Source organism: Liolophura sinensis, chromosome 1, assembly GCF_032854445.1.
Source record: "Liolophura sinensis isolate JHLJ2023 chromosome 1, CUHK_Ljap_v2, whole genome shotgun sequence".
In the NCBI taxonomy this organism is placed as follows: domain Eukaryota; kingdom Metazoa; phylum Mollusca; class Polyplacophora; order Chitonida; family Chitonidae; genus Liolophura; species Liolophura sinensis.
The window spans coordinates 32,869,056-32,934,853 of record NC_088295.1 but is presented as its reverse complement, the minus strand read 5'-3'; the positions used below and the strand labels follow the sequence as shown (position 1 = coordinate 32,934,853).

The window sequence follows — 65,798 nt, the reverse complement described above, 5'->3', positions numbered from 1 at the left end:
ACATGACCTGTACATACCAGCACATGTGTCACGTGTATGTCTCACATGACCTGTACATACCAGTACATGTCTCACATGACTTGTACATACCAGCACGTCTCACATGTATGTCTCACATGACCTGCACATACCAGTACATCTCACATGTATATCTCACATTACCTGTACATACCAGCGCGTCTCACATGTATGTCTCACATGACCTCTACATACCAGCACATGTGTCACATGTATGTCTTACATGACCTATACATACCAGCACATGTCTCGCATGTATGTCTGACATGACCTGTACATACCAGCACGTCTCACATGTATGTCTGACATGACCTGTACATACCAGCACATGTCTCACATGTATGTCTCACATGACCTGTACATACCAGCACGTCTCACATGACCTGTACATAACAGCACGTCTCACTTGTATGTCTCACATGACCTGTACATAACAGTGCATGTCTCACATGTATATCTCACTTGACCTGTACATACCAGCATGTCTCACATGTATGTCTCACATGACCTGTAGATACCAGCATATGTCTCACATGAGCAGTACATACCAGTATATGTCTCACATGTGTGTCTCATATGATCACCTCTTGGTATATATTGTCCCGCGTGGCTATGATATAAATCTAATGTATCACATGTTAATAAATATATTTGCATTGGAGTTCTGAATCTTTTCTCCTGAAACAAAATTCGAGAAAAAAAAGTACCAGTTTTAGGCCAAATAAGTTTGCACGCTCTTGTATCTGAATGTTTGTAATCATTTTTATGTCTTTTCTCCACAGATAGATTAATTGCCTAGCACCAGCACGACATACCTCTTTATGTTGTACTGAAATGTTTTTCGCTTATATGACGGCGCCCCCCCCCCCCCCCCCCATTTAAATAAATACACGATCAAAATGAAGACTCAGTCGAAACAGGTTGAAAGGTGAAGTCAACCACGCATTGTCAACAAATAAAAGTTTATCTCACTGTAGATAGCGAAGCTATGTATTGTATGAACTCCAGACCATGTATTGCATCTGAATTACAAAAAATGGCTATGATAAATGACCAAACGATATTGAAAGGTAAGCTGTCAGGGTTTGTTTTTAATGAGCGTGCGTTGTTTTGACTCTAAAAGATTAGAGGCTAAGTATGGCGAAACAATATATTTTGCAGAAGGCATTCATATGCATTTAAATAATATCAGTTATTTTATCAATCTGATTGCTCCATATACATGTACCAAAGTAAACTTCACTGACTTTCCTGGTTTTCAGATATCCCTAAATGGATTTGTGCACAATATGGCACCAGCACCAAGTAAGACTAAAATATTTTTTCTGCCTAATCCTGTTATCTGTGACGTTGAACTTATGCTTCATATGTCTATATGATACAACATTCTTTGCCAGTTAACGATAATCAGTAGCAAATCTACAGTGCCAGACCTGACCCCTCCCTTACCACCTCACACCACCTTCTGGGGATTAGGTCATAATTTGAAATTAATGTCAGTGCGTTTTTAGCGTAATTCTGCTTAACACTTGGTACATGGCAGTGAAATTTGCTACTATTTAAGCATATACATGAACAGTTAAAATTAAAGTTTAAATTGACCAGAGGCCGGATTTCATCGGTTACATATCGCCATTTGTCAGCTAACACCCTGTCGTCGCTCCATGCCACAGTCTTTTACATAAAATAGTCCCCTACTCTCATAACATTTGGCAAGATCCGACCTGATTATAACATGTATGTAAATTAGCTTTGGAAGGAGTTATAACAGATTTGACTGACACCAGAGCTTGAGCCCATAATTTATTTATTTGAGAGCATTTGATTGGGGTTTTACTCCGTACTCAAGAATATGTCACGCACGACGGCGGCCAGCATTATAGTGGGAGGGAACCGGGCAGAGCACGAGGAACACCCACGTGCTCATCTCCAGGTTGCTGGCAGAACTTGGCCCATGATAATCAGTGACCAAAAAAATGACATAAATACATGTACGTGTGGATGTACACGTATTTCTTTGGTTTTGTTAATTGTTAGTACATAATACAGAGGGTTTCATTTTTGCCCATTTCCACATGCATGCATACACTCTGTTACCTTATAATTCATCTTCATGTTTCGTAAAGCGTATAAACACCCTTGGTTCGTTACCATGGTAAGCCAAGCTCACATGGTACTAGTATCCCCTAGCAACCGCTTTCCTGAGGGAAAATGACATAAGCAACGTTTAACAACAAATGCCTCTGCTGTCTGGGACACATTTACATGTGCATATATCTCCTCGACCTGTTAGCTTTGTAATTTTTTTCCTTTCTTTCTCCACGTGGCCGTAAAATTTGTATCACTACTTTCGCCAGCAAAACGTAGCACGACAGCTATACACATCGTTGTGTTGAGGACTTCCAAATCATTGCAAAGGCAATGCAGGTACAATTCTTTAAATCCATATGTGCGCGACTTGCGCCAACATGACAGTCCAACAGCATCCGTAGTCTCCCAAAACACTTGATGCTGGGGCTTGTACAAAGTGGCTAAACCGAATGTACGATTGCCCTGAATGTTCATCTCCCGACTTGTAGTGTCCTGAAGTTACCCAGAGAAGGATTTGTATTGTCTTCTTTCCCCACCACCATTCCTAATAGGCTATGGACGTGATCCTCAGTGTGAAATCAGAATTGTAACTTGTCAGGATTCTCATATTTCTTGTCACGTTGCATGTCTACTGGTGGAAAACTACCTGTACCCCTTGTGGTGATTATGCCTGTAATACTCACATGTACACTGGTTCGGGTTCCATAGGTATTTAAACAGGTATCGGATAGCCGGATACACGTTGAATCCCAGTTGAAACCAGGCCTCCATAAAGGATAAGGTATATGAGCGTTAGGTATAAGAGGCAGACCTATCTGATTGAAATCAGGAAGGATCTTAAGAGTCATACAGGTCTCCGCACAGCATCAGGGGCCCAATGAACGCTTTTCATGGTCTACATCTTTTGAGCACATAAGTTGCATACTTGTCCCAACGATTGCCCACTCCCCAGATTGCCTTAATTTTTCTGCTTTACATCCAGTGGAGTAACCTCATGTGGAAAAGTTCTACTAGTATCATGGATCTATGGATAGTGCTGTTGTTTGATTGACCTTCAACATATACGCTTTCTTGTCATATGAGGTGCAAAATGAAGCAAACTGCATGTCTTAATTAGCTTGTCAGATGTGAGAGTGGAGAAAGTTTGGTGTCATCGTCAATGTCGCAGTTAAGGTTTGCTGTTAACATGTAGCTCTTGTATAGTATGCCTGGTTCTCATACTCCCGGTGTATAAATGCGGAAGAGCCGGCAGTTCGAGTGATCTGAGGACGATGTTCACCAGCATATGTGCCGATGGCGATCAGTTGTTGGCGGTGGCCGTGTTCTCGAACAGTTAACGGGGACCGCCAACCCTGAGATACAGGGTTTAGAGATAGCATATAGGATAAATGTTAAAGTTTTTTCTGTTCAGCTCTGGTTAAGCTTTTCTGTATATGTAAATGTATGGGGATAGTTTACTGTATTTAATCTTTTCTGTACAGCTCTTACATATGAGGGAGAGCTTACATACATAATGCAAAGAAAGAGCTTTTATCAATTTACCTCTTACATGTACATATATCTGTTCGGCATAGTTTGTATATGGTAAAATACCGATTAGGTTTTTCTATTCAGCTCCTAAGGATAAGTGATTGCTTTATGCAGATGGCAAAGGTTTATTGAGCTTTTCTGCATAATCACCACGTTACAGTTTTACGACCCTTCAAACAAGCCAACTACTGTGAATTGTTCTGCAAGGAGTTGTACCCGTGGTTATGCTTAATCAGGAAGGATAGATGCTGGTTGTAGCATGTGTGTGCAACTTGCTGGCTTGCCAACATGTCTGTCCAAGACCATCCAGAGTCGACCTTAATTGTTTGACCTTACAGGCCTTTCTGTGGGTTGGGCTGACAGTCATGTTTGTGAAGTCTAAGATAAACCCTAAATACTGAATTGATTGGGAAAGTGTCAGAACAGGTTTGTCTGGGTGAATAATAAGCCAAACAGAATCAAACAACATCACCGTAGCTATGGCATTGTTTACACATTCTTTATATATATAGGCATCAACAGCTTAGTGAATTTCCGAGGACAGCAGGCCAGCACGTTAGAAAGCATGTGTACTGAAATAGTTGACCTCTCCAGAAGAACTTAAAAGTACTTGTTATGGCTGCTAGCTGTGGGAACGGAGTAGTAGGTGTCTTTGAGATCCACTGAAGACATGAAGCAATCCGGTGTCATAAGATTAATAGCAGTCCACACAGTTTCCATTTTAAAATGATGGTAAACAATGAATGTGTACAACTGTTTAAGGTTTAAAATGAGCCTAAATGACCCTTCACTCTTGAGCCGAATGAATATTTGGATATAAACTGTCCATCTTTATATATACTTGCCTCAATTCATCTCACTCTCCATGTCTTCACCAAATAAGAGTCTTGTTATTTGTATCTGTGCAGAGCATAGGGCAGCATATTTATTTATTTAGAGTAGACTTCATTGCTTCACGGTGACAATAAGAAGTTTTTATCCAAATATGCCCAAGTAAAGCGATAACATCAGTGTTCAGCTGCACTAGCTGACCTACGTCAACTTGCTTTTACTCAGCACGAGCTTGCACTTTTATATCAGTTGCCTGAGTGACAGCCATGTCTGTTTTCACCAGTGTGGTATGTATGGTCGATAGCTTTAAATCTTATCCCCTGGGCCTGTTTGTTCAAAACTGGTTGAAGACTTTTGAACTGGTTTAACACTTAATACCAGATTTAACTTGAAACCAATTCTTCAATTTTGTACTTTAACAGAAAAAAATTGTGTAACACTAGTATATTAAAAATGATCTAAAACTGTTCCTGTTATACTTTGACTTTAGAGAACTGCATTGTCTGCTGAGTTTGACTAAAATTTAAATATAAAATATGACTCAATACCAGTATTAGCTGATACACTTTCGAACAACTGGGCGGAGGATGAGCTGCGATATTTGACCACGCTTAACCCATTTCATTAATCGAACAGGATGCAGCCAGCCTGCATGTTTTTGTTCAGATTTAAACAGGAGAACCAACATTAATTGACTTGTGATTGAGTTGGTCGTAATCCTGGGTAGAGAGAGTTTATCTTCAGCTTCAACACTGAAGACGAAATAAAAGTTTACAATTTGACGCACTGGTAAAATAAGACAAATCAACTGGAAATGGCTGTATTTTAGCAGGCTGAGTCAGCCAGCATCCTCACGCTCTGTGTAATCTTAGTGTACTGAGTGCTCAGTAAGCTTACGTCATCTCATAAGGATCTGTAGTGACGGCCGTATGACATAGTAGAATCATTTGTTTCTATTACATGGATCTCACCTTACATGTCTTGGATTTTTCCAGTATTACAATGCCTCCTTCAGGACTACCCCGATCATTTTTAACTTGTTTGTGATCTATAATAAACTTGTCAGTATTCTCGACTTCATGTCAAGTTGTAGGCCTATCTCCAGTAATCGTATGACCACCTGTAATGAGTATATCAGAAAGGATGCTTTTATAGTACATGGATCCCACCTTAATTGTCTTCGATTATTCCAGTACGCGTTACAGTGTCTTCTTGAAGACTACCCTGATAGTGTCGTTACCAATTTTTTTGTGACTGACTTTTCTACTAGATAGTCTTTTGATTTGTGTTTGTTGTGTGATTAAGGGTGCATGAGATTATCCGTGGGCAGTTAGTGACTACAGTTTGCTGAAGATCACTTTTACCTTACACGAGTGTAATGAATTCTTGAGTCTTGACATTAAACAACCATAATTCCGAGTACAATCAATAGCATTAGAAAGCTCCTCCCAGTTCAGTGCTGCCAATTTAAATCCGCCTTTCTCTCATGACAAACTTATGTTCACAGATCCAGTCTCACACTTATGTTTATGGATCCAGAGTCTCACACTTATGTTCACAGATCCAGAGCTCTACATTATGTTCATAGATCCAGAGTTCCACTCTTATGTTAACAGATCCAGAGTTTCACTTAAATATGTTCACGGATCCAGAGTCCCACACCTCTGCTCACTCTATGTTGAGAGATCCAGAGTTCCGCACTGGTCACAGCACCAAAATGTAATGAGAGCAAACAAAGTACTCCTTGTTATTTTAGCCTCGTTCTGTTTGTACGTATCTCCTTCAGTAATTCGGCTGCCACATGATCAATGTCTGGGCTCTGGCTTTTTGAGATTTATTTCACATGGCAAGTCACTGTGATAAAAGTACCGTGAAACTGTAACGGTACTATTTATTGTCATGTCTGGTGTCTTAATTTGGCGTGATATTTTAGTTTTGGTAGCATTCTGGCAGCATATACGGGCCCTACCACTAGAAGAGACATTATATGAACACCTCTGATTAATCCTCATCGTCAAATGACTGAAAAATTTGTAAGGAATATTGTAAAATCCCAAGCATAATATATACCTCTAACATGAGCTCTATAACCTATATACGCTCTAAGAGATAACACCTTTACTCTTTTCAATGAACGCTACATTACAACTGTGTGAGTGCTGTTCATGAGCAGTCACTGATTACAGTTTATACCTTTTAGCACGCACCTTTAAATCTAGTTGATCCACTGAACAGCTTGGCATAATAATAAAAAATAACTTCAAAGAAATTCATTTTGATGATCAATATTTTGAATTTCATAGAGTCATCCTCAGAAAACTTGTGCAAAGTGAGGCTATATATACATGTATACAGTAGATTCCCAGAAAAGCGTAATTAACAAACATGTCAAATAAGATAAACCTGGCAATAAACATTTATGAATTGGTTTTAGTGTCAGTGGGACAGATTCGACAGTGTATACAACGATGAATGGATTGCTGTGTAGTATATAATGTGACATAACAGGCGGCATCATTTATCATTTAATTGTCAATTAAGTGGAAATATAAATATTGAAGAGGTGAATAATATGTTAAGAGTAGATTACAGTTTTGTTACAGTAAGATAATGCACGTGATGACATATACATGCAATTTATTAGTTATAAATATATGCATCTTTATAAATATGAAACACTTTGTGAAGGCATTTACAAAACAAGTTCTAAACAAGGAAGATTAAAAGGCACAGGCAGTCTACACTTGAAGTTCTTCGGAGGCTATAATCTCATGATTTAGTTTGGGCCGTTTGCATCTCATTGATAAGGCTTTCTCAAACAATTGTTCCAGTTGAGGTATCAATGATCTGTGTTACTCAACAATAGGGTGTACATTTAGAGGCAGTAGCATATCACTGAGTTTGTTTTGGAGGTCTGTTGAGTCCTTAGTATGTTGGAAATGTTCAGGTTTCATTATGTGATGGTATTATTCCATTATTCTTTTGCAGTGCTCAAGAATTCTTTTGAGGAGGCAGCGTTGTTTTGCCTATGTACACGTAAGGGAGGCAACACACGAAATGACACAAACCCATCAATAACATGCAACGGGCCTATCTTTAAGCAGTACAAAACGTACAGAAACAGTGACTGGCCAGTCTCGCAGGATGGCCGCCTGTAAAATAATACAAAGAAAATTATAGCAGTTAATTTAAAATAAAGTGCAATTACACTTCAATTGCAAGTATGTTTTGTATTATGTTGATTGTAACAATGAAACATGGATACAAGAAAAAGTACAAAAGGGAGGTAATGTCTGGAGTATCTCGAGCAGGGTTACACTGTGCTAAGGTTCACAGATACTGTATATTGCAGAAATAGGTGGATGATATCCTATACTTATCAAAAAGGATATGTCAAGCATACAACCAATTAACTAAAAGTAATGGACATGTAATATTCGTAATGACGTACATATGTACTATGGCAGACGCCATTCGAAAACACCTGTTATACGGCAGTTACAACCAGCTCAGCAGTGGTTACCAGACTCCCCTTATATTACCATCATCACCAGGGACATGTTGGCAATATTAAACTTATTACATGTCAATATCACATACGTCTCTTCGTATGATACGTATAATTTACCCACAGTTAAGTGTGGCAAACCCTTTTTCATGTTTGTAATATGTTGCAAATCCTGTAATTTGCTACGTGCCAGACCATGTGCGCTAGAACAAATGGGGCTTATGAAACAGGCTACGCCTCCTATGCCTTCACCATGGACAGCCGGTTTACACCGAAATAAACGGAAATATAAGCTCACAAGTTATCTCAAATAGTTAAGAATTATAATGAAGTCTTCATTAAACAGCTTACAGGGTCGGAGGTGTAAGGTCCCGATAGAGAGTTCACCAAAGGGCGACTACTATGGCGTACCAGAGTAAACATAAAGTTTCTTGAGAGTGCTCTCCCTTGTTTACCCAAAACGCTGATAAGTGGAAAAACATTTTGTGACACGAGGGCTTTCATTACACAGAAATATGAAAAACAATCAACTTATTTACAGTTGTCTGGTCACATCCACCCCTCCTTTTGTTTGCATCGTCCTCTAGCAAACTAATGACAAACTGCTGACTTCGGGAATCGGTTAGGATTGGAGTGTTGTCCAGCGATAGCTCTTCTGGAGCGTCGTAATGGATCACCTGGGGCCAATTTCATAAAGCTGCGTACGCAAAATTTACGGTCTAAATTTTGCGTACGGAAAAATTTACACCAGCGTCCGTTTTCATAAAAATTCTTACGTATCCACTATGCGTAAATTTCCGTGTAAAACTACTTCACCTTCTGGGCTTCTACAGAGAAAAGTACGGAGAAATTTACGCTAATTTTTACGGAGAGGTTTATGAAATTGGCGTTGACTTGGCAAATGCACTTGCGTAAATTTTCCGTACGGTAATTTTATTCCGTATATGTACGCAGCTTTATGAAATTGGCCCCTGGTATCTGTGAGCCACTGACCGTTCGAGTTGAGGTTTCCTGAGATACTCGTTGACGGTACGGTTGTAACATTTTGTAAACCGTCTCTTCTTCGTCCGAAGATTCATGACACGGATGCTGGAGATCCGGGTTAATTGTGGGTGAACTGCTCTGACGGTGCCTTTGTACTAGAGAATTATGCCTTCTTGGAGGGCAGGGACGAATCCCAGGACCATTCACTGTCTTTGTCTCCCCAAAGCCATCCGCTGGTTCTCCCAAGTACACATCATTGGTTCTCTGTCTGTCTGTGATTTTAAATACTCTCTCGCCCATCTGTACCCCGTCCTGTATCTTATTCCGCCCGCGAACCCGATGGTTTCTCACCCGAGTACCCAGAGCTAAGGGTAAGTCAAGCTTTCTTGTCGTAGGACCTTTTACGGTTATCTGCAGAAGCTGTAGATCTCTATATCCAACTTACAAGCCTCTCTGAGTCGGCCACCCAGTCGTCGGGTCCACCATCATCCTTGGAAAAGGATATCCACTGGTAGCTTAGGATTCTGCCAGAACAGGAAGGGAGAAGGGAGTGAAACCTGTTGTCGAATGTGGAGTCACATTATAGGAGTAAACTACCTCTGCAAGATGTTCATGCCAGCGCTTCTTCTTCTTGGGTAGGAGAGTCTTCAACAGGTCGTGCAAGGTTCTGTTGAAGCGCTCGCATAGGCTACGCTCGCATAGGCTATTGCCTTGCGGGTGGTATGGAGTTGTGTGTGACTTGCTGAAGAGGTTGGAGATGATCACCAAATCGAAACTACGACCTTGGTCGCTGTGAATCCGTTTCGGTACTCCATATATGACGAAGAATCGAGAGGCCTACACCGTGAGGCTGAAAGCAGAGTCCAAGGGTACCCAGTCTTCTAGTTCTTTACCAGTGATGATCAAACTTGGTAAGCACCTGTGCATATACATGTAAATGTGAGTGTCCAATAAGCATTTTTAAGTTAATATAGTCTATTCCTTTAAAGAGAGTCGCCTACATTCAGCTGTGTGTAAAATCAGTTATACTGGCTAGCCAAATTGCCTTTAGTCAGTAACACGTAACAACACCAGCTTTACACACTGATATGTTTGATGTTCGCATTATTGCAATCAAAATCAAAAAAGTTAGAACACTTAAAGTGACGGCTCACCTCTATGAAGTAAGATGCATTGTGAGAGGTATATAAAGTATATTGTTAGAGGGAGGAAAAGTGCAGGTGCTGATATCCAGTTAAACTTTTGTTTTTTTTGCTCTTGTATAATGGACTCTTTACATGGATTAAAGGTTAAGCTTTTTCTTTTAGCCCCCTGTACATGTATAATGGGCATTAATTGAGGGTTAAACTTTTTTGTTTAGCTCAATCGTGTAAGGTATGGTGTGTAACTACACATACTCAGATGGAAGGTTGAGCCTTCTTTATAGCTCTTCTATATTGGGGTATCATACATGGGTTGGAGGTTAGGCTTTTTTTCACTGCCTAGCCTAAGGTATAGTGTGTAAATGCACATTCTTATATGTCAGGTTAAGATTCTTTTCTACCTCTTGTATATTTGGCTATCACTCATTGATTGAAGGTTAGATTTTTCTTTCTTGCTCTTAACATTAACTTGTGGTGTGTAAGTGCACATTCTCAGATGGCAGGTTAAGCTTTTTTAGCTCCTGTATGATGACAATCATACGTTGATCTCCAATATACAGCGATAGAAAGTTATGTTTTGGTTGTGTTTTTTTGTATATATATTTCTTTTCGCCTGTGTACATCTACAAGGGCCTATGTAAGGTTGAACTGTTTTATTGATTTTATTTTTATGGGCTTTGTGAATTGTTTTTTCATAATTTTAATGGAATGTGGATTGAATTTTTCAGTTTACCAGTTATGTAATCTTCAATTTGTTTCAGTAATAAACACGTTCTCTAGAAATTAAGCCTCTATACAGGGCAATAATTTCTTGTACACAGAGTTCTTGTGACTTTATTGCTTATCAGATTTATGAACAGATTTACTATTTAAGAGTTTAACAGCATTATACACAATACTACAACTGTAACCCTAAAACACAGATTCTGACACGTCTGCCAAATGCGTACTGCAGAGAGAATAGAGACGTCCACTGCATATCGGACTGTACATGCGGTGATTTTTTTCTCGGGACCCAACACTGTTGTTGAGGAGTAACGTCATAGCGTTCGGCAGGGTTGTTCCAACCGCAGAGAGGATAGGTTGGTACCGCATACAGTTTAAGCGTATGAAGACGAACTATATGAAATCATCAACGTGAAGCCCAGCAATCTATACATGTTTACATGTCAACATGTTTAACTTTAGGGCGGATTACTTACACTCGCTGACAGATCATTGTACACTTAGCAACTACGAAGTATAAACCACAAAAAGCAACAGCAAAATTCTATGTACACATGTTAATTTAATTATTTTAATTTTCCATCAAAATTTTGATGATCGTGTTCAGTCAAAAATGTCTAGTCTATCAAATAATGTGGAAAATAAAATGTCTTTTCCACATACAGCACATTCGTCTTCACACCATGAATGTAAGTCCTAAAAATCTAACAATGGCATTATATCTTAATGGTCCAGTCAAAAAACATCTAGTCTTTATCATTTTATGTGGCAAATAAAAAGTCTTTTCAAGCATCCACATAAAAACCCTACCCCTTTTTCCGATGTTTGTGTGTCACATAAGGCATTCAAATATCTGGTGACACGGGCAAGTAAGTGTTGGAAATATTCAAGTCTGCAGGCCATCATCGTTCATCATTGCCGTCTATCAATCTCTTCTTAGTGTTATCTATTTTTTGTACATCTCAAATCTCCCGACTGAAATGTTTGCACGAAGGCCTACTTTAGGAATCTCTGAAACTCACCCAACAACCAGCGTGGACATATCACATGCAAAATACGGTATTCCCATTGGGTCTTGACATGTGAACCCTGTAGTTCTGTAAAGTTGACTCTTCCATGGAGCGATCGACAGAAAAGAAGTGTAATCAAAGTAATAAGTATCAGTTTGAAAACCCAAAGGGAGTAGAAACTGAAAATTAGTGTCGAATAGATGTAAACTGGTGATGTGTTAGAACAGAAACAGTGGTCTCATTCAATGGGTGTACGCTGTGATAACTGCAGTCAAAAAGGATGTGTCCATTGTTTTAGGGCTCTGCTGCATCGTATTTCTTCAATAATACTTTGAAGTTATGCTGAAGATATGTGTATGTGATTATGTGTACATGTGCCCAACAGTACAGAGAAAACTGTACATGTCCACTGCAATCAGTATGCCTGGTTTTGTAATTTATCCCATTTTTACTAATGCAGTCTTTCTTTAAGCATAAGATTAAGCATTAAGATATGCAGCTTGAAAACATATTCCATATTTTGAGATAAACAGTAAAAGTTAACGGTTTATAATTGATGTGATTTCTTTGTATGTTAAATTATACAGTGATTCATGTTCTTCTATAAAATATGCCATTCACTATAAATATATAATATTGTATTGCACAGTATTGTAAGCCAATATATCCCCCACAAATTGACTCTCAGCTGCTTGCACACAAATTACAGATTCATTTGGTGACCATGGTACAATGAGCTGCCGATGGTACTCGATGGGTTTGTCAAACAGGCCAAATCTTGTCAGTATTGTACTAAGCAATTAAGTTTGCCAAATATCAGTGGTTTACCCCAGCCTTTCGTTTCCTGCATCCATGTTAAAACGTCAACACCATGGAGGAGCATTGTGGTGTTAAACAAGAATCAAATAAATAGCAAACACAAAGACAGTTGTTGGCTACACATTAACATTTGTAACAAGGTGGGAAAAATCACTAGGAAAAACATCAATAACATTACCAGTATTGTAATTTTGACATAGAGACACCTCTTTACATGCATTAATTCATTAGCCATCTTAATTGCTATTAAAGACTATGTTACTTCACTGAGTGTCAGATGGTTTAAACATTAACACCCATGCTTCTCATAAAAGTTTTAGATTAAAATTAGGCTCTCCCTGCACAACAGTGGCTGGCTGATCCTTGTATTTACGCATGGCCGTGATCAGAAATAAAAGCGTTACGACTATCCAGGCTAAACACAGCGTCCTGATGATCTTTCTCAGTATCTGGTTTGAAAAAAATATAGACAAAAAATGGAATTAAAGTGTTGAAAGTCATGTAAGATTACACTGCAGATAAATGACTTACATGTCGGCTTTAATGAAAATAATGATGTAAATATTGCATAAAAGTTGCCAAATTTACTGCACCACCAACATGACACCTCTCCCTAATGCTAAAGCGAGAGAAATAAGGCAGGCACTAAAATTGTGCCAGAGAAACCCAGACTAAATAATAGCTTAGGCCAACATGTATTTTTGAAACCAGATTGTAAATTGTACGTCATTAGATTTATTAATTTATTTATTTGATTGGTGTTTTACCCCGTACTCAAAGTATTTCACTTGTACATCATTAGAAAAATTGCTCTAGTTTCTAGATGTATAGATTTATTTCCCCTATGTTCAATTTTAGAAAGGCTTGCCTTTCATTGAGATTATATTTCCTTGCGCATAATTCACGTGAGTGTTGTTTTCATTATCAGCTCCATCTGTACCTACCCTAAATAGTGCTGCTGAAGTCTCTGGTGGCATCCACATCAGGTGGACAGCAGGTCCAGGTCAGCTTGACAAGATCGTTGTGACCTTCCAGGCTTCAGGAGGTGCTATAGTCGCTAAGGAGGTGACAGTATCTGGTAACCAGCAACAGAGTGCCATAGTTCCTGCATCAGGTCTTGTCAAAGGACAGGCCTACACTGTGAGGCTGAAAGCAAAGTCCAAGGGTACCCAGTCTTCTAGTTCTTTACCAGTGATGATCAAACTTGGTAAGCACCTGTGCATATACATGTAAATGTGAGTGTCCAATAAGCAGTTTTAAGTTAATATAGTCTATTCCTTTAAAAGAGAGTCGCCTATATTCAGCTGTGTGTAAAATCAGTTATACTGGCTAGCAAAATTGCCTTTAGTCAGTGACACGTAACAACACCAGCTTTACACACTGATATGTTTGATGTTCGCATTATTGCAATCAAAATAAAATTGGAACACTGAAAGTTATGGCTCGCCTGTATGAAGTAAGATGTATTGTGAGAGGTATATAAAGTATATTGTGAGGGGGGAGGGGAGGGGGGGGGGAAGTACCAGTGTTGGTATCCGGTTAAACTTTTTTTAGCTCTTGTATATTGGACTCTTTACATGGATTAAAGGTTAAGCTTTTTCTTTTAGCTCCTGTACATGTATAATGGGCTCTCATTCATTGATTGAGGGTTAAACTTTTTTTGTTTAGCTCAGTCGTGTTAGGTATGGTGTGTAACTGCGCATACTCAGATGGAAGGTTGAGCCTTCTTTTTAGCTCTTCTATATTGGAGTATCATACATGGATTGAAGGTTAGGCTTTCGTTTCACTGGCTGGCCTAAGGTATTGTGTGTAAATGCACATTCTTGGATGTCAGGTTAAGCTTTTTTTTACCTCTTGTATATTTGAATATAACACATAGATTGAAGGTTGGGCTTTCTTTTTTGCTCTCAAGATTAACTTGTGGTGTGTAAGTGCACATTCTCATATGGCAGGTTAAGGTTTTTTTAGCTCCTTTTAAAATGGCAATTCTACGTGGATCTCCAACATACAGCGTTGGAAAAAATATTTTCTTTGTGTTTTTTAAATATATATTTCTTTTCGCCTATGTACATCTACAAGGGCCTACTGATGGAAGGTTGAACCGTTTTATTGGTTTTATTCTTATAGGCTTTGTGAATTGTTTTTTCATAATTTTAATTGAATGTGGATTTAATTTTTCGGTTTTTCAGTTATGTAATCTTCAGTTTGTTTTTAGTAGTAAACACGTTCTCTAGAAATTAAGCCTCTATACAGGGCAAGAATTTCTTGTATACAGGGTTCCTGTGACTTTATTGCTTATCAGATTTATGAACAGATTTACTATTTAAGAGTTTAACAGCATTATACACAATACTACAACTGTAACCCTAAAACACAGATTCTGACACGTCTGCCAAATGCGTACTGCAGAGAGAATAGAGACGTCCACTGCATATCGGACTGTACATGCGGTGATTTTTTTCTCGGGACCCAACACTGTTGTTGAGGAGTAACGTCATAGCGTTCGGCAGGGTTGTTCCAACCGCAGTGAGGATAGGTTGGTACCGCATACAGTTTAAGCGTATGAAGACAAACTATATGAAATCATCAACGTGAAGCCCAGCAATCTATACATGTTTACATGTCAACATGTTTAACTTTAGGGCGGATTACTTACACTCGCTGACAGATCTGTGTACACTTAGCAACTACGAAGTATAAACCACAAAAAGCAACAGCAAAATTCTATGTACACATGTTAATTTAATTATTTTAATTTTCAATCAAAATTTTGATGATCATGTCCAGTCAAAAATGTCTAGTCTTTATCAATTAATGTGGCAAATAAAATGTCTTTTCCAGCGCCTACATACAGCACATTCGACTTCACACCATGAATGTAGGTCGTAAAAATCTAACAATGGCATTATATCTTTGTGTCAAAAAACGAGAAATAATTTAGATACAAATAAGCCTAAGACATTTACTGCCGGGCAGTGTTGTTGTGAACAACACTCACTATGTGGGCATGCTGTGAGCTGGACTGTCTTCAGGCTAACATTCACAGTCGGCTGACTCGCTTGTTGAGCCAGATAGGGACTCGTACCTTGGTCTGTAGCGCAAAAATTCCCGTGCTTGATTTGGGTTTTAAGCAGAGCTGTACTGTACGTGATGAGACACACACAAAAGCACAGAGATGTACTGGTTTGTCTATCATGGAAACAATAATTTCTTGCGTGATGCATATACACAATTTAGTGACTTTAAAATAATTTATTTATTATAATTTTCCATCGAAATTTTGACGATCACGTCAAGTTAAAAAAACATCTAGTCTTTATCATTTTATGTGGCAAATAAAAAGTCTTTTCCAGTGTCCACATAACAACCGTGCCTCTTTCTCTGAGGTTTGTGTGTCACATAAGGCATTCAAATATCTGGTGACACGGGCAAGTAAGTGTTGGAAATATCCAAGCCTGCAGGCCTTCATCGTTCATCATTGCCGTCTATCAATCTCTTCTTAGTGTTATCTATTTTTTGTTCATATCAACTCTCCCGACTGAAATGTTTGCACGAAGGCTTACTTTAGGAATGTCTGAAACTCACCCAACAACCAGCGTGGACATATCACATGAGAAATGCGGTATTCTCATTGGTTCTTGACATGTGAACCCTGTAGTTCTGTAAAGTTGACTCTTCCATGGAGCGATCGACAGCACGGAAGTGTAATCAAAGTAATAAGTATCAGTTTGAAAACCCAAAGGGAGTAGAAACTGAAAATTAGTGTCGAATAGATGTAAACTGGTGATGTGTTAGAACAGAAACAGTGGTCTCATTCACTGGGTTTGTATGCCTGGTTTTGTAATTTATCCCATTTTTAGTAACGAAGTCTTTCTGGAAGCATAAGATTAAGCATTAAGATATGCAGCTTGAAAACATATTCCATATTTTGAGATAAACAGTAAAAGTTAACGGTTTTTGATTGATGTGATTTCTTTGTATGTTGAATTATACAGTGATTCATGTTCTTCTATAAAATATGCCGATCACCATATATATATAATATTGTATTGCACAGTATTGTGAACCAATATATCTCCCTAAAATTGACTCTCAGCTGCTTGCACACAAATTACAGATTCATTTGGTGACCATGGTACATTGAGCTGCCGATGGTACTCGATGGGTTTGTCAAACAGGCCAAATCTTGTCAGTATTGTACTAACCAGTTAAGTTTGCCAAATATCAGTGGTTTACCCCAGCCTTTTGTTTCCTGCATCCATGTTAAAACGTCAACACCATGCAGGAGCATTGTGGTGTTAAACAAGAATCAAAAAAATAGCAAATACAAAGACAGTTGTTGACTGCACATTAACATTTATATCAAGATGTCTTGGTATATCACCAGGAAAAACATCAATAACATTACCAGTAATGTAATTTTGACATAGAGACACCTCTTTACATGCAATTATTGATTCATGAGGCGTCATAATTGCTATTAAAGACTATGTTACTTCACTGAGTGTCAGATGGTTTAAACAGTAACACCCATGCTTCTCATAAAAGTTTTAGATTAAAATTAGGCTCTCCCTGCACAACAGTGGCTGGCTGATCCTTGTATTTACGCATGGCCATGATCAGAAATAAAAGCGTTACGACTATCCAGGCTGAACACGGCGTTCTAATGATCTTTTTCAGTATCAGGTTTGAAAAGAATATAGCCAAAATATGGGATTAAAGTGTTAAAAGTCATGTAAGATTACACTGCAGATAAGGATCTTCCGTGTCGGCCTTAATGAAAATAATGATGTAAATATTGCCTAAAAGTTGCCAAATTTGCTGCACCACCAACATGACACCTCTTCTAATGCTAAAGCGAGAGATATAAGGCAGGCACTAAAGTTGTGCCAGAGAAACCCAGACTAAATAATAGCTTAGGCCAACATGTATTTTTGAAGCCAGATTGTAAATTGTACGTCATTAGATTTATTAATTGATTTATTTGATTGGTGTTTTACCCCGTACTCAAAGTATTTCACTTGTACATCATTAGAAAAATTGCTCTAGTTTCTAGATGTATAGATTTATTTCCCCTATGTTCAATTTTAGAAAGGCTTGCCTTTCATTGAGATTATATTTCCTTGTGCATAATTCATGTGAGTGTTGTTTTCATTATCAGCTCCATCTGTACCTACCCTAAATAGTGCTGCTGAAGTCTCTGGTGGCATCCAGGTCAGGTGGACAGCAGGTCCAGGTCAGCTTGACAAGATCATTGTGACCTTCCAGACTTCAGGAGGTGCTATAGTCGCTAAGGAGGTGACAGTATCTGGTAACCAGCAACAGAGGTCCATAGTTCCTGCATCAGGTCTTGTGAAAGGACAGGCCTACACTGTGAGGCTGAAAGCAGAGTCCAAGGGTACCCAGTCTTCTAGTTCTTTACCAGTGATGATCAAACTTGGTAAGCACCTGTGCATATACATGTAAATGTGAGTGTCCAATAAGCACTTTTAAGTTAATATAGTCTATTCCTTTAAAAGAGAGTCGCCTATATTCAGCTGTGTGTAAAATCAGTTATACTGGCTAGCAAAATTGCCTTTAGTCAGTGACACGTAACAACATCAGCTTTACACACTGATATGTTTGATGTTCGCATTATTGCAATCAAAATAAAGTTGGAACACTTAAAGTTATGGCTCGCCTGTATGAAGTAAGATGTATTGTGAGAGGTATATAAAGTATATTGTGAGGGGGAGGGGGGGGAGTACCGGTGTTGGCATTCGGTTAAAGTTTTTTTTTTAGCTCTTGTATAATGGACTCTCCACATGGATTAAAGGTTAAGCTTTTTCTTTTAGCTCCTGTACATGTATAATGGGCTCTCATTCATTGATTGAGGGTTAAACTTTTTTGTTTAGCTCAATCGTGTAAGGTGTGGTGTGTAACTGCGCATACTCAGATGGAAGGTTGAGCCTTCTTTTTAGCTCTTCTATATTGGGGTATCATACATGGATTGAAGGTTAGGCTTTCGTTTCACTGCCTGACCCAAGGTATTGTGTGTAAATGCACATTCTTGGATGTCAGGTTAAGCTTTTTTTTTCACCTCTTGTATATTTGAATATAACACATAGATTGAAGATTGGGCTTTCTTTTTTGCTCTGAAGAATAACTTGTGGTGTGTAAGTGCACATTCTCATATGGCAGGTTAAGGTTTTTTAGCTCCTTTTAAAATGGCAATTATACGTGGATCTCCAACATACAGGGCTGGAAAAAATATTTTGTTTGTGTTTTTTAAATATATATTTCTTTTCGCCTATGTACATCTACAAGGGCCTACTGATGGAAGGTTGAACTGTTTTATTGGTTTTATTCTTATAGGCTTTGTGAATAGTTTTTTTCATAATTTTAATTGAATGTGGATTTAATTTTTCGGTTTATTAGTTATGTAATCTTCAGTTTGTTTTCAGTAGTAAACACGTTCTCTAGAAATTAAGCCTCTATACAGGGCAAGAATTTCTTGTATACAGGGTTCCTGTGACTTTATTGCTTATCAGATTTATGAACAGATTTACTATTTAAGAGTTTAACAGCATTATACACAATACTACAACTGTAACCCTAAAACACAGATTCTGACACGTCTGCAGAGAGAATAGAGACGTCCACTGCATATCAGACTGTACATGCGGTGAATTTTTTCTCGGGACCCAACACTGTTGTCGAGGAGTAACGTCATAGCGTTCGGCAGGGTTGTTCCAACCGCAGAGAGGATAGGTTGGTACCGCATACACTTTAAGCATATGAATACGAACTATATGAAATCATCAACGTGAAGCCCAGCAATCTATACGCAGGTCAGCATGTTTAACTTTAGGGCGGATTACTTACATTCGCTAACAAATCTGTGTACACTTAGCAACTACGAAGTATAAACCACAAAAAGCAACAGCAAAATTCTATGTACACGTGTTAATTTCATTATTTTAGTTTTCCATCAAAATTTTGATGATCATGTCCAGTCAAAAATGTCTAGTCTTTATCAATTAATGTGGCAAATAAAATGTCTTTTCCAGCGCCCACATACAGCACATTCGTCTTTACACCATGAATGTAGGTCGTAAAAATCTAACAATGGCATTATATCTTTGTGTCAAAAAACGAGAAATAATTTAGATACAAATAAGCCTAAGACATTTACTGCCGGGCAGTGTTGTTGTGAACAACACTCGCTATGTGGGCATGCTGTGAGCTGGACTGTCTTCAGGCTAACATTCACAGTCGGCTGACTCGCTTGTTGAGCCAGATAGGGACTCGTACCTTGGGCTGTAGCGCAAAAATTACATTACCAGTAATGTAATTTTGACATAGAGACACCTCTTTACATGCATTAATTGATTAGGCGTCTTAATTGCTATTAAAGACTATGTTACTTCACTGAGTGTCAGATGGTTTAAACATTAACACCCATGCTTCTCATAAAAGTTTTGGATTAAAATTAGGCTCTCCCTGCGCAACAGTGGCTGGCTGATCCTTGTATTTACGCATGGCCGTGATCAGAAATAAAAGCGTTACGACTATCCAGGCTGAACACAGCGTCCTAATGATCTTTTTCAGTACCTGGTTTGAAAAGAATATAGCCACAAAATGGAATTAAAGTGTTAAAAGTCATGTGAGATTACACTGCAGATAAATATCTTTCACGTCGGCTTTAATGAAAATAATGATGTAAATATTGCCTAAAAGTTACCAAATTTGCTGCACCACCCACATGACACCTCTTCTAATGCTAAAGCAAGAGATATAAGGCAGGCACTAAAATTGTGCCAGAGAAACCCAGACTAAATAATAGCTTAGGCCAACATGTATTTTTGAAGCCAGATTGTAAATTGCACGTCATTAGATTTATTAATTTATTCATTTGGTTGGTGTTTTACCCCGTACTCAAAGTATTTCACTTGTACGTCATTAGAAAAATTGCTCTAGTTTCTAGATGTGTAGATTTATTTCCCCTACGTTCAATTTTAGAAAGGCTTGCCTTTATTTGAGATTATATTTCCTTGCGCATAACTCACATGAGTGTTGTTTTCATTGTCAGCTCCGTCAATACCTACCCTAAATAGTGCTGCTGAAGTCTCTGGTGGTATCCAGGTCAGGTGGACAGCAGGTCCAGGTCAGCTTGACAAGATCATTGTGACCTTCCAGACTTCAGGAGGTACTGCTGTCGCTGAGAATGTGACAGTATCTGGTAACCAACAACAGAGTGCCATAGTTCCTGCATCCAATCTTGTCAAAGGACAGTCTTACACTGTGAGGCTGAAAGCAGAGTCCAAGGGTACCCTGTCTTCCAGTTCTTCACCGAAGACGATCACACTGGGTAAGCACCTTTGCATACACATGTACATGTAAGTGTTGTTACGGTATTGAAAACGGGAACAGAAAGCAGACTCAGTGACTCAATATTACAATGTAAACAATGGCTTTATAAATAAAATGAGACGTACAGTTTTACAGACAGTTCAACAACAACAACATAAAAAACATACACATCAGTATTACCGGTCTTTAAAAGTTTCCAGTTCACCTTTGCATCCCAAGGAATGTATTTCAGGAAATCCAACGTAAAGACCATGGGATAAACACACAATTCACACAAGTCACAAATTGTCCTAGACAGGTACTTCGCCAGGTTAGCGAACACGAACACAGTACACACAGAACTGGAACAGTCAAGCCTTTGAATGACGTCACACCCGCAGAGTACAAAACAGGGTAAATACAGGTATGGAGGTATAATCCACTTCAGATCAGTCACAGCTCCCGCAGAAGCTCACAAACGAGCCGTTCAGAGACGTAGAGTAATGTCACCTTGTGGCAGAACGAACGTCCTTTGCAAAACTGAAAACTTCAGTTTAGAGTCCTTGACGACCTTGTCGGTCAGGTGAGGTCAGCGTGTTAAACAAATTACACAGTCCACACTGTATAATCATAATAAAGATCCGAACACCAATAAACATGACTTCCGCAGAAATTCACATAAACCAGACATCAGTACTACTGTGGTACACAAACGGTGACGGCATAAAAATCTGTCCTCCCAAATGAAACTGGCATCACCAGCTCATATCAAAATAATGGACTCGATACGAGAGCGTCTCACACTCTCCTGGCTCCCAGTGAATGCAGCAAAAATACCTCCACTCTGCACAGAAAACACGGCTTATATACGGTCCAGGTGGATTCAACTATTCTTAGACACAGAATTAACAGCCAATGAACAGCCAGTTAAATAAACAGAGCATTGAACAAGGTGCTTTCGGCCAGGTCCGCGCTGTACATATATAACAGGGCCTGTTATGCTTATAACATATAACACAAAGGTCCGCAGACTAACAGTACATGAAAACGTTAAATAGTCATACATAACACCCCCACCCTTCAGGGAAAGAAAGTTTTGCATAAAACTTTCTTTAACATATTCATAATCATGAATAATAATAACGTTTACCACAGTCTATAAAAACAAAGCTGCAGAAAACCAACTAGACACGTGACAAACAATCAGCAATCACATTATCTTTCCCTTTTATGTGTCTAATCTCTAGATTAAATTCTTGCAAAAGCAAACTCCACCGTAACAATCTTCGGTTTTTACCTTTTAGTTTGTGCAAGAAGGTCAAGGGATTGTGATCTGTATACACAACAATGGGGTAACTTGACGAAGTCACATATACTTCAAAATGCTGTAATGCTAGAATCAAGGACAGACACTCCTTTTCTATTGTCGAATAATTTCTCTGGCACTTGTCAAATTTGCGAGAGAAAAAACATACAGGGTGATCAACGTGATCTGTTTCATTTTCTTGTAACAAAACTGCCCCAGCAGATATATCACTAGCATCAACAGCTAGCTTAAATGGTAAATTAAAATCAAGTGCTACAAGTATGGGGCCGCTGCTTAGCATGGCCTTTAATCTATCAAAAGATCTCCGACACTCAATGGACCACAAGAATTTAGCACCTTTCTTTAACAGCTGATTTAGTTTTCACTTGTTTTTCATTTGTTTTCACTAACAAATGAAAAGTTCCTACAGAACTTACGATAATAACCTGCCATGCCCAAGAAACGCTTTAATTCTCTCTTACAACTTGGCACTGGAAAATAAGAGATAGCAACTCCACTAGGATGTACAACATTGAGATCAGTGCTATCTCTGTCTACATAAGGCTTTAACATGTTAATGTGACAAAGTTGTCTAGATTTGCGCCGATCAGGAGTGAAAATAATATAATTAAGATCACTTAGCCTCTTGTCTACTACATAAGGTCCAAAATAACGAGCCTCAAGTGGCTTACCACTAACTGGAAGTAAGGCCAGTACCTTCTGACCAACTTCAAATCTGCGTCTTACTGTCTCTTTGTCATACTTAGTTTTCATACTCTTCTGAGAAGCTGTAAGATTCTCTCTGGCTAACTCACATACTCTGTTGAGCTTAGTACGAAAACTTGACACATACTGTAATAGGTTAACATTGTCACTATCACCAGACACAAACTTTTCCTTGAACAACTGTAGTGGACCACGCACAGTGTGGCCAAACACAAGCTCAAATGGACTAAATCTAAGTGACTCTTGTACAGACTCTCTTACAGCAAACATTAACAAAGGTACACCCTCGTCCCAATCTTTCCCTGTCTCAAAGCAGTAAGTTCTTATCATACTTTTCAGTGTCTGATGGAATCTCTCTAGTGCTCCTTGACTTTGTGGGTGATAAGCTGAGGATTTATTCTGGCTAATACCTAGCTTATGCATAACTTGTTGGAACACACCAGACATGAAATTTGAACCCTGGTCAGACTGTACTGACTTAGGCAGACCAAACATGGTGAAGAACTTAACTAAAGTCTTAATTACAGTCTTGGCAGTAATATTCCTTAGTGGAATTGCCTCAGGGAAACGAGTTGAAGTATACATTATGGTTAACATATACTGATTTCCAGACTCTGTCTTAGGTAGCGGACCAACACAATCTATTAAGATTCTACTGAATGGCTCACCAATTGCAGGAATAGGCCTCAAGGCTGCCTTGGGGATTGTCTGGTTAGGTTTCCCCACTAACTGACATGCATGACAAGACTTGCAAAATTCAGTAACATCTTTCCTTATTCCTGGTCAATAAAAATGACTGAGAATCTTATGATAGGTCTTATTAACACCTAAATGACCTGCTAACGGCGTTTCATGCGCTATGGTCAGTATGTCTTTACGATAAGACTTGGGCACAACTACCTGATGCTTAATTGCCCATTCATCCTCCAACGAAACATCGGGAGGCCTCCACTGCCGCATCAATATGCCAGACTTGACATAGTAGTAGCATGGGTCAGGTAAAGATTCACCATCTTTAGCTGCATCATTAAACAAGCAAGAAATACTTGGATCACTGTGTTGTCCAGCAATCAGTCCTCAGTCCTACAAAATGGCTGATCATCACTAACAGAATTAGTATCTACTTCCTGCTGGCTGTCTAATTTGGAAGAATCTCCATCCAACATGTTGTTGAGAAAAGTCTCGCTCAAATCAACAGTACTACCCTGGTCTGTACTGACTTTTCTAGACATAGCTCTTGTAACAACACAGGACGGATATAAACCTGCTATCTCGCTTTCAACTGGCTCTGTGACTGAATTTAGAGAAGGCTTATCAATCATTAAGGGATCAACAGTAACTTTATCATGTGCTAAGTCATTTCCCAACAACAAATGAATACCCTCAAAAGGTAATGAAGGCTTAATGCCTACCCTGACAGGTCCAGATATCAAATCTGATGACAAATAAATATCATGAAGGGGAACACTGACAAAGTCACTAGACTCTACACCTCTAATAAGGGCACGAACTCCAGAGTATGACTCTTCAGAAAAGGGCAGAGTATTCATCAACAACAGAGACTGAGATGCCCCAGTATCCCTTAATATCTTTATAGGGGTAGCACCAGACATGTCGCTTCTAAGCGACACTGAACCAGAATTGATAAACGGAGCGAAGCTATCCATAGAGCATTTGGGAATCTTATCCAATCCCATATCAGCTAACTCAGATCTGCTTTTAACTGCTGATGTAACTTCCGACAATGTTTTGTGCATTGCAACACAAAGACCTGTGGGCTTAGACTCATTCTGAGCTTCCCGTATCCTTTTCAACTTGTAACATTCACTAATCACGTGACCTACCCGCTTGCAAAAATTACAAGTGACCCTATTTCGAGGACTACCATTCCAATCTGAACTACGTGAACCATGAGCTGTAGAACCATTGGAGCCTGGTGTAGAACTCTTCTGTGTAGAGCTACCTCTACCTGTTGCATGTGACTGGGTATTTCTACGTGTACATGAATTAAATGGCTTACCCGTGTATGTAACCTTATGTGTCAAGGAATAATCATCAGCTAAACTGGCTGCCTCTTCAAGTCTACTCGCCTTCTGCACATGAACGAACACCTTTACATCATTATGAATACAACGCTTGAACTCTTCTACCAGCACAAGCTGACGCAAACTTTCAAAATCCTTGCCTATTTTCTTGGCTATACACCAGCGATCAAACAACTGCTCCTTAGCTCGACCAAACTCAACGTATGTCTGATCTCTACCTTTTTCACAGTTACGAAATTTCTGGCGGTAAGCTTCAGGCACCAATTCATAACCCTTCAAAATTACCTCTTTCACATAGTCATAATTGGAAGCATTCTCTACACTTAACTGAGTGTAAATTTCCCTAGCCTTTCCAATTAGCACACTCTGTAATAACATAGTCCAGAACTCTTTAGGCCACTTCAAGCTATTTGCAATTTTCTCAAAATGCAGAAAATACTTATCCACCTCTTTTTCCTGAAAGGATGGAACTAACCGAATGTATTTGGTCACATCAAACCCTGAATCCTGCCTACCGGAAGGGCCCGGTTTCTCACCTCTCTCAGCCTCTAACTTTTTCATTTGGAACTCCAATTCTCTTTCCCTCTATCTTTCTTGCCTCTCTCTCTCCTCTTTCTGCACTTCCCTCTCTCTTTCCTCTCTCTTTCTCTGCATTTTCAACTTTTCTAACTCTATCTCATGTTCCCTCTCTTTCTCTCTCTCTCTTTCCTCTTTCTCCAATCTCAACTTTTCTAACTCAAACTGCTTAAACTTAAGCTCGGCATCAGACTGACCCTCGAACTCATAATCAGATAATGCAGAACTATCAAACTTGCCTATCTCCACTAAATGTTTCAACAAAGTATACTGCACATCTCTTTTCCTCCATGAAGACTTTACGGACAAACCTAAAAATGTCCCTAACTTAACCAAGTCTTCCTTCTTTAAACTCTCAAAAACATCCTGATCGGGCGCATTAACAAACTGTTTAGGATCAAAATCTCCCATTGTAAATATTTAGCCACTGAATCATTCACCGTTAAAATTAAGCAATCGCTTCTCACTTGTTTTTAACTTCAAATATTCGGCGCAAAACAAAAGGGAAACAATCAGATCCCGGACAGGCCCCCAATTTCTGTTACGGTATTGAAAACGGCAACAGAAAACAGACTCAGTGACTCAATATTACAATGTAAACAATGGCTTTACATATAAAATGAGAAAACAGACTCCGCAGACTAACAGTACATGAAAACGTTAAATAGTCATACATAACAGTGTGAATGTCCAATGAGCTAACAGTTTCAAGTTAATGTAGTCTATTCCTTTGAAAGAGAGTCGCCTATATTCAGGTGTGTGTAAAATCAGGTATACTGGCTAGCAAAATTGCCTTTAGCCATTGACACATAACAACATAAGCTATACACATTGATATGTTTGATGTTTGCATTATTGTAATCAAAATAAATTTAGAACACTTAAAGTTATGGCTCGCCTGTATGAAGTAAGATGTATTGTGAGAGGTATATAAAGTATATTGTGAGGGGGAGGGGGGAGTACCGGTGTTGGCATTCGGTTAAAGTTTTTATTTTTAGCTCTTGTATAATGGACTCTCCACATGGATTAAAGGTTAAGCTTTTTCTTTTAGCTCCTGTACATGTATAATGGGCTCTCATTCATTGATTGAGGGTTAAACTTTTTTGTTTAGCTCTCTCGTGTAAGGTGTGGTGTGTAACTGTGCATACTCAGATGGAAGGTTGAGCCTTCTTTTTAGCTCTTGTATATTGGGGTATCATACATGGATTGAAGGTTAGGCTTTCTTTTCACTGCCTGGCCTAAGGTATTGTGTGTAAATGCACATTCTTGGATGTCAGGCTAAGCTCTCTTTTTTACCTCCTGTATATTTGGCTATAACACATAGATTGAAGATTGGGCTTTCTTTTTTGCTCTGAAGAATAACTTGTGGTGTGTAAGTGCACATTCTCATATGGCAGGTTAAGGTTTATTTTAGCGTGGACCAGCGTGGACATATCACATGCGAACTGCGGTATTCTCATTGGTTCTTGACATGTGAACCCTGTAGTTCTGTAAAGTGGAATCTTCCATGGAGCGATCGACAGAAATGAAGTGTAATCAAAATGATAGGCATCATTATGAAAACCCAAAGGGAGTAGAAACTGAAAATTAGTGTCGAATAGATGTAAACTGGTGATGTGTTCGAACAGCAATAGTGGTCTCATTCACTGGGTGTATGCTGTGATAACTGCAGTAAAAAAGGAATTGTCCATTGTTTTAGGACTTTGCTGCCTCATATTTCTTAAATAATACTTTGAAGTTATGCTGAAGATATGTGTATGTGATCATGTGTACATGTACCCAACAGTACAGAGGAAACTGTGTACATGTCCATTGCAATCAGTATGCCTGGTTTTGTAATTTATCCTATTTTTAGTAATGAAATCTTTCTGTAAGCATAAGATTAAGCATTAAGATATGCAAATTGAAAACATATTCCATATTTTGAGATAAACAGTAAAACTTAACGGTTTTTAATTGATGTGATTTCTTAGTATGTTGAATTATACAGTGATTCATGTTCTTCTATAAAATATGCCATTCACTATATATATATATGTATAATATTGTATTGCACAGTATTGTAAACCAATGTATCCCCCCAAAATTGACTCTCAGCTGCTTGCGCACAAATTACAGATTCATTTGGTGACCATGGTACAATGAGCTGCCGATGGTACTCGATGGGTTTGTCAAACAGGCCAAATCTTGTCAGTATTGTACTAACCAGTTAAGTTTGCCAAATATCAGTGGTTTACACCAGCCTTTTGTTTCCTGCATCCATGTTAAAACGTCAACACCATGCAGGAGCATTGTGGTGTTAAACAAGAATCAAATAAATAGCAAACACAAAGACAGTTGTTGGCTACACATTAACATTTGCATCAAGATGTCTTGGTATATCACCAGGAAAAACATCAATAACATTACCAGTAATGTAATTTTGACATAGAGACACCTCTTTACAAGCATTAATTGATTAGGCGTCTTAATTGCTATTAAAGACTATGTTACTTCACTGAGTGTCAGATGGTTTAAACATTAACACCCATGCTTCTCATAAAAGTTTTGGATTAAAATTAGGCTCTCCCTGCGCAACAGTGGCTGGCTGATCCTTGTATTTACGCATGGCCGTGATCAGAAATAAAAGCGTTACGACTATCCAGGCTGAACACAGCATCCTCATGATCTTTTTCAGTACCTGGTTTGAAAAGAATATAGCCACAAAATGGAATTAAAGTGTTAAAAGTCATGTGAGATTACACTGCAGATAAATATCTTTCACGTCGGCTTTAATGAAAATAATGATGTAAATATTGCCTAAAAGTTACCAAATTTGCTGCACCACCAACATGACACCTCTTCTAATGCTAAAGCAAGAGATATAAGGCAGGCACTAAAATTGTGCCAGAGAAACCCAGACTAAATAATAGCTTAGGCCAACATGTATTTTTGAAGCCAGATTGTAAATTGTACGTCATTAGATTTATTAATTTATTCATTTGGTTGGTGTTTTACCCCGTACTCAAAGTATTTCACTTGTACGTCATTAGAAAAATTGCTCTAGTTTCTAGATGTGTAGATTTATTTCCCCTACGTTCAATTTTAGAAAGGCTTGCCTTTATTTGAGATTATATTTCCTTGCGCATAACTCACATGAGTGTTGTTTTCATTATCAGCTCCGTCTGTACCTACCCTAAATAGTGCTGCTGAAGTCTCTGGTGGTATCCAGGTCAGGTGGACAGCAGGTCCAGGTCAGCTTGACAAGATCATTGTGACCTTCCAGACTTCAGGAGGAACTGCTGTCGCTGAGAATGTGACAGTATCTGGTAACCAGCAACAGAGTGCCATAGTTCCTGCATCCAATCTTGTCAAAGGACAGTCTTACACTGTGAGGCTGAAAGCAGAGTCCAAGGGTACCCTGTCTTCCAGTTCTTCACCGAAGACGATCACATTGGGTAAGCACCTTTGCATACACATGTACATGTAAGTGTGAATGTCCAATGAGCTAACAGTTTCAAGTTAATGTAGTCTATTCCTTTGAAAGAGAGTCGCCTATATTCAGGTGTGTGTAAAATCAGGTATACTGGCTAGCAAAATTGCCTTTAGCCATTGACACATAACAACATAAGCTATACACATTGATATGTTTGATGTTTGCATTATTGCAATCAAAATAAATTTAGAACACTTAAAGTTATGGCTCGCCTGTATGAAGTAAGATGTATTGTGAGAGGTATATAAAGTATATTGTGAGGGGGAGGGGGGGGGAGTACCGGTGTTGGCATTCGGTTAAAGTTTTTTTTTTAGCTCTTGTATAATGGACTCTCCACATGGATTAAAGGTTAAGCTTTTTCTTTTAGCTCCTGTACATGTATAATGGGCTCTCATTCATTGATTGAAGGGTAAACTTTTTTGTTTAGCTCTCTCGTGTAAGGTGTGGTGTGTAACTGTGCATACTCAAATGGAAGGTTGAGCCTTCTTTTTAGCTCTTGTATATTGGCGTATCATACATGGATTGAAGGTTAGGCTTTCTTTTCACTGCCTGGCCTAAGGTATTGTGTGTAAATGCACATTCTTGGATGTCAGGCTAAGCTCTTTTTTTTACCTCCTGTATATTTGGCTATAACACATAGATTGAAGATTGGGCTTTCTTTTTTGCTCTGAAGAATAACTTGTGGTGTGTAAGTGCACATTCTCATATGGCAGGTTAAGGTTTTTTTTAGCGTGGACCAGCGTGGACCAGCGTGGACATATCACATGCGAACTGCGGTATTCTCATTGGTTCTTGACATGTGAACCCTGTAGTTCTGTAAAGTGGAATCTTCCATGGAGCGATCGAAAGAAATGAAGTGTAATCAAAATGATAGGCATCATTATGAAAACCCAAAGGGAGTAGAAACTGAAAATTAGTGTCGAATAGATGTAAACTGGTGATGTGTTCGAACAGCAATAGTGGTCTCATTCACTGGGTGTATGCTGTGATAACTGCAGTGAAAAAGGAATTGTCCATTGTTTTAGGACTTTGCTGCCTGATATTTCTTAAATAATACTTTGAAGTTATGCTGAAGATATGTGTATGTGATCATGTGTACATGTACCCAACAGTACAGAGGAAACTGTGTACATGTCCATTCCAATCAGTATGCCTGGTTTTGTAATTTATCCTATTTTTAGTAATGAAATCTTTCTGTAAGCATAAGATTAAGCATTAAGATATGCAAATTGAAAACATATTCCATATTTTGAGATAAACAGTAAAACTTAACGGTTTTTGATTGATGTGATTTCTTAGTATGTTGAATTATACAGTGATTCATGTTCTTCTATAAAATATGCCATTCACTATATATATATATGTATAATATTGTATTGCACAGTATTGTAAACCAATATATCCCCCCAAAATTGACTCTCAGCTGCTTGCGCACAAATTACAGATTCATTTGGTGACCATGGTACAATGAGCTGCCGATGGTACTCGATGGGTTTGTCAAACAGGCCAAATCTTGTCAGTATTGTACTAACCAGTTAAGTTTGCCAAATATCAGTGGTTTACACCAGCCTTTTGTTTCCTGCATCCATGTTAAAACGTCAACACCATGCAGGAGCATTGTGGTGTTAAACAAGAATCAAATAAATAGCAAACACAAAGACAGTTGTTGGCTACACATTAACATTTGTATCAAGATGTCTTGGTATATCACCAGGAAAAACATCAATAACATTACCAGTAATGTAATTTTGACATAGAGAAACCTCTTTACATGCATTAATTGATTAGGCGTCTTAATTGCTATTAAAGACTATGTTACTTTACTGAGTGTCAGATGGTTTAAACATTAACACCCATGCTTCTCATAAAAGTTTTGGATTAAAATTAGGCTCTCCCTGCGCAACAGTGGCTGGCTGATCCTTGTATTTACGCATGGCCGTGATCAGAAATAAAAGCGTTACGACTATCCAGGCTGAACACAGCATCCTCATGATCTTTTTCAGTACCTGGTTTGAAAAGAATATAGCCACAAAATGGAATTAAAGTGTTAAAAGTCATGTGAGATTACACTGCAGATAAATATCTTTCACGTCGGCTTTAATGAAAATAATGATGTAAATATTGCCTAAAAGTTGCCAAATTTGCTGCACCACCAACATGACACCTCTTCTAATGCTAAAGCAAGAGATATAAGGCAGGCACTAAAATTGTGCCAGAGAAACCCAGACTAAATAATAGCTTAGGCCAACATGTATTTTTGAAGCCAGATTGTAAATTGTACGTCATTAGATTTATTAATTTATTCATTTGGTTGGTGTTTTACCCCGTACTCAAAGTATTTCACTTGTACGTCATTAGAAAAATTGCTCTAGTTTCTAGATGTGTAGATTTATTTCCCCTACGTTCAATTTTAGAAAGGCTTGCCTTTATTTGAGATTATATTTCCTTGCGCATAACTCACATGAGTGTTGTTTTCATTATCAGCTCCGTCTGTACCTACCCTAAATAGTGCTGTTGAAGTCTCTGGTGGTATCCAGGTCAGGTGGACAGCAGGTCCAGGTCAGCTTGACAAGATCATTGTGACCTTCCAGACTTCAGGAGGAACTGCTGTCGCTGAGAATGTGACAGTATCTGGTAACCAGCAACAGAGTGCCATAGTTCCTGCATCCAATCTTGTCAAAGGACAGTCTTACACTGTGAGGCTGAAAGCAGAGTCCAAGGGTACCCTGTCTTCCAGTTCTTCACCGAAGACGATCACACTGGGTAAGCACCTTTGCATACACATGTACATGTAAGTGTGAATGTCCAATGAGCTAACAGTTTCAAGTTAATGTAGTCTATTCCTTTGAAAGAGAGTCGCCTATATTCAGGTGTGTGTAAAATCAGGTATACTGGCTAGCAAAATTGCCTTTAGCCATTGACACATAACAACATAAGCTATACACATTGATATGTTTGATGTTGGCATTATTGCAATCAAAATAAATTTAGAACACTTAAAGTTATGTCTCGCCTGTATGAAGTAAGATGTATTGTGAGAGGTATATAAGGTATATTGTGAGAGGGGGGGAAAGTGCCAGTGTTGGTATCCAGTTAAACTTTTTTTGAGCTCTTGTATCATGGACTCTCCACATGGATTAAAGGTTAAGCCTTTATTCATTGTCACGTAACAACATAAGCTCTACGCATTGATATTTTTCTTCGCTTTATTGCAATCAAAATAAAGGTAGAACACTTTTTAGCTCGCCTGTATGAAGTAAGATGTATTGTGAGAGGTATATAAGGTATATTGTAAGAGAGGGGAGAAATGGCTGTGTTGGTGCCGGTGTTGGTATCCGGTTAAACGTTTTTTAGCCCTACTATAATGGACTCTCCACATGGAAAATATTTTAAGCTTTTTCTTTTAGCTCCTGTACATGTATAATGGGCTCTCATTCATTGATTGAAGGTTAAACGTTTTGTTTAGCTCTCTCGTGTAAGGTTTGGTATGTGTAAGGTAACTGCACATATTTGGATGGAAGGTTAAACGTTTTTAGCTCTTGTATATCGGGGAATCATACATTGATTGAAGGTTAGACTTTTTTGCTTCCAAGATTAGCTTGTGGTGTGTAAATGCACATTCTCAGATTGCAGGTTAAGCTTTGTTTTAGCTCCTTTATAATGGCAATCATACAGCAATAGAAAGTTATGTTGTTCTGTTAATATTTCTTTTCACCTGTGTACATCTACAAGGACCTACTGATGGAAGGTTGAGCCGTTTTATTAGTTTTAGTTTTACAGGCTTTGTGAACGGTTTTTGCATAATTTTAATTGAGTGTGGATATAATTTTTCAGTTCAAAATTTTACCAGGTTACCAATTTTGTCATGGGTTTCTCCCGGGCTGTGCCCCGTTTCCTCCCAACATAATGCTGGCTGCTGTCGTATAAGTGAAATATTCTTGACACCAATCAAAAAAATAAATAAATTGATATACTCATTTGTTACATTTGTAAAGAGCGCAATGATCAACGGTTCTAATGACAAACAACAACGCCCATTTTTGAGGTTCTTCAGATGTGCCCTTTATTTTGTGACCATCGAGAACACTCGTTATCCCGTAAATCCCCCAGTAATAAACATCATTCTGCTGTTTCATACATGTGGACTTCATACAATAACAACCTGGGGATGGATGTGGGTTTCCTCCGGGCTGTGCCCGGTTTCCTCCCAACATAATGCTGGCCGCTGTCGTATAAGTGAAATATTTTTTCACTTGCTCTTCAGAACATTAATTGCTTGTAAAACACTTAAAATTACAAGAACAAAAATAATGATGTCAAAACTATCACATCTACATGAAGCATAGTTATTGTAACTTGTGTGGCCTACATGTCATACAGCCTCCCGGGGCATAGCATTGCCTCTAAACAAAATGGGTAGCAACACACAGCAAACTTTAATGGAAGTGAAAAGTGTAAATGAAACTGTTGGAAATTAATCCCAAAAAATGTTCTTGCTTTAAGAAACATTTGACAAAGAGTTGTCATTGATTTATTACTAGTACCGCAGAGTAGCTCATTTACACGGTCACTTCCCCCAAAGTTTATTAGCATACATGAAAAGAAGCCGAGAACAATGTAACTGTTGTATATCAACAAACACTTGTACCTAGCTGAGGCTAAATCAGAACAACACTCAACTAGAAGAAAGAAAGAAAGAAACATAAGACAAGTGTGACAGCATGTAGGGTGGAATTTTGCAGTATGTAGCTATTGGCTTGTAAACTTTGACACATTTCTCATTGTGAAAGCAAAACACTGCTAAAAGGCAAGATTGCCATTTTGTATAGCCGTCGTCTACTTTATTGGTTTTTGTCAAGAGAAACAACAACACCTGTTTGATAGAGACACCTGTTACATTTACATAATCAGAAGAGCGTTTTGAAGGTGCAAAGGGTAATCTAACATAAGATTTATGATCCTTTAGGTCACTTATCTCTTTGTAACACCAATACAGTGACATCTTATGGAATCATTGACTGCACTGTCCACAAATCAAAACAATGTTATGTATGTTGACAGGTCGGACAGTGATTCTGATGTTGACAGTGCTAAGTTGAGTGGTTGTTTATAAAACTGAGACTTCCAAGCATCTATTCTTAAGTTTTAATTTGCATGGAGATAGACGTGGTGCTTGGTTCAAGCACCAGAAACATTGTGCTTCATACTTAATGTTTTAATAGTTTTCTGTTGTGTTCAGATACTATATTAAGGTTCTGTTTAAACTGAACATGTCATGTTATGCGGAGAAGAACTGGACAATATGGAAGAGAGTGGGACACGGCTCATTGAATTACAAGGTTCCCAATGATTAAATGTACTTGATTTTTCAATGTTAAATATCATATTGCATTGTTTGAAATATTGGACTTCCATATAAGCTACGTCAAGTATACATCTTGTATCAGAATGCCTACTAATGTATTAGTGTCCATTAAATTTCACGTGACGGATTGTACGTGAACAGAATGGTCAATGAATGTGCATGAAAATATTCATTAAAAGGTCCTTGAAACTTCTTGAAAGTCTTTGAAAAACATTTTCTTTGAAAGGTGGGATCTCTGGAATAAGAACAGAGCCACTCCGAACAACGAGGCACACAGCATAAGGGTTGAACCCCAGACTAGGACATGTAATTTAAAGGGTTTCTCGGCTCTTCATAATGTTAGCTAGGTCATGGAGACAAGTTGTCAGCCCAATTTTTTAAGGAACCATTCAGTCAAAAATGCACACGCGGTTTACATTCAACACAGCTGAAGGGTATTGTCATAGTTATATTATATACTCATTTGCCGTCCATCTGCCTGGCAGAACTGATTCATATATTGTTGTAACATTTGGTGAACTAATGTGCAGTCAGCATGCCTTTGGACCTACTTTTTCTAGGCTAAAGTTCATAGGATCTTGCAGTGCTATATCTCTGTTCTAAACTTATGAGCCATATCAAATAAATTACAGCTAGGCCATCATTAAGACATTGTGGTCATGATGACCTTTGAAATACCTTTGACATCAGAGATCACATACATGAATTTCTTACAAGCATTATCTCCAGAACTAATGTGTTGACCTTTTATTTTTAATCCTTTGACTTGTGTGAATGTTCAGTCAGGAGAACTTGAATATGTTGACAAGAAGGCAGATATATGGCTTTCTTGTGTCTCATGTGGAAAATGTAGAAGACTTAACAAGTTGTCAGGGTAGAATTGAGGCTTTGTTCAATGACTTCAGAATGATATGTGTACTTTAGACTGGATTGTTTGACTGGTTTCTGAACTCAGAAATTCTTCTTGATATCCAGCTTAGCTTATACATGTTACTGTAAATACAGCAGACAAATATCAGTGTCACTAATTTGTTAGTCCATGTTCTCACTAAATACATGTATTTAATCATTTGATTGGCTCATGCACCAAAATTGTTATTTTCTCAGGAACCATTCAGTCAAAATTTATTTCTTTTTTATTATATGGGTCAGGTCAAATGATCATTAGTGAAAACTGAAGGTACATTGTAATCCTGAACGCTGACAATTACGTTACAAAGTCCTGATATCATTATTAACTCTCAGCTTATGTACGTTAGGCATTTCCTTCTTGGTTTGAACATGTTTGAAGCTTTTAACATTCATATGCACTTTTAATTATTCATTGTACTTAGCATTATTCATATATGCTAATCATTTGGGGTATTTCAGCACCTAGTGTACCAGTGTATGTGTCAATTAAGTCGTCCTCTGCGGAAAAGACAATCACATTTACGTGGACAAACGGGACAGGATTGGTGGACAAATTCTACCTGATGGTTACTGGACCAAATGGATTCTCTAGGCAACAGGAGATTACGTACCAGAATAAGAAGAATCAATACAGTTATGTCTTGCATGCCCCGGTGTCTGGGTTATATCACCTGAAGCTGAAGGCCCAGTCTAACAAGGTCAACTCCTCAATCTCTCAGACACATGATGTAGAGCTGCGTAAGTCCTGTACATTTCCATTCAGGTGCAGAAACAAGCATACCCCATTGGCAGTGTTAAGCTACATACAAGTAGCATACTCAGGTGGCAGTGTTAAGCTACTTATAAGCAGCATAACAAGTTGGCAGTGTTAAGATACATACTATTAGCATACTCCGTTGGAAGTGTTAAGCTACATACAAGTAGCATGCTCAGATGGCAGTGTTAAGGTACATACAAGTAGCATGCTCAGATGGCAGTGTTAAGGTACATACAAGTAGCATACTCAGATGGCAGTGTTAAGCTACATACAAGTAGCATACTTATTTGGCAGTGTTAAGCTACATACAAGTAGCATACTCAGTTGGCAGTGTTAAGCCCCATACAAGTAGCATATTCCGTTGGAAGTGTTAAGCTACATACAAGTAGCATACTCAGATGGCAGTGTTATGGTACATACAAGTAGTAATCAATTCTATATGCATGTATATGGTCATGTATTAATGTGTGTATATTAATGGTACACGTTTAGCGAACAGAAAATGTATTTTCACTAATTTTGATGTATTATACAATAAATATTTTCTCTCTATAGCTTGGTCATTGTAACAAAGTGAGCACAACTGTATGTCTTGTGATACAAATTGATGCTAAGTAATCAATAATGTTTGTTTGAACACTTGACATGTCTTCAGTGGTTGATCTCAAACACAAGTTTTTTTTAAACAAAAATATTTTTGCTTTTGTAATCCACAGCTCCTTCGCCACTCAAGGTCTCAATAGAGTCGAAAACATCACGGAGTTTTGAGCTGATGTGGGAAAGGAACGACGCCAATATAAAGAATTTCCGCCTGCTAGTGTTCAAGGAAAATGACTGTTTGAAAGAGGTTCATTTTGAAGAAGAGGATGCAATGGTGAGTACTGTAATGGATGGAAACCTCCAGTGCAAATAGTGTATACAGTGCAATGATATCCAAAGACGGAAGATATTATACCTTTGAGAGTATTACACAAATTTCCAAGGTGATAGACAATTCTTCAGAAATGTCTCATGCTGCATGCATGTGTGTATGTGAAAATATCTTTTAGTGCTGCTACATTTAAATTCTGGTCTGGCTGGGGTTTTTTTGTTGTTGTTTTTTTGTTGTTGTTTTTTTTTGTTGGTGTTGTTTTTTGTTGTTGTTTTTTTTTTTTTTACATGCAGTTCACTACGTATAATTCTTACTTTAACTTTATTCATTTGTCTCTCAGGAACAAGCACAAGGGTCTTGTGGAAGTGTGAGTCGTGAGAAATTTGGGAAAAAACAGATGAACTTCATGTACAATGTCACAGACTTGTTCCCATACATTGAGTGTACACTGAAGCTGTATCTGAAATCTGAAGGTGTAGTTGAGAATCCTGATCCGGCTACGCTGACCGTCAGAACGAATCCTGAGGGTAAGATACCTTAGTTCGGGATGTTCCATTTGCCTGGTATCAGTTACTGGATATTAATCATCCTAAGTGCTAAGGAGTGCTGTCAAGTTCCATAAGTCCATCTGTCAGTCTGTCTCTCTTTGTGATGGCCATATCTCTGATCTTATTGAAAGGAAATTTTCTTGGAGTTTTGCTGAGATGATCATTCGGTCTTGACCATTTGGCCTTATCAAGTCTATCCTTTCATTCATTGAGAAGTCCAACTATATCATGTGACTTAACCCTCAAAAGGATTTGACGAGTGTTGATCATATCTATTGTAACATAGGCAGCAGGAAAAAAGTTTCACATAAAGTACTTGAGGAGCTGATTGAAGGATTGTGAACTTCAGAAGCTCCCAAGGGAAATGTGTGTCATTTGTGCCTTTGGTGTTAGGTAGATTAATGGTGACAAGACCATTAAAAAGTTGTTTGTTGCATGTAACAAGCCGTTGTTCATGATTCTGCTAGATAAAATGGTCTAAAGATCTTCCCTCTGTTACTTTCACACACTGTCCTGAGCTGGCGGGGAGATGACAGAAATTTTAGAGATTTTACTGCTTTTTTATGAGATTTTTATAATTTACTACACATATCCTATCATTTTGCCCTAACCAACATAAGATTAAATACCATACACATATCCTTCTCTCTAATCTGAACACAAATTCTTTTATGACATTTTGGTAAAATGTGATTTCAGACCATAAATTATTTACCTTGAGATTTTATGATGTGAAAGCAAGATACTATGTAGCATATAACATTACTAATATTTGATGATTAACAGAAACAATAAGGCAGCACCAAATTACCTCCCTTGAGGTCACTCTTCCATTTAAGAGGTGCCTCTGTAGGAGTAAGCTGTGGTTAGGTGACACCTCACAATATGGCGAATGGCATAAGCTAGTTAAGACCGAGCTTTAAGACAGTTTTAATTTTATAAACCTGTTTTGGAAGTCCAGGATAAACATTAGCCATTTTTTTTAATCCATTATGAGATAATTAAAAAATACTGACCCTATTTAAATACAGTGGACAGCTTTAGTGAACTCTGTCAAATGTTATATACCTTTAAGCTGAAAAACATCAACCTCATTTGAGACCTCTCTACATTTCTCCGACTCTTAAAGACTGATATCATGCTGGGTTTTTTTTACATGCCATTGTCTAGGAAATATTTGTGACTGTCATAACATAAACTACATAGTGCATGCTTCAATAGACGAGGTCCCACTTCTCAAAAAGTACGCCTCAAAAACTAATCCCGCGTTATGTCACAGTTGCTGTCGTATATTACAGGGAGGTAATTCAGAGCAGGCCTATTGGTATTTCATTTATCAATCTTTACCCTGTGATCTAGAGCATTCATTTCTTGTTTTTTTTTTTTTTGTTTTTTTTTTTTTGTAGTGCCATCTAAAATAAAGAGCATAAATGTGACAGTGGAAGGAGCTAAGAATGTGAGTGTATGTTGGAGTCCGCCAGAGCCTTTCCCTGGTCCTACAAACTACACACTGACTCTGGTGGATTTGGGAGAGGGACCACAGCGAGACAGGAAGCAAGTTATTGCTGGTAAGTGAGCTCGGTAGTAAAGAACACAAATGTGATGGTGGTCAGAGCTAAGAATGTGAGTGTATGTTGGAGTCTGCCAGAACCTTTCCCTGGTCCTACAAACTACACACTGACCCTGGTGGATTTGGGAGAGTGACAATAGCAAGACAAAGAGCAAGTTATTGCTGGTAAGTGAGCTCAGTAATAAAGAACACAAATGTGATGGTGGTCAGAGCTAAGAATGTGAGTGTATGTTGGAGTCTGCCAGAACCTTTCCCTGGTCCTACAAACTACACACTGACCCTGATGGATTTGGGAGAGGAACCACAGCGAGACAGGAAGCAAGTTATTGCTGGTAAGTGAGCTCAGTAATAAAGAACACAAATGTGATGGTGGTCAGAGCTAAGAATGTGAGTGTATGTTGGAGTCTGCCAGAACCTTTCCCTGGTCCTACAAACTACATACTGACCCTGGTGGATTTGGGAGAGTGACAATAGCAAGACAAAGAGCAAGTTATCTCTGGTAAGTGAGATCAGTAATAAAGAACACAAATGTGATGGTGGTCAGAGCTAAGAATGTGAGTGTATGTTGAAGTCTGCCAGAACCATTCCCTGGTCCTACAAACTACACACTGACCCTGGTGGATTTGGGAGAGAAATCGCGACCAGACAGGCACGTGTTATCATTGGTAAGTGAGATCAGTAATAAAGAACACAAGTGTGACGGTGGTCAGAGCTAAGAATATGCGTGTATGTTAGAGTCCGCCAGCGCCTTTCCCTGGTTCTACAAACTACACAATGACTCTGGTGGATTTGGGAGAAGGACCACAGCCAAATAGAGACCATGCTATCTCTGGTAAGTCAGATCAGTAGTATATAACACAAAAGTGACAATGGTCGAAGCTAAGAATGTGAGTGTCTGGTGGAACCCATCAGAAAATTTCTCTCCTCCCACAAACTACACACTGACTCTGGTGGATCTGGGAGAGGATCCTGAAGTTTGTGACTGCTTCATAAAACTGGGGCCCAGAATTAATCAGATTTGTGACTGTACAGTGTCATCCTGTATTCTCTGAGAATTGTTTCATTTGTTTAATGAATTCACATCAGCTAAGCAGACTAATGGTCTATTGTATTAATTAAGGCGTGCATAGCCGATGCCTGATCCATGCCAATATGTAATTAACCTACAGATGTTTGTGGGTTTCCTCCGGGCTCTGCTCGGTTTCCCTCCCACAGTAATGCTGGCGGCCATCGTATAAGTGAGGGGCCTCCGTGGCTCAGTTGGTTAGCGCACTAGCGCAGCGTAACGACCCAGAAGCCTCACCAATACGGACACAGTTAGTCCAACTCATGCTGGCTTCCTCTCCGGCCGTAAGTGGGAAGGTCTCTCAGCAACTTGTGGATGGTTGTGGGTTTCCTCCGGGCTCTGCCCGGTTTCCGCCCATAAATATTCTTGAGTACGGCGTAAAACACCAATCAAATAAATAAACAAATAAGTCAGTCTGTAATGGCCTCCTGATTATACCCAAATGTAATTACTAAGGGAGTAATTACTATAGTGAGTAGTGTCAGTTTGAAAAGGTAATGGCATATTTTCACTGCTTTGTGACAGTAAGTAGCTGGCAATGCTAGTGTGGCTTGTTTGCGTATTGTAAGGTCTGGTGAAGAATACTTGTCTTAGTATAGTCATCAGTCAACAGTGTAATGTGCATATTTGTACCTCACATGTGACAAAGTTTGTCAGTACTTGCCAAATGTCAATGATGTACAAGTATCCCATGCACTCCGGGTTTATTCCTGCCATCATATAAGTGATAAATTAAAGAGTACGGTGTGAGTATAATTCAAATAAGTGAGTGAAGGTAATGATCTTGATAATGGTACAATCATATGGAACTATACTGAACAAAAATACAAGCGCTACAGTTTTGTTTTTGCAGTATTTCACAAGATAATGGTGTGATTTTTGTCAGTGTAGTACGGATGAATGGCCGGGAACAAAAACCTACGCCAATAAACATTCCACTGTCCAAAACCAAAGTGTTGTTGATTTCAAGCAAGTTCACCATTTTGACCCATCAAACAGGTGTGGCCCTAGTAGTATTCAGTGATCCATAAGGTCTTCATTGGCATGCCTTACCCTCAGGTGTACAAAAGGTCACGAATACAGTACCAGTTCTGTCAAAAGGCACGATGCCACAGATGCCACAAAACCAACGAGAGCTTGCCGTCGTTATGCTCGACGTTGACAACACCCTTAGAGTTGTTCCCAGGGCCTTTAATGTTAATGTGTTAACTATTAGTCATCTCAGATGACGTCATGAAGAATTCGGCACGGAAACTAATCACCCGCATGCCTGCCAACCGCGAGTTATGTACCCCGACCAAGACTGCCATATTCGCCTCCTCCACTCCCGCAGCCATTTCATCCTAGATACTGCCACAGAAACAATCGGGCTCCATAATAACCGGATTTAAGTTCAAATGGATCGGAATCGACTAAAAGAAGCGAATTTGAGAGCCCTGTGTAGAATTTCCCAAACTGACCCCACCTCTGTTTCCTAAAATTACTCAGCGTTACCATCAGCTGTCTGTTTTCATCAGTTATGAAAATGTATTACTAAGAGTTCATTTAATGCCCCATCAAAAATGGTATTGAAAGGAATTTGATAACGTAGTTAATTTTATCAAAACATTGGGTATGGCATTAAAATTTTTATTCAGTTTAGTTCAGTGCCTTGGAATTCTTCTGTGAATAGATGTATTATTTCAGCTGATAATTTAGACATGGTATACATGTATTTGTATGTGAACATATATATTCTAACAGGGGTAAGGGACAAAGGTTCACTTCAGTTGTCATAATTTGTTTTTGGGGCTTTGCGACAACAAACAGTGAATAGCATTTGTGAGAACAATGACACAGTCTTATCCATGTACTGTATGTACCATCACTGAAAACCACTTGTCCATGTATGACAAAAACAGATGGTGGAAGCAGCATAGTTTGCTTACCAATAACACTGACCTTATTTCTTTCAAACTGAATATTAAAACTGTAGCTTTATTTCAGGTTTTTATAGCATATGTGAAGCCATTGACGATTTAGAAGAATTTTGGCTGTACAAAGTTAGAGTGATGGCTTCAACAGAGGTTGGAAATGGTCCACCCACATATACGACTGAATTTAGAACACTGGAAGCAGGTTAGTAAGACAAACATGATAGAAAATAGTAATATACATTTACAGGTTTGAGTAATTTTCCTTGATCTATTGGAAGAGGTGCAGCCTGTTTTGTTCCCGAACAGAAGGGTCGCTCTGGCTCTGTGACCAGTTAAGTGTAAATGCTTCTGTGCATTTTGAGAATAATTAACCTGATAAAAACAGGGGAATTGTCCCACAGTATATGTCAACCTGCCTGTTTGTCCAGAATCTGCTTATTTGACAATAGGTGTTTGTCCTTTGGCCTAGGAAAAAAAATCCAGTGTAACTTTTACATGCTATGGCCTTTGACAGCTATTATTTGTATTTTTAGAGCAATTCTGCAGTCATTAGGCATTTATGATTCTACAAATCAAGCCTAGAGATTGGTCATGTCAAGCATTGTGGTTTTCATGTACTTTGAGGTGTAAATTGTGTTCTTACAGCTATGTTTTTAAAGGTTATAAATACACACTAGTTTCAATAACAAGATTATTGATTAACAGAATGATATTGAATTATATTTATTCCAATACTGTATAAATCATAGCACAAATTTCTGTTTCGTAATTGTTTCTAGAACTTATCATGTACAGCTCTTGATTACAAGAGATATTCACATTCTTTTCCTTCAATTTGTCACATATTCATTTATGTTTCTGTAAATATTTGATTAGCTCCAGGTAAAGTGACCCAGCTGGAAATCAGACAAATACAGGATACGTATCACAGCCTGAATGTTACATGGAAGGCTCCGCTACTGAGAGACAGAAACGCCAACATCACTAACTTTACTCTGACCTACAAGGTATACCATTGGTATATTGACAACATCATTGTAACATTAGAAATATAGGGAAGATGCTATGCTCTTGTGCATAATCTCATCTCACACACACCATATGACTTACAGTATACATGTCATATGGTGCCAGAGACTACAGAACCCAAATTCTAGTTCTACAAAGCTCAGTATTGAGTTAAGAGGGCATGCCTGATATTTTCAGCGATGTTTGTTTGTTTATCTGTTGATTTGGTTGGGATCTATATGTAACTGTGCAAGGTTATTGATCTGTTTTATAGTATTTATAGCTGTGAATGGTTGTGGGTTTCCCCAGGACTCTGCCAGGTTCTCCTCAAACCATAATGCTGGCCGCCATCATATAAGTGAAATAGTCTTTTGAGTATGGCGAAAAACACCAGTCAGAAAAATACACAGTATTTATTGTGTACAGAATCTGGTAAATGAGCATTATCAGAATGCCTGGACCTTTTGTTATATTTTCAGCTGTCTGAAATGCAATATGATAATGAGACGGTATTCAGCCTTCCCTGGTCACCAGCCAGGGAAGCACGTTACGCACAAACAGTGTCTGTTGAACCTGAGAAGAATTATACCTATGAAGTAAGTACTAGTATTATTCAGCTACATGTGTGGGATTGAAAAGCTGCTTTGGAAAATGTAAGAATTTCAAGTTACTGGCCTGACAACCAGAACTTTTTATTAGTTAGAAATCTAACTGGAGCTACTCGTCAGGCTGTCAGAAATTTCAGCAGTGAAAACCAATATCCTGACATTTTACCATTTGTTCCAAAAAATTTAATCCATATCAGTGTACATTAAAGGACCTAAAACTTTACTTCTGATTAATTTGCATATTGTGTGATTCTGAGAGTTCTGCATGCTGGTCTCAGAAAGGTGTTTTGAAAGCAGTATTTAAATACCCATGGTTGTTAGCTAAAGTGTATGTACACAGTCACCACATTCACTATAACCTGAATCTGCTCAGCCATTTCCTGGTATTTAAAATGGAACATCTGTAAACCGCATGTAACAATTTTTTTCTAGACCAAACAAGAGTATCAGGGAGACAAGATATTTGCTGGTTTAAAAGAGACCAGCAGGTGCAACAACAATACAGTACATTTGAAAATGTACTTCATGGACAATGTCAATCATTTTGAAATCTGTCAAAACAACACCTGTCAAGCCAGTGTCAGATTGTATTGTTGCAAAATTAACTGTGGTTAATAATAATTGCAGCTCAAGCCTTTGTCCGAACAAGTTGAAAACTCATCTTAGTTAGCTGATTATGAAAGTCCTGCAAGAGTCATAAAAGTTTGTCTATCTCTCACACAGATATCTGCAGGGAGTGTGTGTTGCCAAGGTGAAGTGTTGACAAGAATACACTACTCTCCTGCTGGAAGTAAGTGTAAATGTGGTGTAAAAGCAGACATTGAGGGCATTCTCCAACATCTACATTTATATGAGGATTCATGTAATTCAGTAGTTGTGGTCTGCAACATTGTGGCTGATAGCTTATGTTTTCATAAAGTGAAAGTTCAGCATTTTAACCCGAACATTTAGAGCATGTGATGATTTTCTTCTCATGTTTCATTTCATTTGTTGTACCCATGTAATAGCTTAGTAACAGTCATTTAGCAAAAGCATCATTGGTATGTACAATGCAGTGTATGATGTTAAAAATTGTTTGTTTCTTGAGTGAAATTTATACTTCTGTTTTCTTGTATTTCCCTGAATTTGTGATGGCTTGAATGTTGATACATGTAATTAATGTTCCTGGAACTTGTGGGGGAATCCTTGAGTTTATCTGAGCTTACCTCAGTAAAGTCACACCGGACATTTCCGGTTTGGTAATCACCATGAACGTTTATTCTAAGAAAGTACAGCACTTGGAATTGCCCTTCACCAATAAAGTGAGAATTTATACATCGCATGTGGGGAAAGTGTATTTGTTACTTGCCAAAGGTCAGTGGTTTATCCTGGGAACTAGTGTTTCCTCCATTACTGGAACTAACTGCTGCCATACATGTATGTATATTCAAGCCAAGTGTTCTTGAGCACGACACTGAATAGCTGTTTGTGTTTTATCACGGTGCTGGTTTTCTCTGCTCAGATCCACCACAACCGACCGGCTGTGTGATAGGCTGCTCTGACACCAAACCCTCCTTGTCTGAACCAGAGAGTGCCAGGTCCTTTTCTCTCACAATCACAACAGATTTCTTCTCAAATGATACCAATGGAAAAATCACAGACTATGGCCTTGTTGTTGATGCAGTGCAAAGCGATGAACCTACAGGTAATGATTGCCAAGATGTGTACTAGGTGATAATTTCAGATTTATGGTACTAAACATGAAATTTTATGTTTTAGTTTTGAGTGCTTAAGTGTCCTCAATGAAGTAAGTAGGACTATGCTAATTATCCAATTAACATATATGTTTTGTTCGAAGCAGAAGATACATTCAGTTGGTGTCAGATTTGTTTCATTTCAGAAAACTTGAGTCTTGTTTGGTCAACATGTTAGAAAATATATTCTCTTCAATGCTGAAAATTCAATAGATCAGTTTGTCCATTGTCATAGATAGATTAAGTTCTGTTGAGTGCTTTGATTATTGACTGATAATTTATCCTGCACAGAACTCAGTTTGCTTTTTTTTTTGTTTTTTTTGTTTTGCCTTTCTCTGTTGTAGCCTCCAGCACAGAGGCTAATATGAAAGCTGATCATTTTATAGAGTTTAACAACTGGTACAAAGCCAACGAAGATAATTTCCAAATTCCCTATAGAGCTACCCCTTTAGGCTGGTCTTTTCAGACAGGTATAACCTTCTCTGTATATATTTCAACATGTTACTTCAAAACTGAATAAAAAACCTTTTAATGATGAAAATAAGACAGCGATACATAAAGCACAGGTTATGGAGAATCCTCAGATTGTTTCATCTGTATCCAGGGATATTAATCCTTCACATGTGAATGGGTTGATCCAGAAATGCTCTACTTTATGAAATGCTTTGAAAATAAAGCAATTGCCAGTATGAGCCAGTACATTGTATCTGATTTTTAGACAAAGAGCATCCAGCTAAATTACCAAATCAAGTACGGGTTGTACAGTGGGCTGTGGAGCTCATACAATCTTTACAGAGGTTTTATGATGCTAGAAACAAAACTATTAAAAGTTTCAACAACTTCAATCAAACAGGTTCAAAATCAGTTTAAGTGCTGGCGCCACTTTCTCATGTGATGTGTTGCTATTTTATAACTGTTTTCTACACATAGCTCAAACCATGTTTACTTTAAGCGTTTATTCTAGGAACTGATAATATATAGTTGGACTTTAAATTAGTTTCATTCTTTCTGTTTCCACCCCACAAGTTGGTGGTAGTCGATCTAAGAGGGAAGCAGCTATTACATTAACTGTGGGAGAAGACGCACACTGTAGTACAAAAGGTGTGAACAGTTTCTGTAATGGTCCCCTGCTTCCAGGCATGGAGTACAGGTAAAGCATCATTGAAGTGATAAGTAAATCATATATAATTTTGAAAATGCCTGTCTCGCTGTTGAAGTAGGTAGGTATGGACTGCATAAAAATCCACAGTTTTGTTTTTGATCATTTCTTCATATTGGCATTCCTGAATTTAATTGGTAACTCTTTAGGTGATAAAGTTGTCGATAACCAATACATGTATGTGGTGAGCAGAAAGTGTAAGGTTTCAGACCGCACAGAAAATAATGTGAGTAGGTTTGTTTAGGTTGAAAGAGGGAGTTAAAGGTGAATTGCAATGTCACTTCTTTCTGTTTGTTACAAATTTGGAGTCTAAAGTGACATTTATAGTCTTTGGTCACTTTCTTATGTAATAGCAAAACGGTCAAGGGTTATAGAATGATTCTTTGTGTTCGTATATATATATATATATATATATATATATATATATATATATATATATTATATACAGCTATGAATAGTCAGGGAATTTGTCCTTACAGAGTGAAAGCCTTTTCCTGTACTGCAGGGGGATGCACTGAGACGAAGTATGTTGGGGGATATAGAACCAAAGGTATGTCTACATCTCTGAATTGACTTTTAGGCCAAATGCTTTTTATATTTTGTCTTGCCGAAACACTGATATATATAGTTTAGATCATAAAATGAAACTCATTTTTTGGTATCAACCATACAGTAGGTTTGCTATTTTATTCAGTATGGTGTTGGAAAATGTTGGCACTTAATGCTCTCTTTCCTCAAGAGATTACACTCCAACCATAGCTTGCTTGCTCAGAAGCACTGGCTCACTTAATATCTGATAACAAGACTTGACAAATGAGAGCACAAGTTTAAATGCAGTTCTGGCAGGTGCAGTTTTGGCTGTGTCGGCAGGCCTGTCATGTACTTGCCAAAGGGCAGTGGTTTGCTCTGGGTATTTGGCTTGCCTCAGGCTCCAACCATAATCCTGACAGCTGTCATAAAAGTGGGAAATTTGTAACTATGGAATTATAAACCTGCCAAATCAACAAATAAATAATAAAATAGAACAGAGTTTCTTATTGAAAATCAATTTGATTATCTGTCTGTAGTATTTTTAACATCAATTTTTGTGTTTTAGAAAACACAAAGCTTTAACGTACTTGGGAAGGTTTGCCAGCTAACTGGGGATGGTCGTGGATTTCCAGCGGGCTCTGCCCGGTTTCCTCCCACCATAATGCTAGTCACCGTCGTATAAATGAAATATTCTTGAATATGGAGTAAAACGCCAACAAATAAATACACAAATAACAAAGCTTTGAAATATATTATTATGTAATAAAGAATATTAGAAATATTAAATTTCTACCACATATCTGGTAATAGGTATCATTTTTGCTGTAAAAATCTTTTCTCTAGACATATTACTCAAAATTTATACGATGCTAGTTTTACCTATAAACATTTCAAAGTTAAACCATAATAGGTACATATTTTAATAATCATATTTTGTGTGGAAAATGTGAACTCTGTATAAACTGTCATAATCTAGTACAATATACGGCTGGCCGTTCACAACGTTTCAACGCGCATGTTTTCAGAGCAGCGATCATACTGAAAGCTCGTCAAGGCCAGCACTTTTACATGTAGTATTGAGTTTCTGAAGCCACTGTTATGTTATGATATTTTGAGGTGCTCCCCTGTGGGTAGCAAATACAATTTTTTTTTTTTGAGAGAGAGAGAGAGAGAGAAAAAGACTTGTTGGCAACTGTTTACTCTTTTAGAAGCAATTTTATTAATTTTATTTTTGACAGTACACAAATCTACAGATTAAAACTGATACAAACATATGTGGCTGGTGTGTTTTTTTCATTTTAGCCGATGCCAACAGTTCTGTGTGCCAATTACAGGAAGTTAAAGATACGTCATCATGAAACATGATGAATGATTTTACAACTGATAATCACACTTTCAGCAGGAGAGTTCGTATCATGATTCAGCTTAGCAGGAGAGATTTTGGTTTGTTCGACAGACCACATGAAAAAGGAGAGACATAAAAGTTTTTTTATACAAAACGAAAGCATAGATAATATATGTGCATGTATGTATATGTTTGTTGGATGTTGTGGTATGTCCAGGCACAAGAGCCATTAAATTAATGGGAAGAAATTTTGACATGAAAATCATGCTATGTTTTTAGCATGTTGAACTGGTTAGAGCGATATACTATGAAAACAAACGTTCATGTACATGTATTTTCCATATTATTTTAGTTCATGTTACATTGAGGGGATGAACTTATGTTTTGATACTGTCTTGGTATTGCAGTGAAGCTGCACTCCATTTAGTCCTAAGTAAGAATAAATTTTGTGCAGGTCAAATGGTGAAATCTTAGATCAGGCTTGAAAACCAGGTTGATTTGTGCGTAAGATTTTCATATTTTAGCCATTTTTATCTCCTCCTCATATGATATGGATGGATACAGCGATCAGGTTGTCTGCTTGTCTCTCTATTTGTGACTTAGTCCATTTACCGTGTGTCCATCATCATTACCTTGTCAATGCCTTGAAACTTTGTAAACATGACAGAAACGATGTCTGGATGTGTGTGTGTGTGTGCTTGTGTGGGTTGCGTCTATCAGTTATTTTTTTTTTTAGTTTTGAGTGCTTAAGTGTCCTCAGTGAAGTAAGTAGGACTATGCCAATTATCCAATTAACATATATGTTTTGTTTGAAGCAGAAGACACATTCAGTTGGTGTCAGATTTGTTTCATTTCAGAAAACTTGAATCTCGTTTGGTCAACATGCTAGAAAATATATTCTCTCCAATGCTGAAATTCAACAGATCAGTTTGTCGGTTGTCATAGATAGATTAACTTCTGTTGAGTGCTTTGTTGACTGATATTTATCCTGCACAGAACTCAGTTTGCTTTTTTTTGTTTGTTTTCTTGCTTTGCCTTTCTCTGTTGTAGCCTCCAACACAGCGGCTAATAAGAAAGCTGACCATTTTAAAGAGTTTGACAACTGGTACAAAGCCAACAAAGATAATTTCCAAATTCCCTACAGGGCTACCCCTTTAGGCTGGTCTTTTCAGACAGGTATAACTTTCTCTATATATATTCCAACATGTTACTTTAAAACTGAATAAAAAACCTTTTAATGATGAAAATAAGACAGTGATACATAAAGCACCATAATGCTAGTCACTGTCGTATTAAATGAAATATTCTTGAATATGGTGTAAAACGCCAACAAATAAATACACAAATAACAAAGTTTTAAAATATATTATTATGTAATAAAGAATATTAGAAATATCAAATTTCTACCACGTATCTGGTAACAGGTATCATTTTTGCTGTAAAAATCTTTTCTCTAGACATATTACTCAAAATTTATTCTATGCTAGTTTTACCTATAAACGTTTCAAAGTTAAACCATAATAGGTACATATTTTAATAATCATATTTTGTGTGGAAAATGTAAACTCCGTATAAACTGTCAAAATCTTGTACAATATACGAATGGCTGTTCACCACATTTCAATGCGCGTGTTTTCAGAGCAGAGATCACACTGAAAGCTTGTCAAGGCCAGCACTTTTACATGTAGTATTGAGTTTCTGAAGCCACTGTTATGTTATGATATTTTGAGGTGCTCCCCTGTGGGTAGCAAATACAATTTTTTTTTGAGAGAGAGAGAGAGAAAAAGACTTGTTGGCAACTGTTTACTCTTTTAGAAGCAATTTTATTAATTTTATTTTTGACAGTACACAAATCTACAGATTAAAACTGATACAAACATATGCGGCTGGTGTGTTTTTTTCATTTTAGCCGATGCCAACAGTTCTGTGTGCCAATTACAGGAAGTTAAAGATACGTCATCATGAAACATGATGAATGATTTTACAACTGATAATCACACTTTCAGCAGGAGAGTTCGTATCATGATTCAGCTTAGTAGGAGAGATTTTGGTTTGTTCGACAGACCACATGAAAAAGGAGAGACATAAAAGTTTTTTTATACAAAATGAAAGCATAGATAATATATGTGCATGTATGTATATGTTTGTTGGATGTTGTGGTATGTCCAGGCACAAGAGCCATTAAATTAATGGGAAGAAATTTTGACATGAAAATCATGCTATGTTTTTTAGCATGTTGAACTGGTTAGAGCGATATACTATGAAAACAAACGTTCATGTACATGTATTTTCCATATTATTTTAGTTCATGTTACATTGAGGGGATGAACTTATGTTTTGATACTGTCTTGGTATTGCAGTGAAGCTGCACTCCATTTAGTCCTAAGTAAGAATAAATTTTGTGCAGGTCAAATGGTGAAATCTTAGATCAGGCTTGAAAACCAGGTTGATTTGTGCGTAAGATTTTCATATTTTAGCCATTTTTATCTCCTCCTCATATGATATGGATGGATACAGCGATCAGGTTGTCTGCTTGTCTCTCTATTTGTGACTTAGTCCATTTACCGTGTGTCCATCATCATTACCTTGTCAATGCCTTGAAACTTTGTAAACATGACAGAAACGATGTCTGGATGTGTGTGTGTGTGTGCTTGTGTGGGTTGCGTCTATCAGTTATTTCCACGGTTATTGCCCGTGTGTAGAATGGGGACTTGTAGATAGTGTATGGTTGATATATCTTTGAAGAAATATGAACATTTTAGCCGTGTTGATCTAAATTATTTATGAACAGCTAGCATAATAAATAATGTATTACTACGACTATAGACCGTATCAATATTCATGCTGCAACAGTTATTCTAATAAATAATTTGAAAGCGGTCATGTTCTTTGTGTTTGTTTGCTCAATCAGAGCATTGTTAAAGGCTGTATCATTCTTATAAATTATAATTGAAGATATGCGTGCACCAGTATACTTTTTTGCAAACTTTTTTTATTTATCAAATGAAATTGAGACAATACCCCTTGAGTGTAAAATGTCAGCTTCTATTCCCTTAATCAGTATGTGACATAATGTGACATTAATATATGACGTTATGAACATTGAAATAATGCGTGTATTAAACACATAGCAGAGTGCTCACAGAGCTAAAGATCTGATTATATCTGATGTTGCAGAGGAAAAGGATTACAAGACAATAACCATTGCTGTCAGCGTCTCATGTGGCCTGGTATTAATCATTCTTCTCGCCGTTATTGTTGTGATCACAGTGCAATTTAAACATCAGAAACAGAAGGACACGTATGTATTCAACAGCAGAAATTAATAAAATGATTTTTATACACAACAAAACAAAAATGAAATCCGTTTGACATCTTTATTAGTTGAATAATTTGTCATGGATAAACATATGAGCCGACATGCAAAATTGAAAAGGTAACAATGTGAACTCACAACCTGGATACAATGATCATGACATGAAAAATGAATATAAGTGCATGTCCTATCAGTGAATTCTGGTAGCTCCACATCCTAGTGAGAGTAAGAGTTTGTGAACAACTTTACTTGGCGGTTCATGTTAGTAAATGACTGTGAACAGCGCGTTCACATGTTAGTATAGAACTGCGGTCCCTGTTAGTAAAAGACTTGTGAACAGCGCGTTCACATGTTAGTATAGGACAGCAGTCCATGCTCTTGCTTGTGAAAAGCGGTTCACTTATGTTAGTAGCTGTGAACAGAGGTTCACTTGTAATATGCTATTACTTGGTCCATGTTATTGCTCAGACAGCGGTCTAAGATCATACAATATGAATAGCGCATTCACACTATTGTATATCGAAGTGTAATGCTGACAAATTTTTCTTTGTTGTAAAGAATATTGCTGAAACCATATTTGGTGCAATATTAACCCCCTAAACTAAGTTCTGAAATATTCATCGAGTGGAGGCGCTAAGGGGATGTAGGAAGGTTTGCTCAATGCAGTAGACAAGTTGGATCCTCAAATGCAGACTGCAACTGGCTAATTGAACCATGTGCTCTGAAAACTTTCCTAAACTCATCAGGCCAGTCTACATCTATTGGCTGCAACACCCTGCTACTGAAATAGTATTGGCTGAAATTACTGTGAAACTACTGGCTGTTTCAGACCGCATCCGATTGGTTAAATTATGGCTATCTTTATTGGCTGGAATTTAATTCATCGCATACAAGCCACACAACCCATTTGTGTATAAACTACATTCAATAAACATTGAAAATATATTTTATGGAAAACAAATTCTGTCATTAACAGAATTACAGATAATATATATAAATGTGTATATGATTATGTACGTCACTGTCAGTAATGGACTCCTTGTACATTATATGTACTAGCTAGCATTGATCAGCATTTTCCCCACTAGGATTCTGCTTATACTTGTATGTATGTACTTATATACTTAGATTACATTCAAAATTGTTTTCATACTCAGGAAATCAGGAAACAGATGACTTGGTTTATTTTAATGCTTGCATGTTCAAAGTGATTTTGTACTCTGAGATGAAAGTAATTTGGTGACATTTGGGTCATTTTTTATTTAAAATTTGTACATTCAGCGATAACTTTTTCCAGGGAATTTCGGCAGAAGGATTGATAGGGTGTGAAGTGATCTTTGATATTTATTTTCAGGCGTCGTCATGAGAGGCCTAGGCACGAGGACTTAAATATGGATCCTTATGAGACAATGAAACCAGTAAGACAGTTGTTATTATAGTAACGCTTTGATGGCCTATCGTATGTTGTTACCAGAACTATCTTACGTAATGTATTTAAGATGCTGTTCTTTTCGTTTTGAAGGATAATTTAAATATTGGTTAAAGTAGGGGAAAGTGGGGCAAAATGGGAGACTTAACTTCACGTACTTGTGTGTACCTAAATTTGAAAGCAGCTGCGCAAGAACAGAGAATTTATGAGGAAGGGACACGATATCAGTCATTTATTGAAAGCTTTAGTTTTGTACGCGTGGATAATTCCGACATAAAATAAAATTTTGGTCTGTGCCTTTTTGCCCAAACGTATTAATTAAGGAATCAATACGTGTTTCAGCACAACAGACAAATTTTGGTATTTGTATTGACACTTGTAACAACGCACACCGTTAAAAATATCATGGTATTGTTTCCAATTTAATTGATTAGTTACACAGTTCGCAATTTAAAGCATCCTCGCTCTCATCTATGCCAGTGGAAGCTTGGTGTACCCACTGTAAACATATTGTACACTGGATCATTCCATCGGTGCTTGTGCTCCACAGTTCAGAACAATAGAGACATTCTGTATCAGTTTCCAGTGAAGGGTGCGTTACATCTGCAACTTCAGAGGTTTTGGCCACATAAGGCACAACCAGTGATTTTGGATGGTGGCCTCATGTACCTTTCCTTTACCTTGTGTTGATGTTGTTGCGTTGCGGACGTGAATTAGATGTTGCTTTGACAGACTGGACTTTATCACCAAGAGGCAAGGATTTGTGTGAACTACTGGTGAGAATAGCTGCCTTGCCACGACAGACATTTGGTTTCCCCATTTGTTTGACGGTAAGTCTGGGTGGAGGTGAAATGTCAAATGGTGACAAGTAGCATGGCAAAACTAAATTGGTATCAGAGGACTGCCTCATAAAAGACGATACAGGCGTAGACGATACAGAAGTAGACAGTGGCTGAGCATTGGAAAAGGTTGAATTTTTGGACCAAGTCTCTGGAACTTCCGGGATTGCGGGTACACATAAATGAGACTCATCCTGTCTGCCAGAAGTTGACAGATTCGGCAGAGTGGGTTGCGGCTCAACCAGAGCTTCCTGGATTACGGTCACGAGTGAATGGACTCATCCTGTCTGCCAGATGTTGACGGAATTGGCAGAGTGGGTTGCGGCTCAACCAGAGCTTCCTGGATTACGGTCACAAGTGAATGGCCTCCTCCTGTCTGCCAGATGTTGACGGAATTGGCAGAGTGGGTTGCGGCTCAACCAGAGCTTCCTGGATTACGGTCACAAGTGAATGGACTCCTCCTGTCTGCCAGAAGTTGACAGATTCGGCAGAGTGGCTAGCAGCTCAACCAGAGCTTCCTGGATTACGGTCACAAGTGAATGGACTCCTCCTGTCTGCCAGAAGTTGACAGATTCGGCAGAGTGGGTAGCAGCTCAACCAGAGCTTCCTGGATTACGGTCACGCCTGAAACGGACTGTCAGATGTTGGCTCATCAACTGCTGTAACTGTTGGGATACCTTGAACAACATCTAAATTGATCGATGGGTTGACCGTTTGGGAGTTTAGACTTGAAATATCTGTTGGTTTTGCGGCAGCAAACTCGTGTGGTTGGAAAATATCTAGGTTGCTGGGAAATACTCCGGTTTTTCTGAATCCATGCGCTGCCGTCTGAGCTGTGGCTGCTTTGACCAAAGAGATCAGCAACTTGAAAGGTAGTAACTACTCGACCGGGGTTGTGGTGTAGCCATTTCTCTAACTCCTGGTCATAATAGGTTGATAGTGGTTTTATAAAACTGACATCTAATGGTTGCATTATATGTTAGCAGTGTGGTGGTAGACATAGTAACTCTACCCCATTCTCTCTGGCCAAATCAATCACTTGTATGTTTTTTGTGTGAGTTACATGCCCATACGGAATGAGTAGAACGCGGTTGTCGTTGGAAGCACCAGAAAATCGAATAAAGTGCTGGAACCGTGTTGTGAATATGTCCATCTGCATTCACCCACTTTTATGACAAGCGTAGATTGAACCAGGCAGTGCGCCATTCATCAGTTCCATCTTCATGCGTAACATTGGGAAGACAAACAGTGGGGAATAAATGTCCCAGTGACGCTAATGCATATTTCTACTGTGACCAGTTGACCTCTTTCTGCTGACACCAAACTTCCAACCTGTCGCCTCCCGGTACGAGACAGGATCTCAGATGGTCTCCCCTGATCTGTAGTAATACAGGTTTCGTCAATATTGTAGATGTTATTTGGCAAAACCAGTTCTTATCAAACACGGTCTCTAGGAGCTCAAAAAACATGCTTACGTTGGGCTTATTGAACGATCTGGCTCTGGCTGCAGATGTTGCTTCTGGTTGTCGCAGTGATAGCTCTGGGTGTCTTTTCATGAAATGGCATAGCCCATCTTTACCAGCTTTGCCATTTTCATCATTAAACGGGTTAGCTATTTCATTCTTATGTGCCGCTTGAAATGCAAGACTTCTGACATCTGAAGTTGTCAAGTCAAACATCATGGTTTCCATGTTGAGGATATAATCAACAAGATCCTGCTCTATCTGAGACGAGAAAACGGTCTGGAAGATAAGAAAGAAAAACTAGTTACAAAATGCCTGATTAATGATTCGACAAAACTGTGGTGTAAGATTAAGTGTTGGTATTGGGAGAAAAGGGTTTAAACAGTGCCAGAACAAAACAGTGTCACTGATAGACTTTCCTACCCCCATAATATGGATTGACATATTCATAATACAGAGTTTCCAAGCGTCAAAAACACATTCGTATATCGCCAGCAGATGAATGGCGTCCTGGATTAATAATATCATGACACATTTTCAAAACGACGGTAAACATGAATCCCAAAAGAACGCAAAAAGCTAAAGATAGTAAAGGTTGGTCAGGTTGGACTAACCGCCACTTTTTCGAAGTATGCATCTCTTTTTATACAGTGCACCGTGTTTTATTAAGCAGTTGCAAAGTTACTAAGGGCATACCTTGTCACGGAGCAACTTTGTAGAATGCGACCCTGAGACCATTTCCACGAAGCAGTCTCAAAGTTGGGACTGTGACAACTACTTTGACAACGTCAACCCTCAGAATGGGTGCCATGACAATCAAGTCATCGTCATATTGTCCATACTTTGTAGAACATGCCCCAGATTGGTATTCTGTATTATGTACCATTATTTTACAAGATAGTTAGATATATAACTTTTACATTTTTTATACCGATTTTATGACAACAATTCACATTGAATTAATTTTGTAATATTCCAGAGTTATAGCTGAAGAAGAATTTTATGATCAGTCTATCCTTTTGAAGAGGTGTAAAGTTACTAAATGTGTTAGAATACTTACTTTGAAACGTCACAGTACTTTGGACGATCCTTAGGCATGTTTGTTTGTGTCTTTTACTCTTCGGCCAAGAGTTGATTGTTGGACACCAAGTTGTACGCTGACTTTCCGGATACCTAATCGCTAATTAACTGCTTCAATAGCGTTTTGTATACATTATTCATGTCATTTCTGGCGGTCAGACTTCCTTGCATATACACGGACCATGCTGCCTTTATTTAAAGAAAAATCACGAAGAGTCCTTTTAGAACATAGTTATATGGCAAAATATATCTAGGGTAATATATTATAAATCCCAAGCCAACGTGAAGTTTTGTACCTTAAGCCCCGGCTTAGTTTGAGTTATACTATAAGTGCGGATTATTGTACGGGGCAGAATGGGACAGAGTGTGGGGCAAAATGGTCCATGTGTCCATTTTGCACCATACCAATGTGTCCCATTTTCCCCCGAACCATTAAAATTGAATCATCAGCATTTTGGGCTACAAGGTCAGTGCTGATGTTACATTATTTACTTGTTCGTGATAGCTCATTATGCCAAGTTTCAGACGAATATATTTATGGCAATATATCTCAAGATAAATTATGCTCATAGGGAGGCTAAAAATGTGCTTACCTTACATCAGACGGGTCAAAATTCATAAATGGCAGCTAGCATGACTCCATGTCCACGTGTGCTTTTAATAACGACGTTGTTGTTGTTTTACATCGGCCTCGTTCTGATTCTCAACGCGGCAACATAGGTGGCAGCACGAGTATTATGTGTATCTGAGAACTGTTCCATTTTGCCCCGAGGGTCCATCTTGCTCCACTTTTCCCTTTCTATGTATGTGGCTTTGATGTTACACTCTGTACTAAATAATATCCCATGTGCGTAAACAGCAAAATCCGGACTGAATGAGCCCTGATAAAACCGATCCCACCCACCAGGTATGGGTATCCACATGACAACCCTCCTGACTGAACGTCAGCTTCTAATCTGTGCAGAAAAGTAACCGAAATAACGTAGTAAGAATGATGATCGGCGTTAAAAGCATGGTCATTTATAAATTACAAATATTCGCTCAGTTCTGAGCAGGAAATCTCTTTTTTTAATCACTTGATCACTTTCCAGACTCCAGTCAATGCAGAGAGGAAATACGAGGGTATGCGATTTGATCAACTTGCGATATCAGCATTCCGTCTGAGAGTTTCTAATGAAAATCTGAACAAAGGTAAACATAAAGTGCTAAAAGGAACACTTCAGGAGGCTGATGGGCATCAGAGGAGCGTCGCCATCAGAAAAATCACAGGTAAATTGACATGTAATTATGAGTATCTTAACTGATGCAATTGTTTCGAGACAAAAGAGTTCACATAGGAAAACAAGCTTGTAGTTTAGTTGTTATTATGAGTCATGCTAAACAAAGTGCTGGTTCAGTCCATCCCTCTGAGACGTTAGAGTAATAATTATGTTCCAGGCCACAACAAACTTGTGAAGATGATTTTCTTGAAAATAAACGAAGTTTACCAAACCTCGAAGAGTAGATGACTTATTACTTCTTTCCTTGAAGCAATAAACCAGGTTTTATTTCGCAATACTGACCAACCATAAGTGGTCGTAGTTTCGTTGAAAAAGAACGAAAGATCGCAAAACTTGATATGTACATAATTTGCCAAGGTGATATCACATACCAATTTTTAAATCAGTGTGACAAATACTCGTACAAGTGACACATTCTTGAGTTCAGCTTAAAACGCACGAAAATGAAAACATTAATAAAAACAAGCACAGAACTTTCTGTAAAACACGATATATACAAAATTCATAAAGATCAAAGAGAAAGTTAGATGGGAAATGTAAAACATAGATCATAGATATTTTAGTAATCTCTGTTTAAAACAACTTATTGATGGAGAGTCCCTCACCCTACTTGGTAAGCTTTTGATCCACGACAGCCAATTTTATTTTACTCTCAGTTAAACATCTTACAATATTTTGGCTGTGTCTCAGTCTTAGTCCACGTGCACTTGAGTGCAATTTAAAGTGATCACTAAGGTTGACAGGCACTGCGTCGTGCACACATTTCTCAACTCGTGTTGTAGTCATGTCTCTTTCTTACATTTAACCAGTCGAGATCAGAGAGCATTTGGAATAAATGTCAACGTTTACCGCGACCTAAAATAACTTGGGCGACTTTGTTTTGCAAAACTTGCAAACAAGTTTGTAATTGCCCAGACAACATTGCAATGTCAAAAAGAGGTAATGCCAGAGATGAACAGTTGCTTACAATTAATCTGCCTTTATTTCTTTTTGACTTTCTTCTTTTCTTACCATGCTTATGGATCGCATCAAGTAGCTTCGTCTACAGAAAAATTGAGCAATACACTAAAAATTAATAAAATTAGAGTAACAGTGTAGTGCATTGATGACTACAGTATGTTCATATTTTGCATTAAAGGAACCAGTCCATTTGAGCGATGTAAGGCAGAGATAGATATTATGCGGAATATTGGAGCCCATCCACACATCGTGTGCTTCCTGGGTTACTCCATACAAGACGGTAAGTCCTTGTCTCATCTACTCACTCACCGGTGTTATCAGTAACACCATAGTTCGAATATGGCCAAGCAATCACACTAAGGTCACTACTGTCATTTCATGTGAAGAGAGCCTGATCTTGCCATACGTTAGCACATTACTGTTTGTCAAGTCTTTAACGTCCAAGCACAAATGAAAACGTGCATTGCTTGAACAGGGTGGGCTTGTGTTCTGGCACCATATTGTTTACTTACTTATTTGAGTGGCGTTTTACGCCATACTCAAGAAAAGTGTCTGTATAATATATCTACCTATTATTAAATCAGCTCGTGTCATCCTGCCGGAAACTCGACCGATAGCATTTAACTTAACACGTGGCTGCAATTTCTTCTACAAATTGTAACAGGGGTAGTTAGTTGTTTAGCCGTGTTCAGTGGCTTATATACAGGTTCATTTCGTGAAAACAGACAGCCGTAACTTTTGAGATAACTTTGTCTGTTAATGCTGTCTATGTGTTCCAATTTGAAGATAACACCGTTTTCTTGATCAACGGCTTTGAAGAAAGGGGCGATTTACAGAGTTTTCTGAGGGATAAAAGAGGAAGTGGATCAAATAAAGAACTGACAGAAGCTAATCTCTTGCTCTTTGCTGAAAATGTGGCCGAGGGTATGGCGCATCTATCACAGCTAGAGGTATGGGTGAAACGCAGGTCAAGTGCCACAACCATTATGTATTTGCAACCACCATGAACTTTATGTGGGTGCGACACTTAATTTCTGCCAAGTTTATCCAAGTATTAGTAAGCGAGGACAAATCATAATGCCCAAAACATTTGTTGTTTTTAGTTTATTTTTCATTACAGTCCAGATAGTTCAGTTTGTAGAACATTAAGCATTTAATGCCATAATTCAACCAAACGGAAATGCAAAAATAACAAAAAATATATATCAGTGTCGATAAAATGTTCCCTGGTTTTTGTCAGCACTGAGTAAGCTCCCTTTGCTACATCTCCTCCATAGACCCTTCATGGAGACCTGCGAGCTGTGAACGTTCTGCTTGGTGGAGACCTGACGGCAAAGATATCTGGCTTCCAGCATGCAAAACCGGTCGGATTCGAGCCAAAAGACGTGGATAAGGTAAACTTGATAGGATTTCTGTAGCAAAATCAAAGAGTAAGCATATAATTACATCCAGGTATATCCTTAGTTGAGTGAAGTTGTTTGTATTTTTAGTTACTTAAAAATTAATGTTAAGTGTCAGTTGAAGTGTAAAGCAATTTTTATATCAAAGAAATACATGTATTTTATCTTACAGTATTCTTGAGTTCATACTGAAAATAATTTTTCGTTCTAGTTCACCTTTCCGCTGTGCAGATGGGCTTCGGTTGAGACTCTGGAGGGGAAGGCCTACACGCAACAAAGTGAAGTGTGAGGGCTTTTAATTGAATTTACCGTATACCGCAGTTGGACTTAAATATGTGACATTCCATCATGAAATTGCCCTTTGAACTGTGTACTGTAGACGTTGTACATCATGGAAAGGGCAAAAAGGATAGTCATGAACCAGCTGTTCAAAAGTATAGAACTTAAGCCGCACACGTTTTAATCTTAGTTCAGGCTAAACTGCCTAAGTTATTTTACTTAAGCATTTAAGCGTTTTGCTTAAACAACATCTTAATACCGTAGGTGTGTAATCAGTTGTTTAATTTAAGTTTTCTTTTAGTCCATAAAGTACCAAGCAAGTCAGGTTACTGAACATTGGTGAAAATGAACTGTAGTCCCTAACAGCAGTTACTTTGTCTGAATGGCACTGTGACGGGACAAAGGGACTGCACTCAGGATTTTCACGTTTGACTCCAAACAACTCTCTGAAATGGGATAATATAAATCAACGTACAGACTATATACACAACGTAGACTGAAACTGTCCTTTTAGATTTTATCTCATAGTATCACCTTTTACACTGACTGTAGGTTATTGTCTTCCCCAGGTGGTCATTTGGTGTATTGATGTGGGAAATCATGACCTACGGAGCGACACCTTATGGGAAGATGAAGTCCAAGGAGATACGCCGCCTTCTCAGCCAAAACTGTCGTCTGGCCTGCCCTAAATCCTGCCAAATTCCATTGTAAGCGTTATACTTGCTTAAATATTGCCGTGATTGAATTTTGATATAAGTGCTTATGGCTGTTCCTATTGTCCTACTTAATTTTGTACTTATCTCCTACCCGTGCCATTGGGGACCCCATCTGTCCGTAAGCTACACAGCACTTGCTGGTATATTTTATCAAAACGGTCCGTCGCATAGGATCAATACTTTGTGCACGACTTTACCATTAGAAGCTATAGGTCGAGTTCGAGATTCGGACAGTGCCGTCTAATATGAACAAAATGATGGCCATTTCCATTGTAGACTATAACATAGCCATTATTCTGAGGGATCAAACTGCTAATGCTAAAAGCAATATAGACTTCCAGAGTGCTTGTTCATTTACTTTATATTTTCATAACCCATTGTTCATGAATATTTTAGTTATCTTTCAAGTTTATAGATTTGCTGATAACATGGTCATTCTGTCACCCTCACAGATACACTGTAATGTTAGAGTGTTGGAAAGACGACCCTGCAGAACGACCTTCCTTTCAAGATTTGTCACGGAGACTGGCCGATATGACAACAGAAGTACAGGTACACGTTTACAGTTTTTAGTGGAGAATCCTATATTAGTCCCCTTATACACCTGTACAGGGGGGGAACAATATGTTTTCCCTGGTCTGACCCCTTGACGTCTTGTCAGTATAAATATTATGAAAAGGCACAATAGTATGAATACTGAATATCACAAGCGCTTTGATGTGTGGTCCCAAAAAGCTCCAAATTACTGAGTGAAGTTACTGTTTGGAAACTGAAAATCTATTTCGTGGAACTTTCTGTCTAGAGATGGGCTGCTCTTATTCTCTTGGAGTAACTATTGTGCTGATAACCTGTGCGAAATGCCACACAAATGATTTAACACACTATCCCAAATTAGTATGAGACAGAACTTTCATAGTCCATATAATCAAAACAATTCATCTGTTAAATTTAACAGAAAGTCTGCCGTCTGAATGATGCTAGAATGTATTCTGTTATTACAATATTGTGTCATATTTAACGTAATAACCTGTTAGCCTAATAAAATGGTTATGTTGAATTAATAGAATATGTGTGTTATATTTAACCAAAAAATATGCTGTGACAACAGAATACATTCTAGCATGTCTCAGATATCAGACTTTCTGATAAAGTTAACAGGTTAACTTTTTCGGTGTTGGCCCTGGTATTAGGCTCTTAAATCATTGTTGACTAGGAATTAAGTTTCCACAAATATTTTCATTTATCAAAAATATTTATTTGTTTATTTGATTGTTGCATAAAGCCATGATAAATAATTTTTCACTCACACAATGGCGGCTATCAAACATAAGTTGAAAAAGTATTATTTCACTCTTACAACATGCCTTTAGTGGATATCACTTTTCTAAAATGACTGAAAGTATATCAGTCACATAAGTCATTCACCCATTCTTTCCTTGTTCTTACGTTTCAGCAATACATGAACATTGGAATATACGAAAGTCTTGACTTCAGCTTTGAAGAAGCGGGGGCAGACAGCAGGTACTAAGGAATGAATATTAAAATGTTGGAAAAACAACAGGTGTTAATATATTTTGTAAAGTTTTATACATTTGTGTCTTTCTTGATGAAAGATATGTTGCTTTACAGAGGTATGTTTTAATTCAAAAATGGATTCACCACTTTATACATATATAAATTATATTGAGTTTTGCGAAATTTTTGGAGCTATTTGTAATGAATTTTAACTATTTTAGTCACTGTACTATACACAATATATATATATATATATATATATATACATATATATATATATATATATATATATAGAGAGAGAGAGAGAGAGAGAGATATATATATATATATATAGATATAGAGATATAGAGATATATATACATACAGATATATATATATATACAGATATATATGTATATTATGTTGCAAAATACAGTATGTGTTATAGATTTAAGCTTTATCAAATATTTTGTGAAAAAGATAAAATGTCAAACAAATGTCCTTTTTGTGAATGCATGGTTTAACAAGTATGTTATCGCCTCGGTAACAGGTGCCATGGACTGTGTGTTTATCTATGTATCTAACTAAATCACCAGTATCACTGACTAATTTTCATTTGTATTGTTATGTAGTGCTTGTGATATATTTACCTAAACGAAACACAGCTTTTGTTCTATACATATTATTAAATATGTCATTTGAGAAAAGTTTTTACTACTGCATTTTTCTGCATCATATAAACTTGTATACCCCTTATGGTTCACTACTGTACCAAACAAACAATTTATACGTTTATTATTTATGAAAACTTATCTTCACCCTATCTCTCTGATAATTAAACATTTAGAGTTATGCTGACAAGTAATCTTACGCTAAATGATGGAACTCTGAAGAAGTGTAAATTACATGAAATTACAACATGCCTTTGTAAGATTGGCAGATTTTTTATTAAGATGCTTACCATTTCCGTTGTTGAGTGACAGTTTAAAAGCACTTACGTAGGTACAAAGATATATCGGGTCGTCGTGCCTTATAATATGTACTTAACACAAATACCAGTTACCTTGCAACAGACTGAAGTTGTATGTATATACACATTTTGAATGGAAATGTTTCATCTTTACAGCAGATGCAACAGGGAAACGCAAACATTCTACTCATGTCAGGTTACTCTGTCGTTCATTACATCTGAGTAAAAAAGGATGAGTTACAGTAAAAAGATTTATTTATCTATTTGATTGGTGTTTTACGCCGTACTCAAGAATATTTCACTTATACGACGCCGGCCAGCATTATGCTGGGTGGAAACCGGGCACAGCCTGGGGGAAACCCACGACCATCCGCAGGTTGCTGTCAGACTTTCCCACGTACGGCCGGAGAGGAAGCCAGCATGAAGTGAACTTGAACTCACAGCGACCGCATTGGTGAGAGACTCCGGGGTCATTGCGCTGCGCTAGTGCGCTAACCGACTGAGCCACAGAGGCCTCCCGGTAAAAAGAAAGTGAGATGCTCCTCGCCCCTGCTTTTGATAATCATACACCATACACCTCTGTACTGAAGCATACGCCCAGGGTAATTATGTGCACCGACCCAATATTCGGTGCAACTTTTCAGATTCATGTTTTTTAAGATATATACGTAAGCAAATTATAGAAATCGTGACCCACGAACCGAAAATGACGCGCATGTCAGATGGACGGATGCATAGGGGTGTCACATGCATACAAACATTTAAACTGTGACTCATGATTCTCCTATAATCTGTTTTCAAGATATGAGCTTGCAGAACACCTGAGAGTCCAGGTAGACCTTGTCAATAATTATCCAGAACTGATGTACGGATCCAGCTGATTTCAAATTCAATATGAGGATACACCAACTGACCCCGCACACAACGGTCTAATGGATCAATAGATATCTGTACCCCTGTTAAGAATTTCTTACTGTTACATCGGCAGTCAATTTTGTTTTTATTTGTTTATTGGTGTTTTACGCTCAAAAATATTTCAACTTTTCTGTCTGAGTTATCCATTCTCGAGGGCTGTTACGGTATAGAAAGGAGCAACAGAAAACAGACTCAGTGACTCAATATTACAATGTAAACAATGCTTTATATGTAAAATGAGACGTACAGTTTTACAGACAGTTCAACAACAACAACATAAAAAAACATAGGCCTACACATCAGTATTACCGGTCTTTAAAAGTTTCCAGTTCACCTTTGCATCCCAAGGAACGTATTCCAGGAAATCCAACGTAAAGACCATGGGATAAACACACAATTCACACAAGTCACAAATTGTCCCAGTCAGGTACTTCGCTAGGTTAGCGAACGCGAACACAGTACACAGGTTACACAGAACTGGAACAGTCAAGCCTTTGAATGACGTCACACCCGCAGAACACAACACAGGGTAAATCCAGGCATGGAGGTATAATCCACTTTAGAACAGTCACAGCTCCCGCAGAAACTCACAAACGAGCCGTTCAGAGACGTAGAGTAATGTCACCTTGTGGCAGAACGAACGTCCTTTGCAAAACTGAAAACTTCAGTTTAGAGTCCGTGACGACCTTGTCGGTCAGGTGAGGTCAGCGTGTTAAACAAATTACACAGTCAACACTTTATAATCATAATAAAGATCCGAACATCAATAAACGTAACTTCCGCAGAAATTCACTTAAACCAGACATCAGTACAACTGTGGTATACAAACGGTGCCGGCATAGAAATCTGTCCTCCCAAACGAAACTGGCATCACCAGCTCATATCAATATAATGGACTCGATACGAGAGCGTCGCACACTCTCCTGGCTCCCAGTGGATGCAGCAAAAATACCTCCTCTCTGAACAGTCTAAACAAAGCATTGAACAAGGTGCTTTCGATCCGGTCCGCGCTGTACACATATAACAGGGCCTGTTATGCTTTCACAAAGGTCCGCAGACTAACAGTACAAGAAAACGTTAAATAGTCATACATAACAGGGCCTCGATCAGGCATGTTCTTCCTAAAAATTGAGACTTAATGCTTCGCGTT

At 38.2% G+C, this 65,798-nt stretch overlaps 1 protein-coding gene across 3 annotated transcripts; it reads left to right on the top strand.

Annotated features, from left to right (window-relative positions):
• The first annotated feature begins 35,858 nt into the window (after nt 1-35,858).
• Nucleotides 35,859-62,973, top strand: LOC135482279 (ephrin type-A receptor 6-like). Of its 3 annotated transcripts, XM_064762185.1 has the most exons (23): nt 35,859-36,133; nt 36,869-37,026; nt 37,364-37,550; nt 38,978-39,139; nt 42,194-42,325; nt 43,000-43,130; nt 43,611-43,727; nt 44,463-44,529; nt 45,241-45,423; nt 45,817-45,942; nt 46,499-46,622; nt 47,111-47,181; nt 49,558-49,683; nt 51,685-51,808; nt 53,178-53,241; nt 57,726-57,903; nt 59,053-59,154; nt 59,661-59,824; nt 60,152-60,268; nt 60,486-60,559; nt 61,123-61,260; nt 61,722-61,821; nt 62,723-62,973. In XM_064762185.1, exons 1-23 carry the CDS (start codon nt 35,959-35,961, stop codon nt 62,795-62,797), a joined length of 2,895 nt encoding a protein of 964 aa, XP_064618255.1. In that variant the 5' UTR covers nt 35,859-35,958; the 3' UTR covers nt 62,798-62,973. The 3 variants fall into 3 exon arrangements, with proteins under 3 accessions (XP_064618255.1, XP_064618256.1, XP_064618258.1); XM_064762186.1 differs by lacking the exon at nt 49,558-49,683; XM_064762188.1 differs by lacking the exons at nt 35,859-36,133; nt 36,869-37,026; nt 37,364-37,550; nt 38,978-39,139 and adding an exon at nt 39,357-39,473.
• Nucleotides 62,974-65,798: the final 2,825 nt, after the last annotated feature.

What these genes read in the sequence shown, in the direction of transcription:
- LOC135482279 (XM_064762185.1), top strand. Translation starts at nt 35,959, where the DNA reads ATGGTTACTGGACCAAATGGATTCTCTAGGCAACAGGAGATTACGTAC. An exon ending in GCAAAGCGATGAACCTACAG is followed by an intron (nt 45,424 to 45,816) that starts GTAATGATTGCC and finishes TCTCTGTTGTAG; the next exon opens with CCTCCAGCACAGAGGCTAAT. An exon ending in GGGTTACTCCATACAAGACG is followed by an intron (nt 59,155 to 59,660) that starts GTAAGTCCTTGT and finishes TCCAATTTGAAG; the next exon opens with ATAACACCGTTTTCTTGATC.